Here is a 72,089-nt window from a genome sequence, read left to right as displayed (position 1 = left end):
CACAGCCATATGAATAAACATGGAAATATCTACACCGCCATCTGTATGAACATGGAAATATCTACACCACCATGTGTATGAACATGGAAATATCTACACCGCTATCTGTATGAGCATGGAAATATCTACACCGCCATCTGTATAAACACAGAAATATGTATACCGCCATCTTCATACACATGGTAATAAGTACACCGCTATCAGTATAGAGATGGAAATATCTACAAAGCCATATGAATAAACATGGAAATATCTACACCGCCATCTGTATAGAGATGGAAATATCTACACAGCCATATGAATAAACATGGAAATATCTACACCGCCATATGTATAGAGATGCAAATATCTACACCGCCATCTCTATAAACATGAAAATGTCTACACCTTCATCTGTATGAACATGGAAATATCTACAACGCCATCTGTATGAACATGGAAATATCTACACCACCATGTGTATGAAAATGGAAATATGTACACCGCCATCTGTATGAACATGGAAATGTCTTCACCGCCATCTGTATCAACATGGAAATATCTACACCGCTATCTGCATGAACATGGAAATATCTACACCGCTATCTGTATAAACAAGGAAATATCTACACTGACATCTCTATAAACATGGAAATATCTACACTGCCATCTGTATAAACATGGAAATATCTACACCACTATCCGTATATACATGGAAATATTTACACCGCTATCCGTGTAAACATGGAAATATCTACAGTGTTATCTGTATAATCATGGAAATAACTACACCGCTATCTCTCTAAACATGGATATATCTACACCGCTATCTGTATAAACATGGAAATATCTACACTGCTATCTGTGAAACAGGGAAATATCTACATCGCTATCTCTATAAACATGGAAATATCCACACCACCATCTCTATAATCATGGAAGTATCTGAACCGCCATCTCTATAAACATGGAAATACATACACCGCCATCTGTGTGAAGATGGAAATATCTACAACGCCATGTGTATAAAGATGGAAATATCTACACCGCTATCTGTATGAGCATGGAAATATCTACACCGCCATCTGTATAAACACAGAAATATCTATACAGCCAACTCCATACACATGGAAATATCTACACCACTATGTGTATAGAGATGGAAATATCTACACAGCCATATGAATAAACATGGAAATATCTACACCGCCATCTGTATAGAGAGGGAAATACCTACACAGCCATATGAATATACATGGAAATATCTACAGCGCCATCTGCACAAACATGGAAATATGTACACCGCCATCTGTATAATCATGGAAATATCTACACCGCCATCTGTATGAACATGGAAATATCTACAACGCCATCTGCATAATCATGGAAATATCTACACCGCCATCTGAATGAACATGGAAATATCTACAACGCCATCTCTATGAACATGGAAATATCTACACCACCATGTGTATGAACTGGGAAATATCTACACCTCCATCTGTATGAACATGTAAATATCTACACCGCCATCTGTATGAACATGGAAATATCTACACGGCCATCTGTATGAACATGGAAATATCTACACCGCTATCTGTATGAACATGGAAATATCTACACCGCAATCTCTATGAACATGGAAATATCTACACTGCTATCCGTATAAACATGGAAATATCTACAGCGTTATCTGTGTAAACATGGAAATAATTACACAGCTATCTCTATAAACATGGATATATCTACACCGCTATCTGTATAAACACGGAAATATCTACACTTATCTGTGAAACAGGGAAATATGTACACCGCGATCTCCATAAACATGGAAATATCTACACCACTATCTCTATAATCATGGAAATATCTACACCGCCATCTCTATAAACATGGAAATACATACACCGCCATCTGTAAGAACCTGGAAATATCTGCACCGCCATGTGTATAAAGTTGGAAATATCTACACCGCTATCTGTATGAAAATGGAAATATCTACAACGCCATCTGTATAAGCACAGAAATATCTATACCGCCATCTCTATACACATGGAAATATCTACACCGCTGTCTGTATAAACATGGAAATATCTACACCGCTATCTGTATAAACATGGAAATATCTACACCGTTATCCATATAAAGATGGAAATATCTACATTGCTATCTGAATAAACATGGAAATATCTACACCGCCATCTGTATGAACATGGTAATATCTACACTGCCATCTCTATAAAGATGGAAATATCTACACTGCGGTCTTTATAAACATGGAAATATCTACACCGCCATCTCTATAAACATGGAAAAATATACACCGCCATCTTTATGAACATGGAAATATTTACACAGCCATCTGTATATAGACGGAAATATCTACACCGCTATCTGAATGTACATGGAAATATCTGCACAGCTATCTGTATAAATATGAAAATATCTACACCACTATCTGAATTAACATGGAAATATCTACACCGCAGTCTCTATAAACATGGAAATAACTACAGAGCTATGTGTATAAACACGGAAATATCTAGACTGGAATCTTTATAAACATGGAAATATCTACACCGCCATCTCTATAAACATGGAAATATATAAACCGCCATCTGTATGAACGTGAATATAACTACACCGACATCTCTATAAAGATGGAATCATCTACACCGCCATGTGTATAAACATGGAAATATCTACACCGCTATCTGAATACAGATGGAAACACCTACACCGCTATCTTAATAAACACGGAAATATCTACACTGCCATCTGTATAAACATGGAAATATCTACAGCGCCATCTCTATAAACATGGAAATATCTACACCGCCATCTGTATAAACATGGAAATATCTACACCGCCAACCTTATAAAGATGGAAATATCTACACCGCTATCTTTATGAACATGGAAATATCTACACCGCTATCTGTATAAACATGGAAATACCTACACCGCCATCTGTATGAACATGGAAATATCTACACCGCCATCTGTATGAACATGGAAATATCTACACCACCATGTGTAAGAACATGGAAATATCTACACCGCCATCTGTGTGAACACGGAAATATCTTCACCGCCATCTGTATGAACATGGAAATATCTACACTGCCATCTGTATGAACATGCAAATATCTTCACCGCCATCTGTATGAACATGGAAATATCTACACCGCTATCTGTATGAACATGGAAATATCTACACCGCTATCTGTATAAACAAGGAAATATCTACACTGCCATCTCTATAAACATGGAAATACCTACACTGACATCTGTATAAACATGGAAATATCTACACCACTATCCGAATATACACGGAAATATTTACACCGCTATCCGTATAAACATGGAAATATCTACAGTATTATCTGTATAAACATGGAAATAACTACACAGCTATCTCAATAAACATGGATATATCTAAACCGCTATCTGTATAAACATGGAAATATCTACACTGCTATCTGTGAAACAGGGAAATATCTACATCGCTATCTCTATAAACATGGAAATATCTACACCACTATCTCTATAATCATGGAAGTATCTACACCGCCATCTCTATAAACACGGAAATACATACACCGCCATCTGTATGAAGATGGAAATTTCTACAACGACATGTGTATAAAGATGGAAATATCTACACTGCTATCTGTATGAGCATGGAAATATCTACACCGTCATGTGTATGAACATGGAAATAAATACACCGCTATCAGTATGAATATGGAAATATCTACACCGCCATCTCTATAAACATGGAAATATCTAAACCGCCATCTGTATGAACATGGAAATAACTACACCGACATCTCTATAAAGATGGAATCATCTACACCGCCATCTGTATAAACATGGAAATATCTACACCGCTATCTGAATAAAGATGGAAACATCTACACCACTATCTTAATAAACACGGAAATATCTACACTGTCATCTGTATAAACATGGAAATATCTACAGCGCCATCTCTATAAACATGGAAATATCTACACCTCCATCTGTATGAACATGGAAATATCTACACCGCCAACCTTATAAAGATGGAAATATCTACACCGCTATCTTTATGAACATGGAAATATCTATACCGCAATCTGTATAAACATGGAAATATCTACACCGCTATCTCTATAAACATGGCAATAACTACACCGATATCTGTATAAATATGGAAATTTCTACACCGCCATCTGTATAGAGATGGAAACATCTACACAGCCATATGAATAAACATGGAAATATCTACACCGCTATCTGTATATACATGGAAATATTTACACTGCTATCCGTATAAACATGGAAATATCTACAGCGTTACTGTATAAACATGGAAATAACTACACCGCTATCTCCATAAACATGGATATATCTACACCGCTATCTGTATAAACACTGAAATATCTACACTGCTATCTCTGAAACAGGGATATAACTACACCGCTATCTCAACAAACATGGAAATATCTACACCGCTATCTCTATAATCATGGAAATATCTACACCGCCATCTCTATAAACATGGAAATACATACAACGCTATCTCTACGAACATGGAAATATCTACACCACCATGTGTATAAAGATGGAAATATTTACACGGCTATCTGTATGAGCATGGAAATAGCTACACCGCCATCTGTATAAACACAGAAATATCTATAACTCCATCTCCATACACCTGGAAATATCTACACCGCTATCTGTGTACTGATGGAAATATCTACACAGCCATATGAATAAACTCTGTAATATCTACACAGCCATATGAATAAACATGGAAATATCTACACCGCCATCTGTATAGAGATGGAAATATCTACACAGCCATATGAATAAACATGGAAATATCTACACTGCCATCTGTATAAACATGGTAATAACTACACCACCATCTGAATGAACATGGAAATATCTACACCGCCATCTGTTTGAACATGGAAATAACTACACCACTGTCTGTATGAACATTGAAATATCTACACCACCATGTGTATGAACATCGAAAGATCTACACCGCTATCTGTATGAACAAGGAAATATCTTCACCTCCATCTGTATGAATATGGAAGTACCTACACCACCATCTGTATGAACATGGAAATATCTACACCGCTATCTGTATAAACATGGAAATAACTACATCACTATCTCTATAAACATGGATATATCTCCACCGCCATCTCAATAAACATGGAAATACATACACCACCATCTGTATGAACATGGAAATATCTACACCGCCATCTGTATAAACACAGAAATATCTATACCGCCATCTCTATACACATGGAAATATCTACACCGCTATCAGAATAAACTTGGAAATATCTACACAGCTATGTGCATGAACATGGAAATATCTATACCGCTTCCTGTATGAACATGGAAATATCTACACCGCTATCTGTATAAAGATGTAAACATCTACACCGCTATCTGCATAAACTTGGAAATATCTACACCGCCATCTCAATAAACATGGAAATATCTACACCGCCATCTGTATGAACATGGAAATATCTACACTGCCAACTATATAAACATGGAAATATCTACACCGCCATCAGTATGAACATGGAAATATCTACACCGCCAACCCTATAAACATGGAAATATCTACACCGCTATCTGTATAAACATGGAAATATCTACACCGCTATTTCTGTAAACATGGAAATATCTACACCGCTATCTGTGTAAACATGGAAATATCTACACTGCTATCTCTATAAACATGGAAATATCTACACCGCTATCAGTATAAACATGGAAATATCTACACTGCTATCTCTATAAACACGGAAATATCTACACCGCTATCGGTATAAACACGGAAATATCTACACCGCTATCTGTGTAAACATGGAAATACCTACACCGCTATCTGTGTAAACATGGAAATATCTACACCGCTATCTCTATAAACATGGAAATATATGCAGAGCCGTCAATATAAACATGGAAATATCTACACCGCGATCTGTATAAACCTGGAAATATCTACACCGTTATCTCTATAAACTTGGAAATATCTACACCGCTATCTGTGTAAACATGGAAAAATATACACCGCTATCTGTGTAAACATGGAAATACCTACAGCGCTTTCTCTATAAACATGGAAATATCTACACCGCCATCTGTATGAGCATGGAAGTATCTACACCACCACCTGTATAAACATGGAAATATCTACACCATAATGTGAATAAAGATGGAAATATTTACACCGCTATCTGTATAAACATGGAAATATCCACACCGCCATCTGTACGAACATGGAAATGTCTAAACCGCCATCTCTATAAACATGGAAATATCTACAGGGCCATATGTAGGAATATGGAAATATATACACCGTTTTTTATAAAAATGGAAATATCTACAATGCCATCTGTATGAACATGTAAATATCTACACCGCCATCTGTATCAACATGGAAACATCTACACCGCCATCTGTAGGAACATGGAAATATCTACACCGCCATCTGTATGAACATGGAAATATCTACACTGCCATCTGTAGGAATATGGAAATATCTACACCGCTATCTGTATAAACATGGAAATATCTACACCGCTATCTGCATAAACATGGAAATACATACACCACTATCTGTATAAAGATGGAAATATCTACACTGCTATCTGTGTAAACATGGAAATATCAACACCGCTATCTGTGTAAAGATGGAAATATCTACACCGCTATCTCTGTAAACATGGAAATATCTACACAGTCATCTGTATAAACATGGAAATATCTACACCGCTATCTCTAAAAACATGGAAATATCTACACCGCTATCTGTGTAAGCATGGATATATCTACACCGCTATCTCTAAAAATATGGAAAGATCTACACTATTATGTGTATTAACATGGAAATAACCTCACCGCCATCTGTATGAACATAGAAATACGTACACTGCCAACTATATAAACATGGAAATATCTGCACCACCATCTGCACAAATATGGAAATATCTACACCGCCAACTCTATAAACATGGAAACATCTACACCTCCATCTGTGGGAACATGGAAATATCTACACCGCTATCTCTATAAACATGGAAATATCTACACCGCTATTTCTTAAAACATGGAAATACCTACACCGCTATGTGTATAAAGTTGGAAATATCTACACTGCTATGTGTATAAACATGGAAATATCTACACCGCTATCTGTCTAAAAATGGAAATATCTACACCGCTCTCTGTATAAACATGTAAATATACACACCGCTATCTGAATAGACATGGAAATATCTACACTTCTATCTGTGTAAACATGGAAATATCTACACCGCTATCTGTGTAAGCATCGAAATAACCACAACGCAATCTCTTAAAAGAAGGAAATATCTACACCGTTATGTGTATAAAGATGGAAATATCTACACCGCTATCTGTATAAACATGGAAATATCTACACCGCTATCAGCATAAACATGGAAATACATACACCGTTATCTTTATAAACATGGAAATATCTACACCGCTACCTGTGTAAACGTGGGAAAATCTACACCACTATCTGTATAAACATGGAAATATCTACACCACTATCTGTACAAACATGGAAATATCTACACCGCTATCTGTGTAAACATGGAAATATCTACACCGCTATCTGTGTAAACATGGAAATATCTACACCGCTATCTCTATAAACATGGCAATAACTACACCGCTATCTGTATAAATATGGAAATTTCTACACCGCCATCTGTATAGAGATGGAAATATCTACACAGCCATATGAATAAACATGGAAATATCTACACCGCTATCTGTATATACATGGAAATATTTACACTGCTATCCGTATAAACATGGAAATATCTACAGCGTTACTGTATAAACATGGAAATAACTACACCGCTATCTCCATAAACATGGATATATCTACACCGCTATCTGTATAAACACTGAAATATCTACACTGCTATCTCTGAAACAGGGATATAACTACACCGCTATCTCAATAAACATGGAAATATCTACACCGCTATCTCTATAATCATGGAAATATCTACACCGCCATCTCTATAAACATGGAAATACATACAACGCTATCTCTACGAACATGGAAATATCTACACCACCATGTGTATAAAGATGGAAATATTTACACGGCTATCTGTATGAGCATGGAAATAGCTACACCGCCATCTGTATAAACACAGAAATATCTATAACTCCATCTCCATACACCTGGAAATATCTACACCGCTATCTGTGTACTGATGGAAATATCTACACAGCCATATGAATAAACTCTGTAATATCTACACAGCCATATGAATAAACATGGAAATATCTACACTGCCATCTGTATAGAGATGGAAATATCTACACAGCCATATGAATAAACATGGAAATATCTACACTGCCATCTGTATAAACATGGTAATAACTACACCACCATCTGAATGAACATGGAAATATCTACACCGCCATCTGTTTGAACATGGAAATAACTACACCACTGTCTGTATGAACATTGAAATATCTACACCACCATGTGTATGAACATCGAAAGATCTACACCGCTATCTGTATGAACAAGGAAATATCTTCACCTCCATCTGTATGAATATGGAAGTACCTACACCACCATCTGTATGAACATGGAAATATCTACACCGCTATCTGTATAAACATGGAAATAACTACATCACTATCTCTATAAACATGGATATATCTCCACCGCCATCTCAATAAACATGGAAATACATACACCACCATCTGTATGAACATGGAAATATCTACACCGCCATCTGTATAAACACAGAAATATCTATACCGCCATCTCTATACACATGGAAATATCTACACCGCTATCAGAATAAACTTGGAAATATCTACACAGCTATGTGCATGAACATGGAAATATCTATACCGCTTCCTGTATGAACATGGAAATATCTACACCGCTATCTGTATAAAGATGTAAACATCTACACCGCTATCTGCATAAACTTGGAAATATCTACACCGCCATCTCAATAAACATGGAAATATCTACACCGCCATCTGTATGAACATGGAAATATCTACACTGCCAACTATATAAACATGGAAATATCTACACCGCCATCAGTATGAACATGGAAATATCTACACCGCCAACCCTATAAACATGGAAATATCTACACCGCTATCTGTATAAACATGGAAATATCTACACCGCTATTTCTGTAAACATGGAAATATCTACACCGTTATCTGTGTAAACATGGAAATATCTACACTGCTATCTCTATAAACATGGAAATATCTACACCGCTATCAGTATAAACATGGAAATATCTACACTGCTATCTCTATAAACACGGAAATATCTACACCGCTATCGGTATAAACACGGAAATATCTACACCGCTATCTGTGTAAACATGGAAATACCTACACCGCTATCTGTGTAAACATGGAAATATCTACACCGCTATCTCTATAAACATGGAAATATATGCAGAGCCATCAATATAAACATGGAAATATCTACACCGCGATCTGTATAAACCTGGAAATATCTACACCGTTATCTCTATAAACTTGGAAATATCTACACCGCTATCTGTGTAAACATGGAAAAATATACACCGCTATCTGTGTAAACATGGAAATACCTACAGCGCTTTCTCTATAAACATGGAAATATCTACACCGCCATCTGTATGAGCATGGAAGTATCTACACCACCACCTGTATAAACATGGAAATATCTACACCATAATGTGAATAAAGATGGAAATATTTACACCGCTATCTGTATAAACATGGAAATATCCACACCGCCATCTGTACGAACATGGAAATGTCTAAACCGCCATCTCTATAAACATGGAAATATCTACAGGGCCATATGTAGGAACATGGAAATATATACACCGTTTTTTATAAAAATGGAAATATCTACAATGCCATCTGTATGAACATGTAAATATCTACACCGCCATCTGTATCAACATGGAAACATCTACACCGCCATCTGTAGGAACATGGAAATATCTACACCGCCATCTGTATGAACATGGAAATATCTACACTGCCATCTGTAGGAATATGGAAATATCTACACCGCTATCTGTATAAACATGGAAATATCTACACCGCTATCTGCATAAACATGGAAATACATACACCACTATCTGTATAAAGATGGAAATATCTACACTGCTATCTGTGTAAACATGGAAATATCAACACCGCTATCTGTGTAAAGATGGAAATATCTACACCGCTATCTCTGTAAACATGGAAATATCTACACAGTCATCTGTATAAACATGGAAATATCTACACCGCTATCTCTAAAAACATGGAAATATCTACACCGCTATCTGTGTAAGCATGGATATATCTACACCGCTATCTCTAAAAATATGGAAAGATCTACACTATTATGTGTATTGACATGGAAATAACCTCACCGCCATCTGTATGAACATAGAAATACCTACACTGCCAACTATATAAACATGGAAATATCTGCACCACCATCTGCACAAATATGGAAATATCTACACCGCCAACTCTATAAACATGGAAACATCTACACCTCCATCTGTGGGAACATGGAAATATCTACACCGCTATCTCTATAAACATGGAAATATCTACACCGCTATTTCTTAAAACATGGAAATACCTACACCGCTATGTGTATAAAGTTGGAAATATCTACACTGCTATGTGTATAAACATGGAAATATCTACACCGCTATCTGTCTAAAAATGGAAATATCTACACCGCTCTCTGTATAAACATGTAAATATACACACCGCTATCTGAATAGACATGGAAATATCTACACTTCTATCTGTGTAAACATGGAAATATCTACACCGCTATCTGTGTAAGCATCGAAATAACCACAACGCAATCTCTTAAAAGAAGGAAATATCTACACCGTTATGTGTATAAAGATGGAAATATCTACACCGCTATCTGTATAAACATGGAAATATCTACACCGCTATCAGCATAAACATGGAAATACATACACCGTTATCTTTATAAACATGGAAATATCTACACCGCTACCTGTGTAAACGTGGGAAAATCTACACCACTATCTGTATAAACATGGAAATATCTACACCACTATCTGTACAAACATGGAAATATCTACACCGCTATCTGTGTAAACATGGAAATATCTACACCGCTATCTGTGTAAACATGGAAATATCTACACCGCTATCTCTATAAAGATGGAAATATCTACACAGCCATCTGTATAAACATGGAAATATCTACACCGCTATCTGTGTATACATGGAAATATTATACACCGCTATCTGTGTAAACATGGAAATATCTACACTGCTATTTCTTAAAACATTGAAATATCTACACCGTTATGTGTATAAAGTTGCAAATATCTACACTGCTATCTGTATAAACATGGAAATATCTACAACGCCATCTGTATTAATATGGAAATATCTACACCGCCAACTCTATAAACATGAAAATATCTATACCGCCATCTGTAGGAACATGGAAATATCTACACCGCTATCTCTATAAACATGGAAATATCTACACAGCCATCTGTATAAACATGGAAATAAGTAAACCGCTATGTGGATAAACATGGAAATATCTACACCGCTATATCTATAAACATGGAAATATCTACACCACCATCTGTATGAACATGGAAATATCTACACCGCCATCTGTAAGAACATGGAAATATCTACACCGCCGTCTGTATGAACATGGAAATATCTACACTGCCATCTGTAGGAATATGGAAATATCTACACCGCTATCTGAATAAACATGGAAATATCTACACCGCTATCCGCATAAACATGGAAATACATACACCGCTATCTGTATAAACATGGAAATGTCTACACCGCAACCTGTGTAAACGTGGGAATATCTACACCACTCTATGTAAAAACATGGAAATAACTACAGCACTATCTGTATAAATATGGAAATACCTACACCGCAACCTGTATAAACATGGAAATATCTACACCGCTATCTCTATATACATGGAAATATCTACACTGCTATCTGTATAAACATGGAAATATCTACACTGCTATCTGTGTAAACATGGAAATATCTACACCGCTATCTGTGTAAACATGGAAATATCTACACCGCTATCTCTGTAAACATGGAAATATCTACACAGTCATCTGTATAAACATGGAAATATCTACACCGCTATCTCTATAAACATGGAAATATCTACACCGCTATCTGTGTAAGCATGGATATATCTACACCGCTATCCCTAAAAACATGGAAAGATCTACACCATTATGTGTATAAACATGGAAATAACTTCACCGCCATCTGTAAGAACGTAGAAATATCTACACTGCCAACTATATAAACATGGAAATATCTGCACCACCATCTGCATAAATATGGAAATATCTACACGGCCAACTCTATAAACATGGAAGTATCTACACCGCCATCTGTGGGAACATGGAAATATCTACACCGCTATCTCTATAAACCTGGAAATATCTACACCGCTATTTCTTAAAACATGGAAATATCAACACCGTTATGTGTATAAAGTTGGAAATATCTACACTGCTATGTGTATAATCATGGAAATATCTACACTGCCATCTGTATGAATTTGGAAATATCTACACCGACATCTCTATAAACATGGAAATATCTACACCGCCATCTGTGGGAACATGGAAATATCTACACCGCTATGTCTATAAACATGGAAATATCTACACCGCCATCTGTATAAACATGGAAATAAGTACACCACTATCTGGATAAACATGGAAATATCTACACCGCTACATCAATAAACATGGAAATATCTACACCGCCATCTGTATGAACATGCAAATATCTACACCACCATCTGTAGGAACATGGAAATATCTACAACGGTATCTACACCACCTTCTGTATGAACATGGAAATATCTACACTGCAATCTGTAGGAACTTGGGAATATCTACACCGCTATCTGTATAAACATGGAAATAACTACACGGCTGTCAGCATAAACATGGAAATACATACACCGCTATCTATATAAAGATGGAAATATCTACACCACTACCTGTGTAAACGTGGGAATGCCGTCAACACTATTTGTATAAACATGGAAATATCTACACTTCTATCTGTGTAAACATGGAAATATCTACACCGCTATCTGTATAAAAATGGAAATATCTACACCGCTGTCTGTATAAACATTTAAATATCTACACTGCTATCTGAATAGACATGGAAATATCTACACCGCTATCTGTGTAAACATGGAAATATCTACACCGCTATCTGTATAAACATGGAAATATCTACACCGCTATCTGCATAAACATGGAAATACATACACCGCTATCTGTATAAAGATGGAAATATCTACACTGGTATCTGTGTAAACATGGAAATATCTACACCGCTATCTGTGTAAAGATGGAAATATCTACACCGCTATCTCTGTAAACATGGAAATATCCACACCGTGAACTCTATAAACATGGAAATATCTACACCGCCATCAGAAGAAACATGGAAATATCTACACCGCTATCTCTATAAACATGGAAATATCTACACCGCCATCTGTATAAACATGGAAATAAGTACACCGCTATCTGGCTAAACATGGAAATATCTACACCGCTATCAGTGTAAACATGGAAATATCTACACCACTATCTCTTAAAGCTTGGAAATATCTACACCGTTATGTGTATAAAGATGGAAATACCTTCACCGCCATTTGTATGAACATGGAAATATCTACACTGCCAACTATATAAACATGGAAATATCTACACCGCTATCTGTGTAAACACGGAAATATCTACACCGCTATCTGTGTAAACATGGAAATATCTACACCGCTATCTCTATAAACATGGAAATATCTACAGCGCTATCTCAATAAACGTGGAAATAACTGCACCACTATCTGTATAAACATGGAAATACTTACACCGATATCTGTATAAACATGAAAATAGCTACAGCGCTATCTGTGTAAACATGGAAATATCTACACCGCAATCTGTATAAACATGGAAATATCGACACCGCTATCTGTATAAACATGGAAATGTCTACACCGCTATCTGCATAAATATGGAAATATCTACACCGCTCTCTGGGTAAACAAGGAAATATTTACACTGCTATCTCTAAAAACATGGAAATATCCACACCGTTATGTGTATAAAGATGGAAACATCTACACCGCTATCTGTGTAAATATGGGAATATCTTCACCGCCATTGGTATGAACATGGAAATATCTACACTGCCAACTATACAAACATGGAAATATGTACACCGCCGTCTGCATGAACATGGAAATATCTACACCGCCAACTCTAAAAGATGGAAATATCTACACCACTATCTGTATAAACATTTAAGTAACTACACCGCTATCTGTATAAACATGGAAATACCTACACCGCTATCTGCATAAACATGGAAATACATACACCGTTATCTTTATAAACATGGAAATATCTACACCGCTACCTGTGTAAACGTGGGAACATCTACACCACTATCTGTATAAACATGGAAATATCTACACCGCTATCTGTATAAAAATGGAAATATCTACACCACTGTCTGTATAAACATGCAAATATCTACACCGCTATCTGAATAGACATGGAAATATCTACACCGCTATTAGTATAAACATGAAAATATCTACACTTCTATCTGTGTAAACAGGGAAATATCTACACAACTATCTGTGTAAACATGAAAATACCTACAACGCTATCTCTAAAAAGAAGGAAATATCTACACCGTTATGTGTATAAAGATGGAAATATCTACACCGCTATCTGTATAACCATGGAAATATCTACACAGCCATCTGTAGGAACATGCAAATATCTACAACACTATCTCTATAAACATGGAAATATCTACAACGCTATCTGTGTAAACATGGAAATATCTACACCGCCATCTGTAGAAACATGGAAATATCGACACCGCTATCTCTATAAACATGGAAATAGGTACACCGTTATCTGAATAAACATGGAAATATCTACACCGCTATATCTATAAACATGGAAATATCTACAACGCCATCTGTATGAACATGGAAATATCTACACCGCCATCTGTAGGAACATGGAAATATCTACACCGGTCTCTACACCACATTCTGTATGAACATGGAAGTATCTACACCGCCATCTGTTGGAACATGGAAATATCTACACTGCTATCTCTATAAACATGGAAATATCCACACTGCTATCTGTATATACATGGTAATATCTACACCGCTATCTCTATAAACGTGGAAATATCTACACCGCTATCCATATAAACATGGAAATAGATACACCGCTATCTGTATAAACATGGAAATATTGACACTGTTATCTGTATAAACATGCAAATATCTACACTGCAATCTGTAAAAACATGGAAATATCTAAACCGCTATCCGTGTAAAGATGGAACTATCTAAACTGCTATCTGTGTAAACTTGGAAATATCTACACAGCTATCTGTGTAAAAATCGAAATATCTACACCGCTATCTCTAAAAAGATGCAAATAACTTCACGGTTATGTGTATAAAGATGGAAATATCTAAACCGCTATCTGTAAAAACATGGAAATAACTACACCGCCATCTGTATGAACATGGAAATGTCTAAACCGCCAACTGTATAAACATGGAAATATCTACACCGCCCTCTGTAGGAACTTGGAGATATCTACACCGCTATCTGTTTAAACATGGAAATATCTACACCGCTATCTGTCTAAAAGTGGAAATATCTACCCGGCTATCTGCAAAAACTTGGAAATATCTACACCGCTATCTGTGTAAACATGGAAATATCTGCACCGCTATCTGTGTAAGCATCTAAGTATCCACAACGCTATCTCTATATACATGGAAATATCTACACCGCTATCTGTATAAACATGCAAATAACTACACCGCTATCTGTATAAAGATGGAAATATCTATACCGCTATTTGTATAAACATGGAAATATCTACACTTCTATCTGTGTAAACTTGGAAATATCTCCACCGCTATCTATGTAAACATGGAAATATCTACAACGCTATCTCTAAAAAGAAGGAAATATCTACACCGTTATGTGTATAAAGATGGAAATATCTACACCGCTTTCTGTATAAACATAGAAATATCTACACCGCCATCTGTATAAACACGGAAATATGTACAACGCTATCTGGATAAACATGGAAATATCTACACCGCTATCAGTGTAAACATGGAAATATCTACACCACTATCTCTTAAAGCTTGGAAATATCTACACCGTTATGTGTATAAAGATGGAAATACCTTCACCGCCATTTGTATGAACATGGAAATATCTACACTGCCAACTATATAAACATGGAAATATCTACACCGCTATCTGTGTAAACACGGAAATATCTACACCGCTATCTGTGTAAACATGGAATTATCTACACCGCTATCTGTATAAACATGGAAATACATACACCGTTATCTTTATAAACATGGAAATATCTACACCGCTACCTGTGTAAACGTGGGAACATCTACACCACTATCTGTATAAACATGCAAATATCTACACCGCTATCTGAATAGACAGGGAAATATCTACACCGCTATTTGTATAAACATGGAAATATCTACACTTCTATCTGTGTAAACATGGAAATATCTACACCGCCATCTGTATTAATATGGAAATATCTACACCGCCAACTCTATAAACATGGAAATGTCTACACCGCCATCTGTAGGAACATGGAAATATCTACACCGCTATCTGTATAAACATGGAAATATCTACACCGCCATCTGTATAAACATGAAAATAAGTACACCGCTATCTGGCTAAACATGGAAATATCTACACCGCTATATCTATAAACATGGAAATATCTACACCGCCATCTGTATGGACATGCAAATATCTACACCGCCATCTGTAGGAACATGGAAATATCTACACCGGTATCTACACCACCTTCTGTATGAACATGGAAATACCTACACCGCAATATGTAGGAACTTGGAAGTACCTACACCACTATATTTATAAACATGGAAATATCTACACCGCTATCTGTATAAACATGGAAATACATACACCGTTATCTTTATAAACATGCAAATATCTACACCGCTACCTGTATAAACATGGAAAAGTCAGCACCGCTATCTGTATGAGCATGGAAATATCTACACCGCTATCTGTATGAAACTGGAAATATCTACACCGCTATCTGTATGAACATGGAAATATCTTCACCGCCATCTGTATGAACATGGATATATCTACACAGCCATCTGGATGTACATGGAAATATCTACCCCGCTATCTGTGTAAAAATCGAAATATCTACACCGCTATCTCTAAAAAGATGCAAATAACTTCACGGTTATGTGTATAAAGATGGAAATATCTAAACCGCTATCTGTATAAACATGGAAATAACTTCACCGCCATCTGTATGAACATGGAAATGTCTAAACCGCCAACTGTATAAACATGGAAATATCTACACCGCCCTCTGTAGGAACATGGAGATATCTACACCGCTATCTGTTTAAACATGGAAATATCTACACCGCTATCTGTATAAACATGCAAATAACTACACCGCTATCTGTATAAAGATGGAAATATCTATACCGCTATTTGTATAAACATGGAAATATCTACACTTCTATCTGTGTAAACTTGGAAATATCTCCACCGCTATCTATGTAAACATGGAAATATCTACAACGCTATCTCTAAAAAGAAGGAAATATCTACACCGTTATGTGTATAAAGATGGAAATATCTACACCGCTTTCTGTATAAACATAGAAATATCTACACCGCCATCTGTATAAACACGGAAATATGTACAACGCTATCTGGATAAACATGGAAATATCTACACCGCTATCAGTGTAAACATGGAAATATCTACACCACTATCTCTTAAAGCTTGGAAATATCTACACCGTTATGTGTATAAAGATGGAAATACCTTCACCGCCATTTGTATGAACATGGAAATATCTACACTGCCAACTATATAAACATGGAAATATCTACACCGCTATCTGTGTAAACACGGAAATATCTACACCGCTATCTGTGTAAACATGGAATTATCTACACCGCTATCTGTATAAACATGGAAATACATACACCGTTATCTTTATAAACATGGAAATATCTACACCGCTACCTGTGTAAACGTGGGAACATCTACACCACTATCTGTATAAACATGCAAATATCTACACCGCTATCTGAATAGACAGGGAAATATCTACACCGCTATTTGTATAAACATGGAAATATCTACACTTCTATCTGTGTAAACATGGAAATATCTACACCGCCATCTGTATTAATATGGAAATATCTACACCGCCAACTCTATAAACATGGAAATGTCTACACCGCCATCTGTAGGAACATGGAAATATCTACACCGCTATCTGTATAAACATGGAAATATCTACACCGCCATCTGTATAAACATGAAAATAAGTACACCGCTATCTGGCTAAACATGGAAATATCTACACCGCTATATCTATAAACATGGAAATATCTACACCGCCATCTGTATGGACATGCAAATATCTACACCGCCATCTGTAGGAACATGGAAATATCTACACCGGTATCTACACCACCTTCTGTATGAACATGGAAATACCTACACCGCAATATGTAGGAACTTGGAAGTACCTACACCACTATATTTATAAACATGGAAATATCTACACCGCTATCTGTATAAACATGGAAATACATACACCGTTATCTTTATAAACATGCAAATATCTACACCGCTACCTGTATAAACATGGAAAAGTCAGCACCGCTATCTGTATGAGCATGGAAATATCTACACCGCTATCTGTATGAAACTGGAAATATCTACACCGCTATCTGTATGAACATGGAAATATCTTCACCGCCATCTGTATGAACATGGATATATCTACACAGCCATCTGGATGTACATGGAAATATCTACCCCGCTATCTGTGTAAAAATCGAAATATCTACACCGCTATCTCTAAAAAGACGCAAATAACTTCACGGTTATGTGTATAAAGATGGAAATATCTAAACCGCTATCTGTATAAACATGGAAATAACTTCACCGCCATCTGTATGAACATGGAAATGTCTAAACCGCCAACTGTATAAACATGGAAATATCTACACCGCCCTCTGTAGGAACATGGAGATATCTACACCGCTATCTGTTTAAACATGGAAATATCTACACCGCTATCTGTCTAAAAGTGGAAATATCTACCCGGCTATCTGCAAAAGCTTGGAAATATCTACACCGCTATCTGTGTAAACATGGAAATGTCTGCACAGCTATCTGTGTAAGCATCTAAATATCCACAATGTTATCTCTATATACATGGAAATATCTACACCGCTTTCTGTATAAACATGGAAATATCTACACCGCTATCTGTGTAAACATGGAAATATTCAAAACGCTATGTGTGTTAATATGGAAATATCTACACCGCTATCTCTGTAAACATGGAAATATCTACACCGTTATGTGTATAAAGTTGGAAATATCTACACTGCTATGTGTATAAACATGGAAATATCTACACCGACATCTGTATGAATATGGAAATATCTACACCGCGAACTCTATAAACATGGAAATATCTACACCGCCATCAGTAGGAACATGGAAATATCTACACCGCTATCTCTATAAACATGGAAATATCTACACCGCCATCTGTATAAACATGGAAATAAGTACACCGCTATCTGGCTAAACATGGAAATATCTACACCGCTATATCTATAAACATGGAAATATCTACACCGCCATCTGTATGAACATGCAAATATCTACACCGCCATCTGTAGGAACATGGAAATATCTACACCGGTATCTGCATAAACATGGAAACACATACACCAGTATCTATTTAAATATGGAAATATCTACACCGCTACCTGTGTAAATGTGGAAATATCTACACCGCTATCTGTATAAATTGGAAACATCTACACCGCTGTCTGCATAAACATGCAAATATCTCCACCGCTAACTGAATAGACTTGGAAATATCTACACCGCTATCTGTATAAACATGAAAATATCTACACTTCTATCTGTGTAAACATGGAAATATCTACACCGCTATCTGTGTAAACATGGAAATATCCACAACACTATCCCTAAAAAGAAGGAAATGTCTACACCGGTAAGTGTATAAAGATGGAAATATCTACAGCGCTATCTTTTTAAAGATGGAAATATCTACACCGCTATCTGCATAAACATGGAAATACATACAGCGCTATCTATATAACATAGAAATATCTGCACTGCTACCTGTGTAAACGTGGGAATATCTACACCGCTCACTGTAAAAACATGGAAATAACTACACCGGTATCTGTATAAACATGGAAATATCTACACCGCTATCTGTATAAACATGCAAATATCTACACCGCTATCTGTATAAAGATGGAAATATCTATACCGCTATTTGTATAAACATGGAAATATCTACACTTCTATCTGTGTAAACTTGGAAATATCTCCACCGCTATCTGTGTAAACATGGAAATATCTACACCGCTATCTCTAAAAAGAAGGAAATATCTATACCGTTATGTGTATAAAGATGGAAATATCTACACCGCTTTCTGTATAAACATAGGAACATCTACACCTCCATCTGTATAAACACGGAAATATGTACACCGCTATCGGGATAAACATGGAAATATCTACACCGCTATCAGTGTAAACATGGAAATATCTACACCACTATCTCTTAAAGCTTGGAAATATCTACACCGTTATGTGTATAAAGATGGAAATACCTTCACCGCCATTTGTATGAACATGGAAATATCTACACTGCCAACTATATAAACATGGAAATATCTACACCGCTCTCTGTGTAAACACGGAAATATCTACACCGCTATCTGTGTAAACATGGAAATATCTACACCGCTATCTCTATAAACATGGAAATATCTACAGCGCTATCTCAATAAACGTGGAAATAACTACACCACTATCTGTATAAACATGGAAATACTTACACCGATATCTGTATAAACATGCAAATAGCTACAGCGCTATCTGTGTAAACATGGAAATATCTACACCGCTATCTTTATAAACATGGAAATATCTACTCCGCTATCTGTATAAACATGGAAATGTCTACACCGCTATCTGCATAAACATGGAAATATCTACACCGCTCTCTGGGTAAACAAGGAAATATCTACACCGCTATCTCTAAAAACATGGAAATATCCACACCGTTATGTGTATAAAGATGGAAATAACTACACCGCTATCTGTGTAAACATGGGAATATCTTCACCGCCATTTGTATGAACATGGAAATATCTACACTGCCAACTATATAAACATGGAAATATGTACACCGCCGTCTGCATTAACATGGAAATAACTATACCGCCAACTCTATAAAGATGGAAATATCTACACCACTATCTGTATAAACATGGAAGTATCTACACCGCTATCTGTGTAAACATGGAAATATCTACAACGCTATCTCTGTAAACATGGAAATCTCTACAACGCTATGTCTATAAACATGGGAATATCTACACCGCCATCTGTAAGAACATGGAAATATCTACACCGCCATCCGTATGAACATGGAAATACCTACACCGCCATCTGTATGAACATGGAAATATCTACACTGCTATCTGTATAAACATGGAAATACCTCCACCGATATCTCTATAAACATGGAAATATCTACACAGCTATCTGTATGAACATGGAAATATCTACACCGCTATCTGTGTAAACAAGGAAATAGCTACACCACTATCTGTGTAAACACGGAAATATCTACACCGCTATCTCTATAAACATAGAAATATCTACACAGCCATCACTATAAACATGGAAATATCTACACCGCTATCTGTGTAAACATGGAAATATCTACACCGCTATCTGTGTAAACATGGAATTATCTACACGGCTATTTCTTAAAACATGGAAATATCTACACCATTATGTGTATAAAGATGGAAATATCTACACTGCTATCTGTATAAACATCGAAATATCTACACCACCATCTGTATGAATATAGAAATATCTACACCGCCAACTCTGTAAACATGGAAATATCTACACCGCTATCTCTATAATCATGGAAATACCTACACTGCTATCTGTATAAACATGGAAATATCTACACAGCCATCTATAGGAACATGGAAATATCTAGACCGCTATCTCTATAAGCATGGAAATAACTACACCGCTATCTGTATAAGCATGGAAATATCTACAGCGCTATCTGTATAAACATGGAAATATCTACACCGCTATCTCTGTAAACATGGAAATATCTACACCACTACCTCTTAAAACTTGGAAATATCTACACAGTTATGTGTATAAACATGGAAATTCCTTCACCGCCATTTGTATGAACATGGAAATATCTACACTGCCAACTATATAAACATGGAAATATCTACACCACCATCTGCATGAACATGGAAATATCTACACCGCCAACCCTATAAACATGGATATACCTACAGCGCTATCTGCATAAACATGGAAATATCTACACCGCTATCTGTGTAAACATGGAAATATCTACAATGCTATCTGTGTAAACAAGGAAATCTCTAAACCGCTATGTCTATAAATATGGGAATATCTACACCACCATCTGTATGAACATGGAAATATCTACACCGCCATCCTTATGAACATGGAAATAACTACACCGCCATCTGTACAAACATGGAAATTTCTACACCACTATCTGTGTAAACATGGAAATGTCTACACCGCTATCTCTATAAACATGGAAATATCCACCCCGCATCTGTATGAAGTTGCAAATAACTACACTGCCATCTCTATAAAGATGTAAATATCTACACCGCCGTCTCTATAAACATGGAAATATCTACACCGCCATCTGTATGAACATGGAAATATCTACACCGCCATCTGTATAGAGATGGAAATATCTACACAGCCATATGAATAAACATGGAAATATCTACACCGCCAACTGTATGAACATGGAAATATCTACACCACCATGTGTATGAACATGGAAGTATCTACACCGCTATCTGTATGAACATGGAAATATCTACACCGCTATCTGTGAAACAGGGAAATATCTACATCGCTATCTCTATAAACATGGAAATATCTACACAACAATCTCTATAATCATGGAAGTATCTACACCGCCATCTCTATAAACATGGAAATACAAACACCGCCATATGTAAGAACATTGAAATATCTACAACGCCATTTGTATAAAGATGGAAATATCTACACCGCTATCTGTATGAGCATGGAAATATCTACACCGCCATCTGTATAAACACAGAAATATGTATACCGCCATCTTCATAAACATGGAAATAACTACACCGCTATCAGTATAAAGATGGAAATATCTACACAGCCATATGAATAAACATGGAAATAACTACACCGCCATCTGTATAGAGATGGAAATATCTACACAGCCATATGAATAAACATGGAAATATCTACACCGCCATATGTATAGAGATGGAAATATCTACACCACCATCTGTATAAACATGGAAATGTCTACACCTTCATCTGTATGAACATGGAAATATCTACAACGCCATCTGTATGAAAATGGAAATATCTACACCACCATGTGTATGAACATGGAAATATGTACACCGGCATCTGTATGAACATGGAAATGTCTTCACCGCCATCTGTATCAACATGGAAATATCTACACCGCTATCTGTATGAACATGGAAATATCTACACCGCTATCTGTATAAACAAGGAAATATCTACACTGCCATCTCTATAAACATGGAAATATCTACACTGCCATCTGTATAAACATGGAAATATCTACACCACTATCCGTATATACATGGAAATATTTACACCGCTATCCGTATAAACATAGAAATATCTACAGTGTTATCTGTATAATCATGGAAATAACTACACCGCTATCTCTGTAAACATGGATATATCTACACCGCTATCTGTATAAACATGGAAATATCTACACTGCTATCTGTGAAACAGGGAAATATCTACATCGCTATCTCTATAAACATGGAAATATCCACACCACCATCTCTATAATCATGGAAGTGTCTGCACCGCCATCTCTATAAACATTGAAATACATACACCGCCATCTGTATGAAGATGGAAATATCTACAACACCATGTGTATAAGGATGGAAATATCTACACCGCTATCTGTATGAGCATGGAAATATCTAAACCGCCATCTGTATAAACACAGAAATATCTATACCGCCAACTCCATACACATGGAAATATCTACACCGCTATGTGTATAGAGATGGAAATATCTACACAGCCATATGAATAAACATGGAAATATCTACACCGCCATCTGTATAAACATGGAAATATCTACACCGCCTTCTGTAAAGAGATGGAAATACCTACACAGCCATATGAATATACATGGAAATATCTAAAGCGCCATCTGCATAAACATGGAAATATCTACACCGCCATCTGTATGAATATGGAAATATCTACAACGCCATCTGTAGAAACATGGAAATATCTACACTGCCATCTGTATGAACATGGAAATATCTACAACGCCATCTCTATGAACATGGAAATATCTACACCACCATGTGTATGAACTTGGAAATATCTACACCTCCATCTGTATGAACATGGAAATATCTACACCGCCATCTGTATGAACATGGAAATATCCACAGCGCCATCTGTAAGAACATGGAAATATCTACACCGCTATCTATATGAACATGGAAATATCTACACCGCAATCTCGATGAACATGGAAATATCTACACCGCTATCCGTATAAACATGGAAATATCTACAGTGTTATCTGTGTAAACTTGGAAATAATTACACTGCTATCTCTATAAACATGGATATATCTACACCGCTATCTGTATAAAGATGGAAATATCTATACCGCTATTTGTATAAACATGGAAATATCTACACTTCTATCTGTGTAAACTTGGAAATATCTCCACCGCTATCTGTGTAAACATGGAAATATCTACACCGCTATCTCTAAAAAGAAGGAAATATCTATACCGTTATGTGTATAAAGATGGAAATATCTACACCGCTTTCTGTACAAACATAGAAATATCTACACCGCCATCTGTATAAACACGGAAATATGTACACCGCTATCGGGATAAACATGGAAATATCTACACCGCTATCTGTATGAACATGGAAATATCTACACCGCTATCAGAATAAACTTGGAAATATCTACACCGCTATCTGCATGAACATGGAAATATCTACACCGCTACCTGTATGAACATGGAAATATCTACACCGCTATCTGTATAAAGATGTAAACATCTACACCGCTATCTGCATAAACTTGGAAATATCTACACCGCCATCTCAATAAACTTGGAAATATCTACACCGCCATCTGTATGAACATGGAAATATCTACACTGCCAACTATATAAACATGGAAATATCTACACCGCCATCAGTATGAAAATGGAAATATCTACACCGCCAACCCTATAAACATGGAAATATCTACACCGCTATCTGTATAAACATGGAAATATCTACAACGCTATCTCTGTAAACATGGAAATATCTACACCGCTATCTGTGTAAACATGGATATATCTACACCGCTATCTCTATAAACATGGAAATATCTACACCGCCATCTGTATGAACATGGAAATATCTACACCGCCATCTGTATGAACATGGAAATATCTACAACGTCATCTGTATAAACGTGGAAATATCTACGCCGCCATGTGTATGAACATGGAAATATCTACACCGCTATCAGTATAAACATGGAAATATCTACACTGCTATCTCTATAAACACGGAAATATCTACACCGCTATCGGTATAAACACGGAAATATCTACACCGCTATCTGTGTAAACATGGAAATACCTACACCGCTATCTGTGCAAACATGGAAATATCTACACCGCTATCTCTATAAACATGGAAATATATGCACAGCCATCAATATAAACATGGAAATAGCTACACCGCGATCTGTATAAACCTGGAAGTATCTACACCGTTATCTCTATAAACTTGGAAATATCTACACCGCTATCTGTGTAAACATGGAAAAACCTACACCGCTATCTCTATAAACTTGGAAATATCTACACCGCTATCTGTGTAAACATGGAAAAATCTACACCGCTATCATTGTAAACATGGAAATACCTACAACGCTATCTCTATAAACATGGAAATATCTACACCGCCATCTGTATGAGCATGGAAGTATCTACACCACCACCTGTATAAACATGGAAATATCTACACCATTATGTGTATAAAGATGGAAATATCTACACCGCTATCTGTATAAACATGGAAATATCCACACCGCCATCTGTACGAACATGGAAATGTCTAAACCGCCATCTCTATAAACATGGAAATATCTACAGGGCCATATGTAGGAATATGGAAATATATACACCGTTTTGTATAAAAATGGAAATATCTACAATGCCATCTGTATGAACATGGAAATATCTACACCGCCATCTGTATCAACATGGAAATATCTACACCGCCATCTGTATGAACATGGAAATATCTACACCGCCATCTGTATGAACATGGAAATACCAACACTGACATCTGCAGGAATACGGAAATATCTACACCGCTATCTGTATAAACATGCAAATATCTGCACCGCTATCTGCATAAACATGGAAATACATACACCGCTATCTGTATAAAGATGGAAATATCTACACTGCTATCTGTGTAAACATGGAAATATCTACACCGCTATCTGTGTAAAGATGGAAATATCTACACCGCTATCTCTGTAAACATGGAAATATCTACACAGTCATCTGTATAAACATGGAAATAGCTACACCGCTATCTCTAAAAACATGGAAATATCTACACCGCTATCTGTGTATACATGGAAATATTATACACCACTATCTGTGTAAACATGGAAATATCTACACTGCTATTTCTTTAAACATGGAAATATCTACACCGTTATGTGTATAAAGTTGCAAATATCTACACTGCTATCTGTATAAACATGGAAATATCTACAACGCCATCTATATTAATATGGACATATCTACACCGCCAACTCTATAAACATGAAAATATCTATACCGCCATCTGTAGGAACATGGAAATATCTACACCGCTATCTCTATAAACATGGAAATATCTACACCGCCATCTGTAAAAACATGGAAATAAGCAAACCGCTATGTGGATAAACATGGAAATATCTACACCGCTATATCTATAAACAAGGAAATATCTACACCACCATCTGTATGAACATGGAAATATCTACACCGCCATCTGTAAGAACATGGAAATATCTAAACCGCCATCTGTATGAACATGGAAATATCTACACTGCCATCTGTAGGAATATGGAAATATCTACACCGCTATCTGAATAAACATGGAAATATCTACACCGCTATCTGCATAAACATGGAAATACATACACCGCTATCTGTATAAACATGGAAATGTCTACACCGCAACCTGTGTAAACGTGGGAATATCTACACCACTCTCTGTAAAAACATGGAAATAACTACACCGCTATCTGTATAAATATGGAAATATCTACACCGCAACCTGTATAAACATGGAAATATCTACACCGCTCTCTCTATATACATGGAAATATCTACACTGCTATCTGTATAAACATGGAAATATCTACACTGCTATCTGTGTAAACATGGAAATATCTACACCACTATCTGTGTAAACACGGAAATAACTACACCACTATCTCTGTAAACATGGATATATCTACACAGTCATCTGTATAAACATGGAAATATCTACACCGCTATCTCTATAAACATGGAAATATCTACACTGCTATCTGTGTAAGCATGGATATATCTACACCGCTATCCCTAAAAACATGGAAAGATCTACACCATTATGTGTATAAACATGGAAATACTTCACCGCCATCTGTATGAACATAGAAATATCTACACTGCCAACTATATAAAATGGAAATATCTGCACAACCATCTGCATAAATATGGAAATATCTACACGGCCAACTCTATAAACATGGAAGTATCTACACCGCCATCTGTGGGAACATGGAAATATCTACACCGCTATCTGTATAAACATGGAAATATCTACACTGCCATCTGTATGAATTTGGAAATATCTACACCGAAAACTCTATAAACATGGAAATATCTACACCGCCATCTGTGGGAACATGGAAATATCTACACCGCTATGTCTATAAACATGGAAATATCTACACCGCCATCTGTATAAACATGGAAATAAGTACACCACTATCTGGATAAACATGGAAATATCTACACCGCTATATCAATAAACATGGAAATATCTACACCGCCATCTGTATGAACATGCAAATATCTACACCGCCATCTGTAGGAACATGGAAATATCTACAGCGGTATCTACACCACCTTCTGTATGAACATGGAAATATCTACACTGCAATCTGTAGGAACTTGGGAATATCTACACCGCTATCTGTATAAACATGGAAATATCTACACGGCTGTCAGCATAAACATGGAAATACATACACCGCTATCTATATAAAGATGGAAATATCTACACCGCTACCTGTGTAAACGTGGGAATACCGTCACAACAATTTGTATAAACATGGAAATATCTACACTTCTATCTGTGTAAACATGGAAATATCTACACCGCTATCTGTATAAAAATGGAAATATCTACACCGCTGTCTGTATAAACATTTAAATATCTACACTGCTATCTGAATAGACATGGAAATATCTACACCGCTATCTGTATAAACATGGAAATATCTACATTTCTATCTGTGTAAAAATGGAAATATCTACACCGCTATCTATGTAAGCATCGAAATATCCACAATGCTATCTCTATATACATGGAAATATCTACACCGCTATCTGTATAAACATGGAAATATCTACACCGCTATCTGTGTAAACATGGAAATATCTACACCGCTATCTGTGTAAACATTGAAATATGTACACCGCTATCTGTATATACATGGTAATATCTACACCGCTATCTCTATAAACGTGGAAATATCTACACCGCTATCCATATAAACATGGAAATAGATACACAGCTATCTGTATAAACATGGAAATATCTACACCGCTATCTGTATAAACATGGAAATATTGACACCGTTATCTGTACAAACATGAATATATATACACTGCAATCTGTAAAAACATGGAAATATCTACACCGCTATCCGCGTAAAGATGGAAATACCTACACTGCTATCTGTGTAAACTTGGAAATATCTACACCGCTATCTGTGTAAAAATCGAAATATCTACACCGCTATCTCTAAAAAGATGCAAATAACTTCATGGTTATGTGTATAAAGATGGAAATATCTAAACCGCTATCTGTATAAACATGGAAAGAACTACACCGCCATCTGTATGAACATGGAAATGTCTAAACCGCCAACTGTATAAACATGGAAATATCTACACCGCCCTCTGTAGGAACATGGAGATATATACACCGCTATCTGTTTAAACATGGAAATATCTACACCGCTATCTGTCTAAAAGTGGAAATATCTACCCGGCTATCTGCAAAAACTTGGAAATATCTACACCGCTATCTGTGTAAACATGGAAATATCTGCACCGCTATCTGTGTAAGCATCTAAATATCCACAACGCTATCTCTATATACATGGAAATATCTACACCGCTATCTGTATAAACATGGAAATATCTACACCGCCATCTGTATGAGCATGGAAGTATCTACACCACCACCTGTATAAACATGGAAATATCTACACCATAATGTGAATAAAGATGGAAATATTTACGCCGCTATCTGTATAAACATGGAAATATCCACACCGCCATCTGTACGAACATGGAAATGTCTAAACCGCCATCTCTATAAACATGGAAATATCTACAGGGCCATATGTAGGAACATGGAAATATATACACCGTTTTTTATAAAAATGGAAATATCTACAATGCCATCTGTATGAACATGTAAATATCTTCACCGCCATCTGTATCAACATGGAAACATCTACACCGCCATCTGTAGGAACATGGAAATATCTACACCGCCATCTGTATGAACATGGAAATATCTACACTGCCATCTGTAGGAATATGGAAATATCTACACCGCTATCTGTATAAACATGGAAATATCTACACCGCTATCTGCATAAACATGGAAATACATACACCACTATCTGTATAAAGATGGAAATATCTACACTGCTATCTGTGTAAACATGGAAATATCAACACCGCTATCTGTGTAAAGATGGAAATATCTACACCGCTATCTCTGTAAACATGGAAATATCTACACAGTCATCTGTATAAACTTGGAAATATCTACACCGCTATCTCTAAAAACATGGAAATATCTACACCGCTATCTGTGTAAGCATGGATATATCTACACCGCTATCTCTAAAAATATGGAAAGATCTACACTATTATGTGTATTAACATGGAAATAACCTCACCGCCATCTGTATGAACATAGAAATACCTACACTGCCAACTATATAAACATGGAAATATCTGCACCACCATCTGCACAAATATGGAAATATCTACACCACCAACTCTATAAACATGGAAACATCTACACCTCCATCTGTGGGAACATGGAAATATCTACACCGCTATCTCTATAAACATGGAAATATCTACACCGCTATTTCTTAAAACATGGAAATACCTACACCGCTATGTGTATAAAGTTGGAAATATCTACACTGCTATGTGTATAAACATGGAAATATCTACACCGCTATCTGTCTAAAAATGGAAATATCTACACCGCTCTCTGTATAAACATGTAAATATACACACCGCTATCTGAATAGACATGGAAATATCTACACTTCTATCTGTGTAAACATGGAAATATCTACACCGCTATCTGTGTAAGCATCGAAATAACCACAACGCAATCTCTTAAAAGAAGGAAATATCTACACCGTTATGTGTATAAAGATGGAAATATCTACACCGCTATCTGTATAAACATGGAAATATCTACACCGCTATCAGCATAAACATGGAAATACATACACCGTTATCTTTATAAACATGGAAATATCTACACCGCTACCTGTGTAAACGTGGGAAAATCTACAACACTATCTGTATAAACTTGGAAATATCTACACCACTATCTGTACAAACATGGAAATATCTACACCACTATCTGTGTAAACATGAAAATATCTACACCGCTATCTGTGTAAACATGGAAATATCTACACCGCTATCTCTATAAAGATGGAAATATCTACACAGCCATCTGTATAAACATGGAAATATCTACACCGCTATCTGTGTATACATGGAAATATTATACACCGCTATCTGTGTAAACATGGAAATATCTACACTGCTATTTCTTAAAACATGGAAATATCTACGCCGTTATGTGTATAAAGTTGCAAATATCTACACTGCTATCTGTATAAACATGGAAATATCTACAACGCCATCTGTATTAATATGGAAATATCTACACCGCCAACTCTATAAACATGAAAATATCTATACCGCCATCTGTAGGAACATGGAAATATCTACACCGCTATCTCTATAAACATGGAAATATCTACACAGCCATCTGTATAAACATGGAAATAAGTAAACCGCTATGTGGATAAACATGGAAATATCTACACCGCTATATCTATAAACATGGAAATATCTACACCGCCATCTGTAAGAACATGGAAATATCTACACCGCCATCTGTATGAACATGGAAATATCTACACTGCCATCTGTAGGAATATGGAAATATCTACACCGCTATCTGAATAAACATGGAAATATCTACACCGCTATCCGCATAAACATGGAAATACATACACCGCTATCTGTATAAACATGGAAATGTCTACACCGCAACCTGTGTAAACGTGGGAATATCTACACCACTCTATGTAAAAACATGGAAATAACTACAGCACTATCTGTATAAATATGGAAATACCTACACCGCAACCTGTATAAACATGGGAATATCTACACCGCTATCTCTATATACATGGAAATATCTACACTGCTATCTGTATAAACATGGAAATATCTACACTGCTATCTGTGTAAACATGGAAATATCTACACCGCTATCTGTGTAAACATGGAAATATCTACACCGCTATCTCTGTAAACATGGAAATATCTACACAGTCATCTGTATAAACATGGAAATATCTACACCGCTATCTCTATAAACATGGAAATATCTACACCGCTATCTGTGTAAGCATGGATATATCTACACCGCTATCCCTAAAAACATGGAAAGATCTACACCATTATGTGTATAAACATGGAAATAACTTCACCGCCATCTGTAAGAACGTAGAAATATCTACACTGCCAACTATATAAACATGGAACTATCTGCACCACCATCTGCATAAATATGGAAATATCTACACGGCCAACTCTATAAACATGGAAGTATCTACACCGCCATCTGTGGGAACATGGAAATATCTACACCGCTATCTCTATAAACCTGGAAATATCTACACCGCTATTTCTTAAAACATGGAAATATCAACACCGTTATGTGTATAAAGTTGGAAATATCTACACTGCTATGTGTATAATCATGGAAATATCTACACTGCCATCTGTATGAATTTGGAAATATCTACACCGACATCTCTATAAACATGGAAATATCTACACCGCCATCTGTGGGAACATGGAAATATCTACACCGCTATGTCTATAAACATGGAAATATCTACACCGCCATCTGTATAAACATGGAAATAAGTACACCACTATCTGGATAAACATGGAAATATCTACACCGCTACATCAATAAACATGGAAATATCTACACCGCCATCTGTATGAACATGCAAATATCTACACCACCATCTGTAGGAACATGGAAATATCTACAACGGTATCTACACCACCTTCTGTATGAACATGGAAATATCTACACTGCAATCTGTAGGAACTTGGGAATATCTACACCGCTATCTGTATAAACATGGAAATAACTACACGGCTGTCAGCATAAACATGGAAATACATACACCGCTATCTATATAAAGATGGAAATATCTACACCACTACCTGTGTAAACGTGGGAATGCCGTCACCACTATTTGTATAAACATGGAAATATCTACACTTCTATCTGTGTAAACATGGAAATATCTACACCGCTATCTGTATAAAAATGGAAATATCTACACCGCTGTCTGTATAAACATTTAAATATCTACACTGCTATCTGAATAGACATGGAAATATCTACACCGCTATCTGTGTAAACATGGAAATATCTACACCGCTATCTGTATAAACATGGAAATATCTACACCGCTATCTGCATAAACATGGAAATACATACACCGCTATCTGTATAAAGATGGAAATATCTACACTGGTATCTGTGTAAACATGGAAATATCTACACCGCTATCTGTGTAAAGATGGAAATATCTACACCGCTATCTCTGTAAACATGGAAATATCCACACCGTGAACTCTATAAACATGGAAATATCTACACCGCCATCAGAAGAAACATGGAAATATCTACACCGCTATCTCTATAAACATGGAAATATCTACACCGCCATCTGTATAAACATGGAAATAAGTACACCGCTATCTGGCTAAACATGGAAATATCTACACCGCTATCAGTGTAAACATGGAAATATCTACACCACTATCTCTTAAAGCTTGGAAATATCTACACCGTTATGTGTATAAAGATGGAAATACCTTCACCGCCATTTGTATGAACATGGAAATATCTACACTGCCAACTATATAAACATGGAAATATCTACACCGCTATCTGTGTAAACACGGAAATATCTACACCGCTATCTGTGTAAACATGGAAATATCTACACCGCTATCTCTATAAACATGGAAATATCTACAGCGCTATCTCAATAAACGTGGAAATAACTACACCACTATCTGTATAAACATGGAAATACTTACACCGATATCTGTATAAACATGAAAATAGCTACAGCGCTATCTGTGTAAACATGGAAATATCTACACCGCAATCTGTATAAACATGGAAATATCGACACCGCTATCTGTATAAACATGGAAATGTCTACACCGCTATCTGCATAAATATGGAAATATCTACACCGCTCTCTGGGTAAACAAGGAAATATTTACACTGCTATCTCTAAAAACATGGAAATATCCACACCGTTATGTGTATAAAGATGGAAACATCTACACCGCTATCTGTGTAAATATGGGAATATCTTCACCGCCATTGGTATGAACATGGAAATATCTACACTGCCAACTATACAAACATGGAAATATGTACACCGCCGTCTGCATGAACATGGAAATATCTACACCGCCAACTCTAAAAGATGGAAATATCTACACCACTATCTGTATAAACATTTAAGTAACTACACCGCTATCTGTATAAACATGGAAATACCTACACCGCTATCTGCATAAACATGGAAATACATACACCGTTATCTTTATAAACATGGAAATATCTACACCGCTACCTGTGTAAACGTGGGAACATCTACACCACTATCTGTATAAACATGGAAATATCTACACCGCTATCTGTATAAAAATGGAAATATCTACACCACTGTCTGTATAAACATGCAAATATCTACACCGCTATCTGAATAGACATGGAAATATCTACACCGCTATTAGTATAAACATGAAAATATCTACACTTCTATCTGTGTAAACAGGGAAATATCTACACAACTATCTGTGTAAACATGAAAATACCTACAACGCTATCTCTAAAAAGAAGGAAATATCTACACCGTTATGTGTATAAAGATGGAAATATCTACACCGCTATCTGTATAACCATGGAAATATCTACACAGCCATCTGTAGGAACATGCAAATATCTACAACACTATCTCTATAAACATGGAAATATCTACAACGCTATCTGTGTAAACATGGAAATATCTACACCGCCATCTGTAGAAACATGGAAATATCGACACCGCTATCTCTATAAACATGGAAATAGGTACACCGTTATCTGAATAAACATGGAAATATCTACACCGCTATATCTATAAACATGGAAATATCTACAACGCCATCTGTATGAACATGGAAATATCTACACCGCCATCTGTAGGAACATGGAAATATCTACACCGGTATCTACACCACATTCTGTATGAACATGGAAGTATCTACACCGCCATCTGTTGGAACATGGAAATATCTACACTGCTATCTCTATAAACATGGAAATATCCACACTGCTATCTGTATATACATGGTAATATCTACACCGCTATCTCTATAAACGTGGAAATATCTACACCGCTATCCATATAAACATGGAAATAGATACACCGCTATCTGTATAAACATGGAAATATTGACACTGTTATCTGTATAAACATGCAAATATCTACACTGCAATCTGTAAAAACATGGAAATATCTAAACCGCTATCCGTGTAAAGATGGAACTATCTAAACTGCTATCTGTGTAAACTTGGAAATATCTACACAGCTATCTGTGTAAAAATCGAAATATCTACACCGCTATCTCTAAAAAGATGCAAATAACTTCACGGTTATGTGTATAAAGATGGAAATATCTAAACCACTATCTGTATAAACATGGAAATAACTACACCGCTATCTGTATGAACATGGAAATGTCTAAACCGCCAACTGTATAAACATGGAAATATCTACACCGCCCTCTGTAGGAACTTGGAGATATCTACACCGCTATCTGTTTAAACATGGAAATATCTACACCGCTATCTGTCTAAAAGTGGAAATATCTACCCGGCTATCTGCAAAAACTTGGAAATATCTACACCGCTATCTGTGTAAACATGGAAATATCTGCACCGCTATCTGTGTAAGCATCTAAGTATCCACAACGCTATCTCTATATACATGGAAATATCTACACCGCTATCTGTATAAACATGCAAATAACTACACCGCTATCTGTATAAAGATGGAAATATCTATACCGCTATTTGTATAAACATGGAAATATCTACACTTCTATCTGTGTAAACTTGGAAATATCTCCACCGCTATCTATGTAAACATGGAAATATCTACAACGCTATCTCTAAAAAGAAGGAAATATCTACACCGTTATGTGTATAAAGATGGAAATATCTACACCGCTTTCTGTATAAACATAGAAATATCTACACCGCCATCTGTATAAACACGGAAATATGTACACCGCTATCTGGATAAACATGGAAATATCTACACCGCTATCAGTGTAAACATGGAAATATCTACACCACTATCTCTTAAAGCTTGGAAATATCTACACCGTTATGTGTATAAAGATGGAAATACCTTCACCGCCATTTGTATGAACATGGAAATATCTACACTGCCAACTATATAAACATGGAAATATCTACACCGCTATCTGTGTAAACACGGAAATATCTACACCGCTATCTGTGTAAACATGGAATTATCTACACCGCTATCTGTATAAACATGGAAATACATACACCGTTATCTTTATAAACATGGTAATATCTACACCGCTACCTGTGTAAACGTGGGAACATCTACACCAATATCTGTATAAACATGAAAATATCTACACCGCTATCTGAATAGACAGGGAAATATCTACACCGCTATTTGTATAAACATGGAAATATCTACACTTCTATCTGTGTAAACATGGAAATATCTTCACCGCCATCTGTATTAATATGGAAATATCTACACCGCCAACTCTATAAACATGGAAATGTCTACACCGCCATCTGTAGGAACATGGAAATATCTACACCGCTATCTGTATAAACATGGAAATATCTACACCGCCATCTGTATAAACATGAAAATAAGTACACCGCTATCTGGCTAAACATGGAAATATCTACACCGCTATATCTATAAACATGGAAATATCTACACCGCCATCTGTATGGACATGCAAATATCTACACCGCCATCTGTAGGAACATGGAAATATCTACACCGGTATCTACACCACCTTCTGTATGAACATGGAAATACCTACACCGCAATATGTAGGAACTCGGAAGTACCTACACCACTATATTTATAAACATGGAAATATCTACACCGCTATCTGTATAAACATGGAAATACATACACCGTTATCTTTATAAACATGCAAATATCTACACCGCTACCTGTATAAACATGGAAAAGTCAGCACCGCTATCTGTATGAGCATGGAAATATCTACACCGCTATCTGTATGAAACTGGAAATATCTACACTGCTATCTGTATGAACATGGAAATATCTTCACCGCCATCTGTATGAACATGGATATATCTACACAGCCATCTGGATGTACATGGAAATATCTACCCCGCTATCTGTGTAAAAATCGAAATATCTACACCGCTATCTCTAAAAAGATGCAAATAACTTCACGGTTATGTGTATAAAGATGGAAATATCTAAACCGCTATCTGTATAAACATGGAAATAACTACACCGCCATCTGTACGAACATGGAAATGTCTAAACCGCCAACTGTATAAACATGGAAATATCTACACCGCCCTCTGAAGGAACATGGAGATATCTACACCGCTATCTGTTTAAACATGGAAATATCTACACCGCTATCTGTCTAAAAGTGGAAATATCTACCCGGCTATCTGCAAAAGCTTGGAAATATCTACACCGCTATCTGTGTAAACATGGAAATATCTGCACCGCTATCTGTGTAAGCATCTAAATATCCACAATGTTATCTCTATATACATGGAAATATCTACACCGCTATCTGTATAAACATGGAAATATCTACACCGCTATCTGTGTAAACATGGAAATATCTAAAACGCTATGTGTGTTAATATGGAAATATCTACACCGCTATCTCTGTAAACATGGAAATATCTACACCGTTATGTGTATAAAGTTGGAAATATCTACACTGCTATGTGTATAAACATGGAAATATCTACACCGACATCTGTATGAATATGGAAATATCTACACCGCGAACTCTAAAAACATGGAAATATCTACACCGCCATCAGTAGGAACATGGAAATATCTACACCGCTATCTCTATAAACATGGAAATATCTACACCGCCATCTGTAAAAACATGGAAATAAGTACACCGCTATCTGGCTAAACATGGAAATATCTACACCGCTATATCTATAAACATGGAAATATCTACACCGCCATCTGTATGAACATGCAAATATCTACACCGCCATCTGTAGGAACATGGAAATATGTACACCGGTATCTGCATAAACATGGAAACACATACACCAGTATCTATTTAAATATGGAAATATCTACACCGCTACCTGTGTAAACGTGGAAATATCTACACCGCTATATGTATAAATTGGAAACATATACACCGCTGTCTGCATAAACATGCAAATATCTCCACCGCTAACTGAATAGACTTGGAAATATCTACACCGCTATCTGTATAAACATGAAAATATCTACACTTCTATCTGTGTAAACATGGAAATATCTACACCGCTATCTGTGTAAACATGGAAATATCCACAACACTATCCCTAAAAAGAAGGAAATGTCTACACCGGTAAGTGTATAAAGATGGAAATATCTACAGCGCTATCTTTTTAAAGATGGAAATATCTACACCGCTATCTGCATAAACATGGAAATACATACAGCGCTATCTATATAACATAGAAATATCTGCACTGCTACCTGTGTAAACGTGGGAATATCTACACCGCTCACTGTAAAAACATGGAAATAACTACACCGGTATCTGTATAAACATGGAAATATCTACACCGCTATCTGTGTAAACATGCAAATATCTACACCGCTATCTGTATAAAGATGGAAATATCTATACCGCTATTTGTATAAACATGGAAATATCTACACTTCTATCTGTGTAAACTTGGAAATATCTCCACCGCTATCTGTGTAAACATGGAAATATCTACACCGCTATCTCTAAAAAGAAGGAAATATCTATACCGTTATGTGTATAAAGATGGAAATATCTACACCGCTTTCTGTATAAACATAGGAATATCTACACCTCCATCTGTATAAACACGGAAATATGTACACCGCTATCGGGATAAACATGGAAATATCTACACCGCTATCAGTGTAAACATGGAAATATCTACACCACTATCTCTTAAAGCTTGGAAATATCTACACCGTTATGTGTATAAAGATGGAAATACCTTCACCGCCATTTGTATGAACATGGAAATATCTACACTGCCAACTATATAAACATGGAAATATCTACACCGCTCTCTGTGTAAACACGGAAATATCTACACCGCTATCTGTGTAAACATGGAAATATCTACACCGCTATCTCTATAAACATGGAAATATCTACAGCGCTATCTCAATAAACGTGGAAATAACTACACCACTATCTGTATAAACATGGAAATACTTACACCGATATCTGTATAAACATGCAAATAGCTACAGCGCTATCTGTGTAAACATGGAAATATCTACACCGCTATCTTTATAAACATGGAAATATCTACTCCGCTATCTGTATAAACATGGAAATGTCTACACCGCTATCTGCATAAACATGGAAATATCTACACTGCTCTCTGGGTAAACAAGGAAATATCTACACCGCTATCTCTAAAAACATGGAAATATCCACACCGTTATGTGTATAAAGATGGAAATAACTACACCGCTATCTGTGTAAACATGGGAATATCTTCACCGCCATTTGTATGAACATGGAAATATCTACACTGCCAACTATATAAACATGGAAATATGTACACCGCCGTCTGCATTAACATGGAAATAACTACACCGCCAACTCTATAAAGATGGAAATATCTACACCACTATCTGTATAAACATGGAAGTATCTACACCGCTATCTGTGTAAACATGGAAATATCTACAACGCTATCTCTGTAAACATGGAAATCTCTACAACGCTATGTCTATAAACATGGGAATATCTACACCGCCATCTGTAAGAACATGGAAATATCTACACCGCCATCCGTATGAACATGGAAATACCTACACCGCCATCTGTATGAACATGGAAATATCTACACTGCTATCTTTATAAACATGGAAATACCTCCACCGATATCTCTATAAACATGGAAATATCTACACAGCTATCTGTATGAACATGGAAATATCTACACCGCTATCTGTGTAAACAAGGAAATAGCTACACCACTATCTGTGTAAACACGGAAATATCTACACCGCTATCTCTATAAACATAGAAATATCTACACAGCCATCACTATAAACATGGAAATATCTACACCGCTATCTGTGTAAACATGGAAATATCTACACCGCTATCTGTGTAAACATGGAATTATCTACACGGCTATTTCTTAAAACATGGAAATATCTACACCATTATGTGTATAAAGATGGAAATATCTACACTGCTATCTGTATAAACATCGAAATATCTACACCACCATCTGTATGAATATAGAAATATCTACACCGCCAACTCTGTAAACATGGAAATATCTACACCGCTATCTCTATAATCATGGAAATACCTACACTGCTATCTGTATAAACATGGAAATATCTACACAGCCATCTATAGGAACATGGAAATATCTAGACCGCTATCTCTATAAGCATGGAAATAACTACACCACTATCTGTATAAGCATGGAAATATCTACAGCGCTATCTGTGTAAACATGGAAATATCTACACCGCTATCTCTGTAAACATGGAAATATCTACACCACTACCTCTTAAAACTTGGAAATATCTACACAGTTATGTGTATAAACATGGAAATACTTTCACCGCCATTTGTATGAACATGGAAATAACTACACTGCCAACTATATAAACATGGAAATATCTACACCACCATCTGCATGAACATGGAAATATCTACACCGCCAACCCTATAAACATGGAAATACCTACAGCGCTATCTGCATAAACATGGAAATATCTACACCGCTCTCTGTGTAAACATGGAAATATCTACAATGCTATCTGTGTAAACAGGGAAATCTCTAAACCGCTATGTCTATAAATATGGGAATATCTACACCACCATCTGTATGAACATGGAAATATCTACACCGCCATCCTTATGAACATGGAAATGCCTACACCGCCATCTGTACAAACATGGAAATTTCTACACCACTATCTGTGTAAACATGGAAATGTCTACACCGCTATCTCTATAAACATGGAAATATCCACCCCGCATGTGTATGAACTTGCAAATAACTACACTGCCATGTCTATAAAGATGTAAATATCTACACCGCCGTCTCTATAAACATGGAAATAACGAAACCGCCATCTGTATGAACATGGAAATATGTACACCGCCATCTGTATAGAGATGGAAATATCTAAACAGCCATATGAATAAACATGGAAATATCTACACCGCCAACTGTATGAACATGGAAATATCTACACCACCATGTGTATGAACATGGAAGTATCTACACCGCTATCTGTATGAACATGGAAATATCTACACCGCTATCTGTGAAACAGGGAAATATCTACATCGCTATCTCTATAAACATGGAAATATCTACACAACTATCTCTATAATCATGGAAGTATCTACACCACCATCTCTATAAACATGGAAATACATACACCGCCATATGTAAGAACATTGAAATATCTACAATGCCATGTGTATAAAGATGGAAATATCTACACCGCTATCTGTATGAGAATGGAAATATCTACACCGCCATCTGTATAAACACAGAAATATGTATACCGACATCTTCATACACATGGAAATAACTACACCGCTATCAGTATAAAGATGGAAATATCTACACAGCCATATGAATAAACATGGAAATAACTACACCGTCATCTGTATAGAGATGGAAATATCTACACAGCCATATGAATAAACATGGAAATATCTACACCGCCATATGTATAGAGATGGAAATATCTGCACCGCCATCTGTATAAACATGGAAATGTCTGCACCTTCATCTGTATGAACATGGAAATATCTACAACGCCATCTGTATGAACATGGAAATATCTACACCACCATGTGTATGAACATGGAAATATGTACACCGCCATCTGTATGAACATGGAAATGTCTTCACCGCCATCTGTATCAACATGGAAATATCTACACCGCTTTCTGTATGAACATGGAAATATCTACACCGCTATCTGTATAAACAAGGAAATAACTACACTGCCATCTCTATAAACATGGAAAAATCTACACTGCCATCTGTATAAACATGGAAATATCTACACCACTATCCGTATATACATGGAAATATTTACACCGCTATCCGTATAAACATAGAAATATCTACAGTGTTATCTGTATAATCATGGAAATAACTACACCGCTATCTCTGTAAACATGGATATATCTACACCGCTATCTGTATAAACATGGAAATATCTACACTGCTATCTGTGAAACAGGGAAATATCTACATCGCTATCTCTATAAATATGGAAATATCCACACCACCATCTCTATAATCATGGAAGTATCTGCACCGCCATGTCTATAAACATTGAAATACATACACCGCCATCTGTATGAAGATCGAAATATCTACAACGCCATGTGTATAAAGATGGAAATATCTACACCGCTATCTGTATGAGCATGGAAATATCTACACCGCCATCTGTATAAACACAGAAATATCTATACCGCCAACTCCATACACATGGAAATATCTACACCGCTATCTCTATAATCATGGAAATACCTACACTGCTATCTGTATAAACATGGAAATATCTACACAGCCATCTATAGGAACATGGAAATATCTAGACCGCTATCTCTATAAGCATGGAAATAACTACACCGCTATCTGTATAAGCATGGAAATAACTACAGCGCTATCTGTATAAACATGGAAATATCTACACCGCTATCTCTGTAAACATGGAAATATCTACACCACTACCTCTTAAAACTTGGAAATATCTACAAAGTTAAGTGTATAAACATGGAAATACCTTCACCGCCATTTGTATGAACATGGAAATATCTACACTGCCAACTATATAAACATGGAAATATCTACACCACCATCTGCATGAACATGGAAATATCTACACCGCCAACCCTATAAACATGGATATACCTACAGCGCTATCTGCATAAACATGGAAATATCTACACCGCTATCTGTGTAAACATGGAAATATCTACAATGCTATCTGTGTAAACAAGGAAATCTCTAAACCGCTATGTCTATAAATATGGGAATATCTACACCACCATCTGTATGAACATGGAAATATCTACACCGCCATCCTTATGAACATGGAAATAACTACACCGCCATCTGTACAAACATGGAAATTTCTACACCACTATCTGTGTAAACATGGAAATGTCTACACCGCTATCTCTATAAACATGGAAATATCCACCCCGCATCTGTATGAACTTGCAAATAACTACACTGCCATCTCTATAAAGATGTAAATATCTACACCGCCGTCTCTATAAACATGGAAATATCTACACCACCATCTGTATGAACATGGAAATATCTACACCGCCATCTGTATAGAGATGGAAATATCTACACAGCCATATGAATAAACATGGAAATATCTACACCGCCAACTGTATGAACATGGAAATATCTACACCACCATGTGTATGAACATGGAAGTATCTACACCGCTATCTGTATGAACATGGAAATATCTACACCGCTATCTGTGAAACAGGGAAATATCTACATCGCTATCTCTATAAACATAGAAATATCTACACAACTATCTCTATAATCATGGAAGTATCTACACCGCCATCTCTATAAACATGGAAATACAAACACCGCCATATGTAAGAACATTGAAATATCTACAACGCCATTTGTATAAAGATGGAAATATCTACACCGCCATCTGTATAAACACAGAAATATGTATACCGCCATCTTCATAAACATGGAAATAACTACACCGCTATCAGTATAAAGATGGAAATATCTACACAGCCATATGAATAAACATGGAAATAACTACACCGCCATCTGTATAGAGATGGAAATATCTACACAGCCATATGAATAAACATGGAAATATCTACACCGCCATATGTATAGAGATGGAAATATCTACACCACCATCTGTATAAACATGGAAATGTCTACACCTTCATCTGTATGAACATGGAAATATCTACAACGCCATCTGTATGAACATGGAAATATCTACACCACCATGTGTATGAACATGGAAATATGTACACCGCCATCTGTATGAACATGGAAATGTCTTCACCGCCATCTGTATCAACATGGAAATATCTACACCGCTATCTGTATGAACATGGAAATATCTACACCGCTATCTGTATAAACAAGGAAATATCTACACTGCCATCTCTATAAACATGGAAATATCTACACTGCCATCTGTATAAACATGGAAATATCTACACCACTATCCGTATATACATGGAAATATTTACACCGCTATCCGTATAAACATAGAAATATCTACAGTGTTATCTGTATAATCATGGAAATAACTACACCGCTATCTCTGTAAACATGGATATATCTACACCGCTATCTGTATAAACATGGAAATATCTACACTGCTATCTGTGAAACAGGGAAATATCTACATCGCTATCTCTATAAACATGGAAATATCCACACCACCATCTCTATAATCATGGAAGTGTCTGCACCGCCATCTCTATAAACATTGAAATACATACACCGCCATCTGTATGAAGATGGAAATATCTACAACACCATGTGTATAAGGATGGAAATATCTACACCGCTATCTGTATGAGCATGGAAATATCTAAACCGCCATCTGTATAAACACAGAAATATCTATACCGCCAACTCCATACACATGGAAATATCTACACCGCTATGTGTATAGAGATGGAAATATCTACACAGCCATATGAATAAACATGGAAATATCTACACCGCCATCTGTATAAACATGGAAATATCTACACCGCCATCTGTATAGAGATGGAAATACCTACACAGCCATATGAATATACATGGAAATATCTACAGCGCCATCTGCATAAACATGGAAATATCTACACCGCCATCTGTATGAATATGGAAATATCTACAACGCCATCTGTAGAATCATGGAAATATCTACACTGCCATCTGTATGAACATGGAAATATCTACAACGCCATCTCTATGAACATGGAAATATCTACACCACCATGTGTATGAACTTGGAAATATCTACACCTCCATCTGTATGAACATGGAAATATCTACACCGCCATCTGTATGAACATGGAAATATCTACACCGCCATCTGTATGCACATGGAAATATCTACACCGCTATCTATATGAACATGGAAATATCTACACCGCTATCCGTATAAACATGGAAATATCTACAGTGTTATCTGTGTAAACTTGGAAATAATTACACTGCTATCTCTATAAACATGGATATATCTACACCGCTATCTGTATAAACATGGAAATATCTATACCGCTATTTGTATAAACATGGAAATATCTACACTTCTATCTGTGTAAACTTGGAAATATCTCCACCGCTATCTGTGTAAACATGGAAATATCTACACCGCTATCTCTAAAAAGAAGGAAATATCTATACCGTTATGTGTATAAAGATGGAAATATCTACACCGCTTTCTGTACAAACATAGAAATATCTACACCGCCATCTGTATAAACACGGAAATATGTACACCGCTATCGGGATAAACATGGAAATATCTACACCGCTATCTGTATGAACATGGAAATATCTACACCGCTATCAGAATAAACTTGGAAATATCTACACCGCTATCTGCATGAACATGGAAATATCTACACCGCTACCTGTATGAACATGGAAATATCTACACCGCTATCTGTATAAAGATGTAAACATCTACACCGCTATCTGCATAAACTTGGAAATATCTACACCGCCATCTCAATAAACATGGAAATATCTACACCGCCATCTTATGAACATGGAAATATCTACACTGCCAACTATATAAACATGGAAATATCTACACCGCCATCAGTATGAAAATGGAAATATCTACACCGCCAACCCTATAAACATGGAAATATCTACACCGCTATCTGTATAAACATGGAAATATCTACAACGCTATCTCTGTAAACATGGAAATATCTACACCGCTATCTGTGTAAACATGGATATATCTACACCGCTATCTCTATAAACATGGAAATATCTACACCGCCATCTGTATGAACATGGAAATATCTACACCGCCATCTGTATGAACATGGAAATATCTACAACGTCATCTGTATAAAAGTGGAAATATCTACGCCGCCATGTGTATGAACATGGAAATATCTACACCGCTATCAGTATAAACATGGAAATATCTACACTGCTATCTCTATAAACACGGAAATATCTACACCGCTATCGGTATAAACACGGAAATATCTACACCGCTATCTGTGTAAACATGGAAATACCTACACCGCTATCTGTGCAAACATGGAAATATCTACACCGCTATCTCTATAAACATGGAAATATATGCACAGCCATCAATATAAACATGGAAATAGCTACACCGCGATCTGTATAAACCTGGAAGTATCTACACCGTTATCTCTATAAACTTGGAAATATCTACACCGCTATCTGTGTAAACATGGAAAAACCAACACCGCTATCTCTATAAACTTGGAAATATCTACACCGCTATCTGTGTAAACATGGAAAAATCTACACCGCTATCATTGTAAACATGGAAATACCTACAACGCTATCTCTATAAACATGGAAATATCTACAACGCCATCTGTATGAGCATGGAAGTATCTACACCACCACCTGTATAAACATGGAAATATCTACACCATTATGTGTATAAAGATGGAAATATCTACACCGCTATCTGTATAAACATGGAAATATCCACACCGCCATCTGTACGAACATGGAAATGTCTAAACCGCCATCTCAATAAACATGGAAATATCTACAGGGCCATATGTAGGAATATGGAAATATATACACCGTTTTGTATAAAAATGGAAATATCTACAATGCCATCTGTATGAACATGGAAATATCTACACCGCCATCTGTATCAACATGGAAATATCTACACCGCCATCTGTATGAACATGGAAATATCTACAACGCCATCTGTATGAACATGGAAATACCAACACTGACATCTGCAGGAATACGGAAATATCTACACCGCTATCTGTATAAACATGCAAATATCTGCACCGCTATCTGCATAAACATGGAAATACATACACCGCTATCTGTATAAAGATGGAAATATCTACACTGCTATCTGTGTAAACATGGAAATATCTACACCGCTATCTGTGTAAAGATGGAAATATCTACACCGCTATCTCTGTAAACATGGAAATATCTACACAGTCATCTGTATAAACATCGAAATAGCTACACCGCTATCTCTAAAAACATGGAAATATCTACACCGCTATCTGTGTATACATGGAAATACTATACACCACTATCTGTGTAAACATGGAAATATCTACACTGCTATTTCTTTAAACATGGAAATATCTACACCGTTATGTGTATAAAGTTGCAAATATCTACACTGCTATCTGTATAAACATGGAAATATCTACAACGCCATCTATATTAATATGGACATATCTACACCGCCAACTCTATGAACATGAAAATATCTATACCGCCATCTGTAGGAACATGGAAATATCTACACCGCTATCTCTATAAACATGGAAATATCTACACCGCCATCTGTAAAAACATGGAAATAAGCAAACCGCTATGTGGATAAACATGGAAATATCTACACCGCTATATCTATAAACATGGAAATATCTACACCACCATCTGTATGAACATGGAAATATCTACACCGCCATCTGTAAGAACATGGAAATATCTACACCGCCATCTGTATGAACATGGAAATATCTACACTGCCATTTGTAGGAATATGGAAATATCTACACCGCTATCTGAATAAACATGGAAATATCTACATCGCTATCTGCATAAACATGGAAATACATACACCGCTATCTGTATAAACATGGAAATGTCTACACCGCAACCTGTGTAAACGTGGGAATATCTACACCACTCTCTGTAAAAACATGGAAATAACTACACCGCTATCTGTATAAATATGGAAATATCTACACCGCAACCTGTATAAACATGGAAATATCTACACCGCTATCTCTATATACATGGAAATATCTACACTGCTATCTGTATAAACATGGAAATATCTACACTGCTATCTGTGTATACATGGAAATATCTACACCACTATCTGTGTAAACACGGAAATAACTACACCGCTATCTCTGTAAACATGGATATATCTACACAGTCATCTGTATAAACATGGAAATATCTACACTGCTATCTCTATAAACATGGAAATATCTACACTGCTATCTGTGTAAGCATGGATATATCTACACCGCTATCCCTAAAAACATGGAAAGATCTACACCATTATGTGTATAAACATGGAAATACTTCACCGCCATCTGTATGAACATAGAAATATCTACACTGCCAACTATATAAAATGGAAATATCTGCACAACCATCTGCATAAATATGTAAATATCTACACGGCCAACTCTATAAACATGGAAGTATCTAAACCGCCATCTGTGGGAACATGGAAATATCTACACCGCTATCTGTATAAACATGGAAATATCTACACTGCCATCTGTATGAATTTGGAAATATCTACACCGACAACTCTATAAACATGGAAATATCTACACCGCCATCTGTGGGAACATGGAAATATCTACACCGCTATGTCTATAAACATGGAAATATCTACACCGCCATCTGTATAAACATGGAAATAAGTACACCACTATCTGGATAAACATGGAAATATCTACACCGCTATATCAATAAACATGGAAATATCTACACCGCCATCTGTATGAACATGCAAATATCTACACCGCCATCTGTAGGAACATGGAAATATCTACAACGGTATCTACACCACCTTCTGTATGAACATGGAAATATCTACACTGCAATCTGTAGGAACTTGGGAATATCTACACCGCTATCTGTATAAACATGGAAATATCTACATGGCTGTCAGCATAAACATGGAAATACATACACCGCTATCTATATAAAGATGGAAATATCTACACCGCTACCTGTGTAAACGTGGGAATACCGTCACAACTATTTGTATAAACATGGAAATATCTACACTTCTATCTGTGTAAACATGGAAATATCTACACCGCTATCTGTATAAAAATGGAAATATCTACACCGCTGTCTGTATAAACATTTAAATATCTACACTGCTATCTGAATAGACATGGAAATATCTACACCGCTATCTGTATAAACATGGAAATATCTACACTTCTATCTGTGTAAAAATGGAAATATCTACACCGCTATCTATGTAAGCATCGAAATATCCACAATGCTATCTCTATATACATGGAAATATCTACACCGCTATCTGTATAAACATGGAAATATCTACACCGCTATCTGTGTAAACATGGAAATATCTACACCGCTATCTGTGTAAACATTGAAATATGTACACCGCTATCTGTATATACATGGTAATATCTACACCGCTATCTCTATAAACGTGGAAATATCTACACCGCTATCCATATAAACATGGAAATAGATACACCGCTATCTGTATAAACATGGAAATATCTACACCGCTATCTGTATAAACATGGAAATATTGACACCGTTATCTGTACAAACATGAATATATATACACTGCAATCTGTAAAAACATGGAAATATCTACACCGCTATCCGCGTAAAGATGGAATTACCTACACTGCTTTCTGTGTAAACTTGGAAATATCTACACCGCTATCTGTGTAAAAATCGAAATATCTACACCGCTATCTCTAAAAAGATGCAAATAACTTCATGGTTATGTGTATAAAGATGGAAATATCTAAACCGCTATCTGTATAAACATGGAAAGAACTACACCGCCATCTGTATGAACATGGAAATGTCTAAACCGCCAACTGTATAAACATGGAAATATCTACACCGCCCTCTGTAGGAACATGGAGATATATACACCGCTATCTGTTTAAACATGGAAATATCTACACCGCTATCTGTCTAAAAGTGGAAATATCTACCCGGCTATCTGCAAAAACTTGGAAATATCTACACCGCTATCTGTGTAAACATGGAAATATCTGCACCGCTATCTGTGTAAGCATCTAAATATCCACAACGCTATCTCTATATACATGGAAATATCTACACCGCTATCTGTATAAACATGGAAATATCTACACCGCTATCTGTGTAAACATGGAAATATCTAAAACGCTATGTGTGTTAATATGGAAATATCTACACCGCTATCTCTGTAAACATGGAAATATCTACACCGTTATGTGTATAAAGTTGGAAATATCTACACTGCTATGTGTATAAACATGGAAATATCTACACCGACATCTGTATGAATATGGAAATATCTACACCGCGAACTCTATAAACATGGAAATATCTACACCGCCATCAGTAGGAACATGGAAATATCTACACCGCTATCTCTATAAACATGGAAATATCTACACCGCCATCTGTATAAACATGGAAATAAGTACACCGCTATCTGGCTAAACATGGAAATATCTACACCGCTATATCTATAAACATGGAAATATATACACCGCCATCTGTATGAACATGCAAATATCTACACCACCATCTGTAGGAACATGGAAATATCTACACCGGTATCTGCATAAACATGGAAACACATACACCTGTATCTATTTAAACATGGAAATATCTACACCGCTACCTGTGTAAACGTGGAAATATCTACACCGCTATATGTATAAATTGGAAACATCTAAACCGCTGTCTGTATAAACATGCAAATATCTCCACCGCTAACTGAATAGACATGGAAATATCTACACCGCTATCTGTATAAACATGGAAATATCTACACTTCTATCTGTGTAAACATGGAAATATCTACACCGCTATCTGTGTAAACATGGAAATATCCACAACTCTATCTCTCAAAAGAAGGAAATATCTACACCGGTAAGTGTATAAAAATGGAAATATCTACACCGCTATCTGTATAAACATGCAAATAAATACACCGCTATCTGTATAAAGATGGAAATATCTATACCGCTATTTGTATAAACATGGAAATATCTACACTTCTATCTGTGTAAACTTGGAAATATCTCCACCGCTATCTATGTAAACATGGAAATATCTACACCGCTATCTCTAAAAAGAAGGAAATATCTACATCGTTATGTGTATAATGATGGAAATATCTACACCGCTTTCTGTATAAACATAGAAATATCTACACCGCCATCTGTTTAAACACGGAAATATGTACACCGCTATCTGGATAAACATGGAAATATCTACACCGCTATCAGTGTAAACATGGAAATATCTACACCACTATCTCTTAAAGCTTGGAAATATCTACACCGTTATGTGTATAAAGATGGAAATACCTTCACCGCCATTTGTATGAACATGGAAATATCTACACTGCCAACTATATAAACATGGAAATATCTACACCGCTATCTGTGTAAACACGGAAATATCTACACCGCTATCTGTGTAAACATGGAAATATCTACACCGCTATCTCTATAAACATGGAAATATCTACAGCGCTATCTCAATAAACGTGGAAATAACTACACCACTATCTGTATAAACATGGAAATACTTACACCGATATCTGTATAAACCTGAAAATAGCTAAAGCGCTATCTGTGTAAACATGGAAATATCTACACCGCAATCTGTATAAACATGGAAATATCGACACCGCTATCTGTATAAACATGGAAATGTCTACACCGCTATCTGCATAAACATGGAAATATCTACACCGCTCTCTGGGTGAACAAGGAAATATTTACACTGCTATCTCTAAAAACATGGAAATATCCACACCGTTATGTGTATAAAGATGGAAACATCTACACCGCTATCTGTGTAAATATGGGAATATCTTCACCGCCATTTGTATGAACATGGAAATATCTACACTGCCAACTATACAAACATGGAAATATGTACACCGCCGTCTGAATGAACATGGAAATATCTACACCGCCAACTCTAAAAGATGGAAATATCTACACCACTATCTGTATAAACATTTAAGTAACTACACCGCTATCTGTATAAACATGGAAATACCTACACCGCTATCTGCATAAACATGGAAATACATACACCGTTATCTTTATAAACATGGAAATATCTACACCGCTACCTGTGTAAACGTGGGAACATCTACACCACTATCTCTATAAACATGGAAATATCTGCACTGCTATCTGTATAAAAATGGAAATATCTACACCGCTGTCTGTATAAACATGCAAATATCTACACCGCTATCTGAATAGACATGGAAATATCTACACCGCTATTTGTATAAACATGGAAATATCTACACTTCTATCTGTGTAAACAGGGAAATATCTACACAGCTATCTGTGTAAACATGAAAATACCTACAACGCTATCTCTAAAAAGAAGGAAATATCTACACCGTTATGTGTATAAAGATGGAAATATCTACACCGCTATCTGTATAAACATGGAAATATCTACACAGCCATCTGTAGGAACATGCAAATATCTACACCACTATCTCTATAAACATGGAAATATCTACAACGCTATCAGTGTAAACATGGAAATATCTACACCGCCATCTGTAGAAACATGGAAATATCGACACCGCTATCTCTATAAACATGGAAATAGGTACACCGTTATCTGAATAAACATGGAAATATCTACACTGCTATATCTATAAACATGGAAATATCTAGAACGCCATCTGTATGAACATGGAAATATCTACACCGCCATCTGTAGGAACATGGAAATATCTACACCGGTATCTACACCACATTCTGTATGAACATGGAAGTATCTACACCGCCATCTGTTGGAACATGGAAATATCTACACTGCTATCTCTATAAACATGGAAATATCCACACTGCTATCTGTATATACATGGTAATATCTACACCGCTATCTCTATAAACGTGGAAATATCTACACCGCTATCCATATAAACATGGAAATAGATACACCGCTATCTGTATAAACATGGAAATATTGACACCGTTATCCGTATAAACATGCAAATATCTACACTGCAATCTGTAAAAACATGGAAATATCTAAACCGCTATCCGTGTAAAGATGGAAATATCTAAACTGCTATCTGTGTAAACTTGGAAATATCTACACAGCTATCTGTGTAAAAATCGAAATATCTACACCGCTATCTCTAAAAAGATGCAAATAACTTCACGGTTATGTGTATAAAGATGGAAATATCTAAACCGCTATCTGTATAAACATGGAAATAACTACACCGCCATCTGTATGAACATGGAAATGTCTAAACCGCCAACTGTATAAACATGGAAATATCTACACCGCCCTCTGAAGGAACTTGGAGATATCTACACCGCTATCTGTTTAAACATGGAAATATCTACACCGCTATCTGTCTAAAAGTGGAAATATCTACCCGGCTATCTGCAAAAACTTGGAAATATCTACACTGCTATCTGTGTAAACATGGAAATATCTGCACCGCTATCTGTGTAAGCATCTAAATATCCACAACGCTATCTCTATATACATGGAAATATCTACACCGCTATCTGTATAAACATGCAAATAACTACAACGCTATCTGTATAAAGATGGAAATATCTATACCGCTATTTGTATAAACATGGAAATATCTACACTTCTATCTGTGTAAACTTGGAAATATCTCCACCGCTATCTATGTAAACATGGAAATATCTACAACGCTATCTCTAAAAAGAAGGAAATATCTACACCGTTATGTGTATAAAGATGGAAATATCTACACCGCTTTCTGTATAAACATAGAAATATCTACACCGCCATCTGTATAAACACGGAAATATGTACACCGCTATCTGGATAAACATGGAAATATCTACACCGCTATCAGTGTAAACATGGAAATATCTACACCACTATCTCTTAAAGCTTGGAAATATCTACACCGTTATGTGTATAAAGATGGAAATACCTTCACCGCCATTTGTATGAACATGGAAATATCTACACTGCCAACTATATAAACATGGAAATATCTACACCGCTAAATGTGTAAACGTGGAAATATCTACACCACTATCTGCATAAACATGGAAATATCTACACCGCTATCTGTATAAATTGGAAACATCTACACCGCTGTCTGTATAAACATGCAAATATCTCCACCGCTAACTGAATAGACATGGAAATATCTACACCGCTATCTGTATAAACATGGAAATATCTACACTTCTATCTGTGTAAACATGGAAATATCTACACCGCTATCTGTGTAAACATGGAAATATCCACAACACTATCTCTAAAAAGAAGGAAATATCTACACCGTTAAGTGTATAAAGATGGAAATATCTACAGCGCTATCTGTTTAAAGATGGAAATATCTACACCGCTGTCTGCATAAACATGGAAATACATACAGCGCTATCTATATAAACATAGAAATATCTGCACTGCTACCTGTGTAAATGTGGGAATATCTACACCGCTCACTGTAAAAACATGGAAATAACTACACCAGTATCTGTATACACATGGAAATATCTACACCGATATCTGTGTAAACATGGGAATATCTTCACCGCCATTTGTATGAACATGGAAATATCTACACTGCCAACTATATAAACATGGAAATATGTACACCGCCGTCTGCATGAACATGGAAATAACTACACCGCCAACTCTATAAAGATGGAAATATCTACACCCCTATCTGTATAAACATGGAAGTATCTACACCGCTATCTGTGTAAACATGGAAGTATCTACAACGCTATCTCTGTAAACATGGAAATCTCTACAACGCTATGTCTATCAAAATGGGAATATCTACACCGCCATCTGTTAGAACATGGAAATATCTACACCGCCATCCGTATGAACATGGAAATACCTACACCGCCATCTGTAGGAACATGGATATATCTACACTGCTATCTGTATAAACATGGAAATATCTCCACCGATATCTCTATAAACATGGAAATATCTACACAGCTATCTGTATGAACATGGAAATATCTATACCGCTATCTGTGAAAACAAGGAAATAGCTACACCACTATCTGTGTAAACACGGAAATATCTACACCGCTATCTCTATAAACATAGAAATATCTACACAGCCATCTCTATAAACATGGAAATATCTACACCATTATGTGTATAAAGATGGAAATATCTACACTGCTATCTGTATAAACATCAAAATATCTACACCGCCATCTGTATGAATATAGAAATATCTACACAGCCAACTCTGTAAACATGGAAATATCTACACCGCTATCTCTATAATCATGGAAATACCTTCACTGCTATCTGTATAAACATGGAAATATCTACACAGCCATCTATAGGAACATGGAAATATCTAGACCACTATCTCTATAAGCATAGAAATAACTACACCGGTATCTGTATAAACATGGAAATATCTACAGCGCTATCTGTGTAAACATGGAAATATCTACACCGCTATCTCTGTAAACATGGAAATATCTACACCACTACCTCTTAAAACTTGGAAATATCTACACCGTTATGTGTATAAACATGGAAATAACTTCACCGCCATTTGTATGAACATGGAAATATCTACACTGCCAAATATATAAACATGGAAATACCTTCACTGCCATTTGTATGAACATGGAAATATCTACACTGCCAAATATATAAACATGGAAATTTCTACACCACTATCTGTGTAAACATGGAAATGTCTACACCGCTATCTCTATAAACATGGAAATATCTACACCGCCATCTGTATGAACTTGCAAATATCTACACTGCCATCTCTATAAAGATGTAAATATCTACAACGCCGTCTCTATAAACATGGAAATATCTAAACCGCCATCTGTATGAACATGGAAATATCTACACCGCCATCTGTATAGAGATGGAAATATCTACACAGCCATATGAATAAACATGGAAATATCTACACCACCATGTGTATGGACATGGAAATATCTACACCGCTATCTGTATGAACATGGAAATATCTACACCGCTATCTCTGAAACAGGGAAATATCTACATCGCTATCTCTATAAACATGGAAATATCTACACCACTATCTCTATAATCATGGAAGTATCTACACCGCCATCTCTATAAACATGGAAATACATACACCGCCATATGTAAGAACATGGAAATATCTACAACGACATGTGTATAAAGATGGAAATATCTACACCGCTATCTGTATGAGCATGGAAATATCTACACCGCCATCTGTATAAACACAGAAATATGAATACCGCCATCTTCATACACATGGAAATAAGTACACCGCTATCAGTATAGAGATGGAAATATCTACACAGCCATATGAATAAACATGGAAATATCTACACCGCCATCTGTATAGAGATGGAAATATCTACACAGCCATATGAATAAACATGGAAATATCTACACCACCATATGTATAGAGATGGAAATATCTACACCGCCATCTGTATAAACATGGAAATGTCTGCACCTTCATCTGTATGAACATGGAAATATCTACAACGCCATCTGTATGAACATGGAAATATCTACACCACCATGTGTATGAACATGGAAATATGTACACCGCCATCTGTATGAACATGGAAATGTCTTCACCGCCATCTGTATCAACATGGAAATATCTACACCGCTATCTGTATGAACATGGAAATATCAACACCGCTATCTGTGTAAACATGGAAATATCTACACCGCTATCTCTATAAACATGGAAATATCTACAGCGCTATCTCAATAAACGTGGAAATAACTACACCACTATCTGTATAAACATGGAAATACACCGATATCTGTATAAACATGAAAATAGCTACAGCACAATCTGTGTAAACATGGAAATATCTACACCGCTATCTGTATAAACATGGAAATATCTACTCCGCTATCTGTATAAACATGGAAATGTCTACACCGCTATCTGCATAAACATGGAAATATCTACACCGCTCTCTGGGTAAACAAGGAAATATCTACACCGCTATCTCTAAAAACATGGAAATATCCACACCGTTATGTGTATAAAGATGGAAATAACTACACCGCTATCTGTGTAAACATGGGAATATCTTCACCGCCATTTGTATGAACATGGAAATATCTACACTGCCAACTATATAAACATGGAAATATGTACACCGCCGTCTGCATGAACATGGAAATAACTACACTGCCAACTCTATAAAGATGGAAATATCTACACCACTATCTGTATAAACATGGAAGTATCTACACCGCTATCTGTGTAAACATGGAAATATCTACAACGCTATCTCTGTAAACATGGAAATCTCTACAACGCTATGTCTATAAACATGGGAATATCTACACCGCCATCTGTAAGAACATGGAAATATCTACACCGCCATCCGTATGAACAAGGAAATACCTACACCGCCATCTGTATGAACATGGAAATATCTACACTGCTATATGTATAAACATGGAAATATCTCCACCGATATCTCTATAAACATGGAAATATCTACACAGCTATCTGTATGAACATGGAAATATCTACACCGCTATCTGTGTAAACAAGGAAATAGCTACACCACTATCTGTGTAAACACGGAAATATCTACACCGCTATCTGTATAAACATAGAAATATCTACACAGCCATCTCTATAAACATGGAAATATCTACACCGCTATCTGTGTAAACATGGAAATATCTACACCGCTATCTGTGTAAACATGGAATTATCTACACGGCTATTTCTTAAAACATGGAAATATCTACACCATTATGTGTATAAAGATGGAAATATCTACACTGCTATCTGTATAAACATCAAAATATCTACACCGCCATCTGTATGAATATAGAAATATCTACACCGCCAACTCTGTAAACATGGAAATATCTACACCGCTATCTCTATAATCATAGAAATACCTACAATGCTATCTGTATAAACATGGAAATATCTACACAGCCATCTATAGGAACATGGAAATATCTAGACCGCTATCTCTATAAGCATGGAAATAACTACACCGCTATCTGTATAAGCATGGAAATATCTACAGCGCTATCTGTGTAAACATGGAAATATCTACACCGCTATCTCTGTAAACATGGAAATATCTACACCACTACCTCTTAAAACTTGGAAATATCTACACCGTTATGTGTATAAACATGGAAATACCTTCACCGCCATTTGTATGAACATGGAAATATCTACACTGCCAAATATATAAACATGGAAATACCTTCACTGTCATTTGTATGAACATGGAAATATCTACACTGCCAAATATATAAACATGGAAATTTCTACACCACTATCTGTGTAAACATGGAAATGTCTACACCGCTATCTCTATAAACATGGAAATATCTACACCGCCATCTGTATGAACTTGCAAATATCTACACTGCCATCTCTATAAAGATGTAAATATCTACACCGCCGTCTCTATAAACATGGAAATATCTAAACCGCCATCTGTATGAACATGGAAATATCTACACCGCCATCTGTATAGAGATGGAAATATCTACACAGCCATATGAATAAACATGGAAATATCTACACCACCATGTGTATGGACATGGAAATATCTACATCGCTATCTGTATGAACATGGAAATATCTACACCGCTATCTCTGAAACAGGGAAATATCTACATCGCTATCTCTATAAACATGGAAATATCTACACCACTATCTCTATAATCATGGAAGTATCTACACCGCCATCTCTATAAACATGGAAATACATACACCGCCATATGTAAGAACATGGAAATATCTACAACGACATGTGTATAAAGATGGAAATATCTACACCGCTATCTGTATGAGCATGGAAATATCTACACCGCCATCTGTATAAACACAGAAATATGAATACCGCCATCTTCATACACATGGAAATAAGTACACCGCTATCAGTATAGAGATGGAAATATCTACACAGCCATATGAATAAACATGGAAATAAGTACACCGCCATCTGTATAGAGATGGAAATATCTACACAGCCATATGAATAAACATGGAAATATCTACACCACCATATGTATAGAGATGGAAATATCTACACCGCCATCTGTATAAACATGGAAATGTCTACACCTTCATCTGTATGAACATGGAAATATCTACAACGCCATCTGTATGAACATGGAAATATCTACACCACCATGTGTATGAACATGGAAATATGTACACCGCCATCTGTATGAACATGGAAATGTCTTCACCGCCATCTGAATCAACATGGAAATATCTACACCGCTATCTGTATGAACATGGAAATTTCTACACCGCTATCTGTATAAACAAGGAAATATCTACACTGCCATCTCTATAAACATGGAAATATCTACACTGCCATCTGTATAAACATAGAAATATCTACACCACTATCCGTATATACATGGTAATATTTACACCGCTATCCGTATAAACATAGAAATATCTACGGTGTTATCTGTATAATCATGGAAATAACTACACCGCTATCTCTGTAAACATGGATATATCTACACCGCTATCTGTATAAACATGGAAATATCTACACTGCTATCTGTGAAACAGGGAAATATCTACATCGCTATCTCTATAAACATGGAAATATAAACACCACGATCTCTATAATCATGGAAGTATCTGCACCGCCATCTCTATAAACATGGAAATACATACATCGCCATCTGTATGAAGATGGAAATATCTACAACGCCATGTGTATAAAGATGGAAATATCTACACCGCTATCTGTATGAGCATGGAAATATCTACACCGCCATCTGTATAAACACAGAAATATCTATACCGCCAACTCCATACACATGGAAATATCTACACCGCTATGTGTATAAAGATGGAAATATCTACACAGCCATATGAATAAACATGGAAATATCTACACCGCCATCTGCATAAACATGGAAATATCTACACCGCCATCTGTATAGAGATGGAAATACCTACACAGCCATATGAATATACATGGAAATATCTACAGCGCCATCTGCATAAACATGGAAATATCTACACCGCCATCTGTATGAACATGGAAATATCTACAACGCCATCTGTATAATCATGGAAATATCTACACCGCCATCTGTATGAGCATGGAAATATATACAAAGCCATCTCTATGAACATGGAAATATCTACACCACCATGTGTATGAACTTGGAAATATCTACACCTCCATCTGTATGAACATGTAAATATCTACACCGCCATCTGTATGAACATGGAAATATCTACACCGCTATCTGTATGAACATGGAAATATCTACACCGCTATCTGTTTGAACATGGAAATATCTACACCGCAATCACTGTGAACATGGAAATATCTACACCGCTATCCGTATAAACATGGAAATATCTACAGTTTTATCTGTGTAAACATGGAAATAATTACACTGCTATCTCTATAAACATGGATATATCTACACCGCTATCTGTATAAACACGGAAATATCTACACTTATCTGTGAAACAGGGAAATATGTACACCGCGATCTCCATAAACATGGAAATATCTACACCACTATCTCTATAAAAATGGAAATATCTACACCGCCATCTCTATAAACATGGAAATACATACACCGCCATATGTAAGAACATGGAAATATCTACAACGACATGTGTATAAAGATGGAAATATCTACACCGCTATCTGTATGAGCATGGAAATATCTACACCGCCATCTGTATAAACACAGAAATATGAATACCGCCATCTTCATACACATGGAAATAAGTACACCACTATCAGTATAGAGATGGAAATATCTACACAGCCATATGAATAAACATGGAAATATCTACACCGCCATCTGTATAGAGATGGAAATATCTACACAGCCATATGAATAAACATGGAAATATCTACACCACCATATGTATAGAGATGGAAATATCTACACCGCCATCTGTATAAACATGGAAATGTCTGCACCTTCATCTGTATGAACATGGAAATATCTACAACGCCATCTGTATGAACATGGAAATATCTACACCACCATGTGTATGAACATGGAAATATGTACACCGCCATCTGTATGAACATGGAAATGTCTTCACCGCCATCTGTATCAACATGGAAATATCTACACCGCTATCTGTATGAACATGGAAATATCAACACCGCTATCTGTGTAAACATGGAAATATCTACACCGCTATCTCTATAAACATGGAAATATCTACAGCGCTATCTCAATAAACGTGGAAATAACTACACCACTATCTGTATAAACATGGAAATACACCGATATCTGTATAAACATGAAAATAGCTACAGCACAATCTGTGTAAACATGGAAATATCTACACCGCTATCTGTATAAACATGGAAATATCTACTCCACTATCTGTATAAACATGGAAATGTCTACACCGCTATCTGCATAAACATGGAAATATCTACACCGCTCTCTGGGTAAACAAGGAAATATCTACACCGCTATCTCTAAAAACATGGAAATATCCACACCGTTATGTGTATAAAGATGGAAATATCTACACCGCTATCTGTGTAAACATGGGAATATCTTCACAGCCATTTGTATGAACATGGAAATATCTACACTGCCAACTATATAAACATGGAAATATGTACACCGCCGTCTGCATGAACATGGAAATAACTAAACTGCCAACTCTATAAAGATGGAAATATCTACACCACTATCTGTATAAACATGGAAGTATCTACACTGCTATCTGTGTAAACATGGAAATATCTACAACGCTATCTCTGTAAACATGGAAATCTCTACAACGCTATGTCTATAAACATGGGAATATCTACACCGCCATCTGTAAGAACATGGAAATATCTACACCGCCATCCGTATGAACAAGGAAATACCTACACCGCCATCTGTATGAAGATGGAAATATCTACACTGCTATCTGTATAAACATGGAAATATCTCCACCGATATCTCTATAAACATGGAAATATCTACACAGCTATCTGTATGAACATGGAAATATCTACACCGCTATCTGTGTAAACAAGGAAATAGCTACACCACTATCTGTGTAAACACGGAAATATCTACACCGCTATCTCTATAAACATAGAAATATCTACACAGCCATCTCTATAAACATGGAAATATCTACACCGCTATCTGTGTAAACATGGAAATATCTACACCGCTATCTGTGTAAACATGGAATTATCTACACGGCTATTTCTTAAAACATGGAAATATCTACACCATTATGTGTATAAAGATGGAAATATCTACACTGCTATCTGTATAAACATCGAAATATCTACACCGCCATCTGTATGAATATAGAAATATCTACACCGCCAACTCTGTAAACATGGAAATATCTACACCGCTATCTCTATAATCATAGAAATACCTACAATGCTATCTGTATAAACATGGAAATATCTACACAGCCATCTATAGGAACATGGAAATATCTAGACCGCTATCTCTATAAGCATGGAAATAACTACACCGCTATCTGTATAAGCATGGAAATATCTACAGCGCTATCTGTGTAAACATGGAAATATCTACACCGCTATCTCTGTAAACATGGAAATATCTACACCACTACCTCTTAAAACTTGGAAATATCTACACCGTTATGTGTATAAACATGGAAATACCTTCACCGCCATTTGTATGAACATGGAAATATCTACACTGCCAAATATATAAACATGGAAATACCTTCACTGCCATTTGTATGAACATGGAAATATCTACACTGCCAAATATATAAACATGGAAATTTCTACACCACTATCTGAGTAAACATGGAAATGTCTACACCGCTATCTCTATAAACATGGAAATATCTACACCGCCATCTGTATGAACTTGCAAATATCTACACTGCCATCTCTATAAAGATGTAAATATCTACACCGCCGTCTCTATAAACATGGAAATATCTAAACCGCCATCTGTATGAACATGGAAATATCCACACCGCCAACCTTATAAAGATGGAAATATCTACACTGCTATCTGTATGAGCATGGAAATATCTACACCGTCATGTGTATGAACATGGAAATATCTACACCGCTATCTGCATGAATATGGAAATATCTACACCGCCATCTCTATAAACATGGAAATATCTAAACCGCCATCTGTATGAAAATGGAAATAACTACACCGACATCTCTATAAAGATGGAATCATCTACACCACCATCTGTATAAACATGGAAATATCTACACCGCTATCTGAATAAAAATGGAAACATCTACACCGCTATCTTAATAAACACGGAAATATCTACATTGCCATCTGTATAAACATGGAAATATCTACAGCGCCATCTCTATAAACATGGAAATATCTACACCGCCATCTGTATGAACATGGAAATATCTACACCGCCAACCTTATAAAGATGGAAATATCTACACCGCTATCTTTATGAACATGGAAATATCTATACCGCAATCTGTATAAACATGGAAATATCTACACTGCTATCTGTATAAACATGGCAATATCTACACCGCTATCTGTATAAATATGGAAATTTCTACACCGCCATCTGTATAGAGATGGAAATATCTACACAGCCATATGAATAAACATGGAAATATCTACACCGCTATCTGTATATACATGGAAATATTTACACTGCTATCCGTATAAACATGGAAATATCTACAGCGTTACTGTATAAACATGGAAATAACTACACCGCTATCTCTATAATCAAGGAAATATCTACAACGCCATCTCTATAAACATGGAAATACATACACCGCCATCTGTACGAACATGGAAATATCTACACCACCATGTGTATAAAGATGGAAATATCTACACAGCTATCTGTATGAGCATGGAAATAGCTACACCGCCATCTGTATAAACACAGAAATATCTATAACGCCATCTCCATACACCTGGAAATATCTACACCGCTATCTGTATAGTGATGGAAATATCTACACAGCCATATGAATAAACTTGGAAATATCTAGACAGACATATGAATAAACATGGAAATATCTACACCACCATCTGTATAGAGATGGAAATATCTACACAGCCATATGAATAAACATGGAAATATCTACACCGCCATCTGTATAAACATGGTAATATCTACACCACCATCTGAATGAACATGGAAATATCTACACCGCCATCTGTTTGAACATGGAAATAACTACACCACTGTCTGTATGAACATGGAAATATCTACACCACCATGTGTATGAACATCGAAAGATCTACGCCGCTATCTGTATGAAGAAGGAAATACCTTCACCCCCATCTGTATGAATATGGAAGTATCTACACCACCATCTGTATGAACATGGAAATATCTACACCGCTATCTGTATAAACATGGAAATAATTACATCACTATCTCTATAAACATGGATATATCTCCACCGCCATCTCTACAAACATGGAAATACATACACCGCCATCTGTATGAACATGGAAATATCTACACCGCCATCTGTATAAACACAGAAATATCTATACTGCCATCTCTATACACATGGAAATATCTACACCGCTATCTGTGTAAACATGGAAATATCTACACTTCTATCTGTGTAAACATGGAAATATCTACACCGCTATCTGTGTAAACATGGAAATATCCACAACACTATCTCTAAAAAGAAGGAAATATCTACACCGTTAAGTGTATAAAGATGGAAATATCTACAGCGCTATCTGTTTAAAGATGGAAATATCTACACCGCTGTCTCCATAAACATGGAAATACATACAGCGCTATCTATATAAACATAGAAATATCTGCACTGCTACCTGTGTAAATGTGGGAATATCTACACCGCTCACTGTAAAAACATGGAAATAACTACACCGGTATCTGTATAAACATGGAAATATCCACACCGCTATCTGTATAAACATGCAAATAACTACACCGCTATCTGTATAAAGATGGAAATATCTATACCGCTATTTGTATAAACATGGAAATATCTACACTTCTATCTGTGTAAACTTGGATATATCTGCACCGCTATCTGTGTAAACATGGAAATATCTACACCGCTATCTCTAAAAAGAAGGAAATATCTACACCGTTATGTGTATAAAGATGGAAATATCTACACCGCTTTCTGTATAAACATAGAAATATCTACACCGCCATCTGTATAAACACGGAAATATGTACACCGCTATCGGGATAAACATGGAAATATCTAAACCGCTATCAGTGTAAACATGGAAATATCTACACCACTATCTCTTAAAGCTTGGAAATATCTACACCGTTATGTGTATAAAGATGGAAATACCTTCACCGCCATTTGTATGAACATGGAAATATCTACACTGCCAACTATATAAACATGGAAATATCTACACCGCTATCTGTGTAAACACGGAAATATCTACACCGCTATCTGTGTAAACATGGAAATATCTACACCGCTATCTCTATAAACATGGAAATATCTACAGCGCTATCTCAATAAACGTGGAAATAACTACACCACTATCTGTATAAACATGGAAATACTTACACCGATATCTGTATAAACATGAAAATAGCTACAGCGCTATCTGTGTAAACATGGAAATATCTACACCGCTATCTGTATAAACATGGAAATATCGACACCGCTATCTGTATAAACATGGAAATGTCTACACCGCTATCTGCATAAACATGGAAATATCTACACCGCTCTCTGGGTAAACAAGGAAATATTTACACCGCTATCTCTAAAAACATGGAAATATCCACACCGTTATGTGTATAAAGATGGAAATATCTACACCGCTATCTGTGTAAACATGGGAATATCTTCACCGCCATTTGTATGAACATGGAAATATCTACACTGCCAACTATACAAACATGGAAATAGGTACACCGCCGTCTGCATGAACATGGAAATATCTACACCACCAAATCTATAAAGATGGAAATACCTACACCACTATCTGTATAAACATGGAAGTATCTACACCGCTATCTGTATAAACATGGAAATATCTACACCGCTATCTGCATAAACATGGAAATACATATACCGTTATCTTTATAAACATGGAAATATCTACACCGCTACCTGTGTAAACGTGGGAAAATCTACACAACTATCTGTATAAACATGGAAATATCTACACCGCTATCTGTATAAAAATGGAAATATCTACACCGCTGTCTGTATAAACATGCAAATATCTACAACGCTATCTGAATAGACATGGAAATATCTACACCGCCATCTGTATTAATATGGAAATATCTACACCGCAAACTCTATAAACATGGAAATATCTACACCGCTATCTGTAGGAACATGGAAATATCTACACCGCTATCCGTATAAACATGGAAATATCTACACCGCCATCTGTATAAACATGAAAATAAGTACACCGCTATCTGGCTAAACATGGAAATATCTACACCGCTATATCTATAAACATGGAAATATCTACAACGCCATCTGTATGAACATGGAAATATCTACACCAACATCTGTAGGAACATGGAAATATCTACACCGGTATCTACACCACCTTCTGTATGAACATGGAAATATCTACACCGCCATCTGTTGGAACATGGAAATATCTACACTGCTATCTCTATAAACATGGAAATATCCACACTGCTATCTGTATATACATGGTAATATCTACACCGCTATCTCTATAAACGTGGAAATATCTACACCGCTATCTATGTAAACATGGAAATAGATACACCGCTATCTGTATAAACATGGAAATATCTACACCGCTATCTGTATAAACATGGAAATATTGACACCGTTATCTGTATAAACATGCAAATATCTACACTGCAATCTGTAAAAACATGGAAATATCTACACCGCTATCCGTGTAAAGATGGAAATATCTACACTGCTATCTGTGTAAACTTGGAAATATCTACACCGCTATCTGTGTAAAAATCGAAATATCTACACCGCTGTCTCTAAAAAGATGCAAATAACTTCACGGTTATGTGTATAAAGATGGAAATATCTAAACCGCTATCTGTATAAACATGGAAATAACTACACCGCCATCTGTATGAACATGGAAATGTCTAAACCGCCAACTGTATAAACATGGAAATATCTACACCGCCCTCTGTAGGAACATGGAGATATCTGCACAGCTATCTGTTTAAACATGGAAATATCTACACCGCTATCTGTCTAAAAGTGGAAATATCTACCCGGCTATCTGCAAAAACTTGGAAATATCTACACCACTATCTGTGTAAACATGGAAATATCTGCACCGCTATCTGTGTAAGCATCTAAATATCCACAACGCTATCTCTATATACATGGAAATATCTACACCGCTATCTGTATAAACATGGAAATATCTACACCGCTATCTGTGTAAACATGGAAATATCTAAAACGCTATGTGTGTTAATATGGAAATATCTACACCGCTATCTCTGTAAACATGGAAATATCTACACCGTTATGTGTATAAAGTTGGAAATATCTACACTGCTATGTGTATAAACATGGAAATATCTACACAGACATCTGTATGAATTTGCAAATATCTACACCGTGAACTCTATAAACATGGAAATATCTACACCGCCATCAGTAGGAACATGGAAATATCTACACCGCTATCTCTATAAACATGGAAATATCTACACCGACATCTGTATAAACATGGAAATAAGTACACCGCTATCTGGCTAAACATGGAAATACCTACACCGCTATATCTATAAACATGGAAATATCTACACCGCCATCTGTATGAACATGCAAATATCTACACCGCCATCTGTAGGAACATGGAAATATGTACACCGGTATCTGCATAAACATGGAAACACATACACCAGTATCTATTTAAATATGGAAATATCTACACCGCTACCTGTGTAAACGTGGAAATATCTACACCACTATCTGTATAAACATGGAAATATCTACACCGCTATCTGTATAAATTGGAAACATCTACACCGCTGTCTGTATAAACATGCAAATATCTCCACCGCTAACTGAATAGACATGGAAATATCTACACCGCTATCTGTATAAACATGGAAATATCTACACTTCTATCTGTGTAAACATGGAAATATCTACACCGCTATCTGTGTAAACATGGAAATATCCACAACACTATCTCTAAAAAGAAGGAAATATCTACACTGTTAAGTGTATAAAGATGGAAATATCTACAGTGCTATCTGTTTAAAGATGGAAATATCTACACCGCTGTCCGCATAAACATGGAAATACATACAGCGCTATCTATATAAACATAGAAATATCTGCACTGTTACCTGTGTAAATGTGGGAATATCTACACTGCTCACTGTAAAAACGTGGAAATAACTACACCGGTATCTGTATAAACATGGAAATATCTACACCGCTATCTGTATAAACATGCAAATAACTACACCGCTATCAGTATAAAGATGGAAATATCTATACCGCTATTTGTATAAACATGGAAATATCTACACTTCTATCTGTGTAAACTTGGAAATATCTCCACCGCTATCTATGTAAACATGGAAATATCTACACAGCTATCTCTAAAAAGAAGGAAATATCTACACCGTTATGTGTATAAAGATGGAAATATCTACACCGCTTTCTGTATAAACATAGAAATATCTACACCGCCATCTGTATAAACACGGAAATATGCACACCGCTATCTGGATAAACATGGAAATATCTACACCACTATCAGTGTAAACATGGAAATATCTACACCACTATCTCTTAAAGCTTGGAAAAATCTACACCGTTATGTGTATAAAGATGGAAATACCTTCACCGCCATTTGTATGAACATGGAAATATCTACACTGCCAACTATATAAACATGGAAATATCTACACCGCTATCTGTGTAAACACGGAAATATCTACACCGCTATCTGTGTAAACAGGGAAATATCTACACCGCTATCTCTATAAACATGGAGATATCTACAGCGCTATCTCAATAAACGTGGAAATAACTACACCACTATCTGTATAAACATGGAAATACTTACACCGATATCTGTATAAACATGAAAATAGCTACAGCGCTATCTGTGTAAACATGGAAATATCTACACCGCTATCTGTATAAACATGGAAATATCGACACCGCTATCTGTATAAACATGGAAATGTCTATACCGCTATCTGCATAAACATGGAAATATCTACACCACTCTCTGGGTAAACAAGGAAATATTTACACCGCTATCTCTAAAAACATGGAAATATCCACACCGTTATGTGTATAAAGATGGAAATATCTACACCGCTATCTGTGTAAACATGGGAATATCTTCACCGCCATTTGTAGGAACATGGAAATATCTACACTGCCAACTATACAAACATGGAAATAGGTACACCGCCGTCTGCATGAACATGGAAATATCTACACCGCCAACTCTATAAAGATGGAAATACCTACACCACTATCTGTATAAACATGGAAGTATCTACACCGCTATCTGTATAAACATGGAAATATCTACACCGCTATCTGCATAAACATGGAAATACATACACCGTTATCTTTATAAACATGGAAATATCTACACCGCTACCTGTGTAAACCTGGGAAAATCTACACCACTATCTGTAGAAACATGGAAATATCTACACCGCTATCTGTATAAAAATGGAAATATCTACACCGCTATCTGTATAAACATGGAAATATCTACACTTCTTTCTGTGTAAACATGGAAATATCTACACCGCCATCTGTATTAATATGGAAATATCTACACCGCCAACTCTATAAACATGGAAATATCTACACCGCCATCTGTAGGAACATGGAAATATCTACACCGCTATCTGCATAAACATGGAAATATCTACACCGCCATCTGTATAAACATGAAAATAAGTACACCGCTTTCTGGCTAAACATGGAAACATCTACACCGCTATATCTATAAACATGGAAATATCTACAACGCCATCTGTATGAACATGGAAATATCTACACCGCCATCTGTAGGAACATGGAAATATCTACACCGGTATCTACACCACCTTCTGTATGAACATGGAAATATCTACACCGCCATCTGTTGGAACATGGAAATATCTACACTGCTATCTCTATAAACATGGAAATATCCACACCGCTATCTGTATATATGGTAATATCTACACCGCTATCTCTATAAACGTGGAAATATCTACACCGCTATCTATGTAAACATGGAAATAGATACACCGCTATCTGTATAAACATGGAAATATCTACACCGCTATCTGTATAAACATGGAAATATTGACACCGTTATCTGTATAAACATGCAAATATCTACACTGCAATCTGTAAAAACATGGAAATATCTACACCGCTATCCGTGTAAAGATGGAAATATCTACACTGCTATCTGTGTATATTTGGAAATATCTACACCGCTATCTGTGTAAAAATCGAAATATCTACACCGCTATCTCTAAAAAGATGCAAATAACTTCACGGTTATGTGTATAAAGATGGAAATATCTAAACCGCTATCTGTATAAACATGGAAATAACTACACCGCTATCTGTATGAACATGGAAATGTCTAAACCGCCAACTGTATAAACATGGAAATATCGACACCGCCCTCTGTAGGAACATGGAGATATCTACACCGCTATCAGTTTAAACATAGAAATATCTACACCGCTATCTGTCTAAAAGTGGAAATATCTACCCGGCTATCTGCAAAAACTTGGAAATATCTACACCGCTATCTGTGTAAACATGGAAATATCTGCACCGCTATCTGTGTAAACATGGAAATATCTGCACCGCTATCTGTGTAAACATGGAAATATCCACAACACTATCTCTAAAAAGAAGGAAATATCTACACCGTTAAGTGTATAAAGATGGAAATATCTACAGCGCTATCTGTTTAAAGATGGAAATATCTACACCGCTGTCTGCATAAACATTGAAATACATACAGCGCTATCTATATAAACATAGAAATATCTGCACTGCTACCTGTGTAAATGTGGGAATATCTACACCGCTCACTGTAAAAACATGGAAATAACTAAACCGGTATCTGTATAAACATGGAAATATCTACACCGCTATCTGGATAAACATGGAAATATCTACACTTCTATCTGTGTAAACATTTAAATATCTACACCGCTATCTGTGTAAACATGGAAATATCCACAACACTATCTCTAAAAAGAAGGAAATATCTACACCGGTAAGTGTATAAAGATGGAAATATCTACAGCGCTATCTGTTTAAAGATGGAAATATCTACACCGCTATCTGCATAAACATGGAAATACATACAGCGCTATCTATATAAACATAGGAATATCTGCACTGCTACCTGTGTAAACGTGGGAATATCTACACCGCTCACTGTAAAAACATGGAAATAACTACACCGGTATCTGTATAAACATGGAAATATCTACACCGCTATCTGTATAAACATGCAAATATCTACACCGCTATCTGTATAAAGATGGAAATATCTATACCGCTATTTTTATAAACATGGAAATATCTACACTTCTATCTGTGTAAACTTGGAAATATCTCCACCGCTATCTGTGTAAACATGGAAATATCTACACCGCTATCTCTAAAAAGAAGGAAATATCTACACCGTTATGTGTATAAAGATGGAAATATCTACACAGTTTTCTGTATAAACATAGAAATATCTAC

Source organism: Gorilla gorilla, chromosome 7 (genome assembly GCF_029281585.2).
Source record: "Gorilla gorilla gorilla isolate KB3781 chromosome 7, NHGRI_mGorGor1-v2.1_pri, whole genome shotgun sequence".
In the NCBI taxonomy this organism is placed as follows: domain Eukaryota; kingdom Metazoa; phylum Chordata; class Mammalia; order Primates; family Hominidae; genus Gorilla; species Gorilla gorilla.
The sequence above is the reverse complement of the archived record's forward strand: the minus strand, read 5'-3'. Positions refer to the sequence as shown.